At 42.7% G+C, this 72,089-nt stretch overlaps 2 protein-coding genes across 6 annotated transcripts in view; both read left to right on the top strand.

Moving 5' to 3' along the window:
- Window positions 1-3,624, top strand: part of LOC138746911 (ras-related protein Rab-5B) — a 16,134-nt gene extending 12,510 nt beyond the window's left edge. For all 4 annotated transcript variants that reach the window (XM_069905566.1, XM_069905567.1, XM_069905568.1 and 1 more), the window contains exon 6: window positions 234-3,624. In XM_069905566.1, coding sequence (XP_069761667.1) covers window positions 234-349 — 116 coding nt within the window. In that variant the 3' untranslated portion in view covers window positions 350-3,624. The remainder of the gene's footprint in view (window positions 1-233) is intronic.
- Window positions 3,625-13,009: 9,385 nt separating this feature from the next.
- Window positions 13,010-65,230, top strand: LOC138746906 (sodium/potassium/calcium exchanger 1-like). Of its 2 annotated transcripts, XM_069905540.1 has the most exons (5): window positions 13,013-13,386; window positions 41,094-41,180; window positions 56,518-56,679; window positions 58,245-58,334; window positions 62,750-65,229. In XM_069905540.1, exons 1-5 carry the CDS (start codon window positions 13,303-13,305, stop codon window positions 64,010-64,012), a joined length of 1,686 nt encoding a protein of 561 aa, XP_069761641.1. In that variant the 5' UTR covers window positions 13,013-13,302; the 3' UTR covers window positions 64,013-65,229. The 2 variants fall into 2 exon arrangements, with proteins under 2 accessions (XP_069761642.1, XP_069761641.1); XM_069905541.1 differs by lacking the exon at window positions 41,094-41,180 and having other exon boundaries at window positions 13,010-13,386; window positions 62,750-65,230.
- Window positions 65,231-72,089: the final 6,859 nt, after the last annotated feature.

Genomic DNA, 72,089 nt, shown 5'->3' with positions numbered 1-72,089 from the left:
CTTAGGTTAGTTCAGCCCCAGAACAATGTAAGTGATAACTCAGTGGGCAGAGATTTGAGTTAAACTGACCAAAGCTTAGTTATATTTACAGCCTGAATAGGGGTGTTCTACAAAAGTCTCCTCATCTGGCTTGCTCCTGTGTAGAGGAGATGACAAATGCTAATACTTTTGAAATCCTGATTAAACCACCTGTTTCATTTGGGAGCACCATTACTCGTGTCTTTATCTTCCAGCCACGAAGTTGCCAAAGAGTGAACTTCAGAATGCCAGTGGAGCAGCAGGGCGCAACAGAGGTGTGGATCTCCATGAAACATCTCCGCAGAGTAAAAGCCACTGTTGTAGCAACTAAGAATGATGAAGGGAGCTTGCTCCAGTTGACGACTGCACATTTGAGAAGTGAAAATTCAGTCTCCATCCATGCCTTTTGCAAGGCTTCAGTCAAGAAAGTACCTGCAGAATGAATGTGGAACTTGGACAAGTCTTTGTATTATGGATGCAAGCATCAATCTTTCCCTCAGTGTTCATGTGGATGCACTTGTTTCTGAGAACCCCAATTGTCCAAAAACTAGTTTTAAACATTGTACATTTAAAAAAAGCTTAAATTCCAAGGTGTAACTTGCATTTAGCATAAAAGCTGCAGTATCCCACCCTTTACCAATTTCTGCCCTGAATTTTGAAACCAGTCATAAGATAAATCAGTATTTACATAAGCCTTGGCTGATGGGCAATCTTTGCCATTCAGCCAATTGGCCCTTTTTCTGGAGGCAGCATTAAAGGAGGTTTGGTATAGCAATTTGTTATTCTGGAGAAATCTGTTTAAATTATGGTTGCTAGTTATTGGTGCAATAAGGTGATAGTGACTGAATACTTGAGCATTGTGTATATTTCTGAATTAACAAGTTTTAACTACTGTAGATGGCACTTTGGTTTTAAATGGTTTGGGGTAAATTGGGTTCTGTGTAGTGTTTTAACGTTGCTCTCTCAGTTGTGCATGTATAGGATAAGTTGTAGAAGGCATGTCATTTAAAATCACCAGTAAAAAGTGGTGCTGGAGGAACTTGGCAGGTCTTACAGGAGGAGGTAGATCTACCACCAATGTTTTGGGCCTGAGCAAGGGCTCTGCTTGAAGAGCTCAAGCCTGAAGTGTTGGTAATATCATTACTTCCTATGGATGCTGCAAGACTTGCTGAGTTCCTCCAGCATCTGTTTCACTGTCCTACAATCACAGCATCTGTAGACTTTTGTGTTTCACCACATTTTAAAATGACTAAACCATTTGAGGACAATATTCCACTGATGCATGGGTCAGAAACCAGTGGATACAGGTTCAAATGGAGCTGCAGTTTTGCTTTTTGCTCTTGATGACCTGTACCATCAATTGGCAAGCTACTACCCCTTCCCTGAGGAGTTGGTGGGCAGGAGGATAGGGGAAAGAACTCATCAACAAGCTCTTTTCCTGACTGAAGTGACACCTACACAGCACTTTGGTTCTCCGGTTGACACTTTTGAATGTAGCCAGGTTTAGTATTGCAGTGTCTGAAAAGATTAACTGATCCTTCTGGATGCATCAGAAGGTGGGAGATTTGACTTTTTTAAATTGTGAATTTCAGAAATTTGATTACATGTTTTAACTGTAGCAGTGATCCTGTAAAATTAAATTTCATTGCTTTGTTAGTTCATCTTGGATTTTGTTTCCTCTATAGACACTAGATTTGAACTGCTAATTCTGCCTATTCAGGAGGATACTGCAGCTTTAACTTGTGTAGAATCCCTTAATTTTGCCCTGTTGCTACAATTGACTCAAATATTTGACTTCAAAAGAACAGTCAAATTTGAACCTCTAACCATTTCTTTTCCTTACATCACATACACACCTACTGCAAACATTTGAATTCATAAAGCCTGGAATGTTTGACATGGGAGTACAGTAGTTTCTTCACTTTTTAGTTAAGAACATCATTCACTTTATGAAATCAGGTGGTAGATGTGCAATAGTTGAATAGTCTCTGAATCTGGATCTTATCACAAATTGCTAACTGGTACTTTTTTTTGCTGCAATTCATTGTTTTTCTTTCTGATTGAGCATCTACAGGATAAAAACCTGTGTCTGGTTCAATCCACTAATCTTAACACTTGAGCCAAATATTTGTTCTTGTCTGCAAATTTTGAAATTCCTTAGCACAAGGATTATCTGTGGACAAGATGTTGAGCCACAACTGTTGTTGAGCCACAACTGTCCAAAGGTAGAAATTGGCTAATGGCCAAGCACTTTGCTATTGGAATATTTGGATTTGGCTTGAACATCTGAAAAATCTGGTAGTGCAGACATTGAGACAATTTTCAATTGGATAAATGTTTAATTTGAGCCTTTCGGTTAGTGTTTTGGGGCATTTAATGATTTGGCCTTGCTTGGGAATTTAATCTTTTTCTGATGCACTTTATTAGTGGTTCTTTCCTCTATGCTTTCATCTAATCTGGTGCCTAGTTGCCCATCTCTGCACGTGCAAATTCAGGCATTGAGAATAGTCCAAAATTTCACACCCCAAGTTAATACTGAAGGAGAGGGAAAAATGGGGGACATGTCTGGTTGTCACTTTGGCCATATGACCAAGTGTGTGATTTTATTTTTAATCCACTTTTGAATGTGTAGTTGTAATGCTTATTTGGATAGGTCAGTTCTTGCAAGCTACATAGTGCACTTGTCAAATGTCTTCTTGTGATTAGGTATGGTTCCTTCATGGGAAGTACATTTTGTGCTGGATAAGTCATTTGGTGTACAAGAATGGCAATCTTCCTTTCTACTGGGCAGCAGCATCCCACTCATCCCTAATTTTATTCAAATTGAAGGGAACAATGTAATTGCAGGCACTTGTTTTTTATATAAAAAAAATAAATGACCACCATGTATATATTTAAAAAAGAAAGTTGGATTTCATGGCAAACTTTTCAAGTAACTAAGGAAAAGGTGCCACAATTATTTTTTGTAATTAACTCAGCTTTAAACTTGCAATTAAATCATGGTCATTCCAATTAACAGGTGAAACCATACACTACAAATGGCCTTGTTTTTTGGATTTAATTACTACAGACAATCTTGGTACATCCTAAGGAGTGTGCTCAAATGTTCTGAGTACATTGAGGGTTTCATGTGTACATGATGGATTACAAGTTAACGCCATGAAATTGCAATAGTTGGAAGTGTTATCGCATCATGATAATAATTTGTGGAACCAAAAATGTCTTCAGCAATTGTCCTGTTGCTTCGAGCAAAAACAATAGTGACTGCATTTTGTACTTCTCATTTAACTTGCACAATCGTAAACTCTGTGGATAATTGCCATTATTAGTCAGTGCAAGTGACCAAGGAAGAATGAGATTTTTTTTCCCCCTCCATGGCCTCCCCATGTATCAGATGAACTGCCAATAAGTTGAACATTGTACTCTGGTTCCTAAGCAACTTGACTGATACTATAGGTGATCAATGTTTGTCTCTTATTTTGCGAATGGATCCAGAATTATTTTGTGCCTTTTGAATGCAGCTAGTCCAGAAGGCAACATCTTGTTCAGTGTGCGTATTAACATTTTCAAAGTGGATTCTTTTCTATAATAAATTTGACAGTGCTACTTGGTGGTTTTGTTCATCATGAGCCTTCCATTTATTCCATAGTTGGTATTTAAGCTGTTAATTTGCACAATCCATTTCCCAGGGGTTCCACTTTCTTTGATCATGCTTGACACATACACTTGAGGTAATTTGGTTGGCTGAAGCAGGCAGGTGTAGCAGCTAAATGACACACAGCAAATGAGATGACTTAACAAGTGAGGAATGTTACCTGGACTTGGGAGGTGCAAGATTTATGTAATGCCACACATGCAATTGTACAAATTTTTAAGTTTTTATCTTTGCCTACCTTGTAGATTTGCTTCAGCTACCTTCTCCCTTTCCTCAGAATATGCATGGGTGTAATTCTACTTGCCTCTATTGCTATTTTGTCCAAACCTGTTGGTTTTGCACTCGATACAAGTTTTTTTGCCTTTGTACTCCCTTTGGCATTGAGGGTTGTTTCTGCTCTGGTTTGGACTCTCTCACAGCTGGAGCAGGATCAGGTAGGTGAGCTGATGTGCTCCCTTGCTGCTTGGAACATCCATGTGGTGATGAAGCACTGCTATTCTCAATGTCATCAATGTTCCTCCACTTTGTCATGAGGTAGATATTCCTGAGTGGGATGGGATGCATTTCACGGACCTTGGCTCCAACTGTGATAGAGCTGTTTGCTTTGGTCAAGCTCCATATCAATTAATTTGGTGCAGTTTGAGGATGGGCCTTGCCCTGCACTTGACCTCCAAAGAAGTTGTCCTTTGTCATCTCCCAGCAAGACTTAAAGTAGATTCTCATAGCTGCAAGTATTCCTGTTTTATCTGATACTTTTCACTCTTCAATGGAAAAGTTGACATTATTTGCAACTGCCGATCTCAAATTGGACTTTAGTTTCAGTCAAGCATGCTTGGTAAAATAGTGGCTTGGGCAGGAGTGCAATCCAGAGCTTTAGTATTAAGTGCAAAATTGAGCTGGGCATTGTCATTAATGGTTTGACTATTTGGTCCCTGTTCTTGGGAGTAAAGCTTTCCTATGAGCCTTGAAGTTGGGAACTTGCCAAGTGGAGAAAAAAGTGGGTAAAGAACATTTACCCTGCCCTTAAAAATTTACCTGAATTGTTTTTGCCATCTCTCTCCCCTTCCTTGACCTCTGTCTACATCTCAGAACAAACTGATCATCACAAAAGAACTATTTGCATTATTGCAAGTTGCTTTTTTGCACTGGGATTAATGTGAATATTTGTATCTTGTGTATTTATTGTATTACAATTTAATCAATTAGTTTATATTATCTATTGGGCTGCATAAAGTAAGAATGTTAGCACATTGGACAATACGTATGACAAGCTACCTGGATTGTGCCTCTTCTCATCCTGTCCCTTGTAAGGAACCATCCTGTCCTCTATTTCTGTTCCCAAGATGCTGCCTTCCACAGCAGGATGTCCAAAGTGACTAATAAATGTAGATTTCCCTCCTACTGTCTGAAGAAGGCTATGCTTGTATATCTGTTGTACTTCTGCCCCTACCCTGGCAGAAAAAGTCTCCCTGGTCTTCATTTTCCATCCCACCAGCCTCCACATCTGACATATTCTATAGCTTCTGAGAGATTCTCACCACCACCCACATCTTCCCCTATCCACCTTTCACAAGCCTCTCTTAGACCTGCTGGTCTTCTGCAGAACCAAAGTGCGAAATTTGTCTCTTCATCTCTCTCCATCCAGGGCCACAAACAGACCTTCCAGAGGAGAAAGAACCTTGCGTGTACATTGTCCAACCTAATCTGCATTCAATCTGGCATCGTCATTGGTGAGACGAAATGCAGATTTGGATGACAACCTTTTTCCAAACACCTCTGCTGGGTGTTGTAAAATTTGAACTTTCTGCAATCAACCATTCCTGCAATGACATGTCTATCCTTGGAACATAAAACAATACAGGCCCTTCAGCCCTCAGTGTTGTGCTGACTCATATATTCCTTACCCTAAAGAACTGTACTAAACCCTCCCTGTCCCATAACCTTTTTCTTTCATCCTTGTGTCTTAGTCTCTTAAATGCCTCCCAATGTTCCAGCTTCCACCACCACCCCAGCAAGGCATTCCAGCACTGTGTATATATTTTTTTAAAGTATCCCTGATGCCTCCCCTAAACTTTCCTCCCTTCACGTTGTACAGATGTCCCTTGGTGTTTGCTGATCCTGCCCTGGGAAACGGCTTTCAATTTTGTAGACCTCTATCAAGTCTCCTCTCATCCTTCTATGCTCCAAAGAGAAAAGTCCCAGCTCTACTAACCTTGCTTTATAAGACATGTTTTCCAATACAGGCAACATCCTGGTAAATCTCTGCACCCTCTCCATAGCGTCCACATCCTTCCTATAATGAGACCAGAACTGAATTCAATTCCCCCCCCCCCCCCATTAATGAATCCCAGCATCCCATAGGCCTTAACTATCAACCTGTGCAGTGACCTTGAGGGATGTATGGATTTGGACCCAAAGGCCCTCTGTTCATCCACACTCTTAAGTAACCGACCATTAACCCTATACTCAGCCTTCTGCTTAGTCCTTTCAAAATGCATCAGCTCACACATACCTGGATTGAAATCCATCTGCCACTTTTCTGTCCAACTCTGCATTCTGTCTATATCCTCTTGTAACCTTCTGCAACCTTCAGCTCCATCCACAACTCCTCCAACCCTCGTATCATCTGCAAACCTACTGACCCATCCTTCCACCTCTTCATCCAGGTCATTTATAAAAATCAAAGAGCAGGGGTTCCAGAACAGATCCCTACAGCACTCCACTAGTCACCGACCTCCAGGCAGAATACTTTCCGTCCACTTCTCTCTGCTTTCTTCCAACAAGCCAATTTTTTTATCCATACAGCCAAGGTTCCACTGATCCCATACCTCATGACTTTCTGAATGAGTATCTCATGGGGGAACTTTGCCAAATGCCCTTACTAAAATCCATGTCGACCACATCTACTGCCCTACCCTCATCAATTTTTTGTTACCACCTCAAAAATCTCAATTAGACTTGAGGCATGACCTTCCCTTCACAAAGCCATGACTATCTCCAAATGCTGATAAACCTCTCCAATAGTTTGTGCACCACTGACGTAAGACTCACTGGTCTATAATTCCCAAGATTCTCCTTTTTAAACAAGGGGACTACATTTGCTGTTCTCCAATCCTCTGGCACCTCCCCTGCAGCCAAAGAGGATTCAAAGATCATAGTTACTGCCCCAGCTATCTCACTTCCCACAGCAGCCTGGGGTATATCACGTTTGGCCACAGGGACATCAATCTTGTCCATTGTCAGGCTGTGACCAAATGTAAACTTGAGGAACAAGGTGTATTCCTCGTGAACAGCTTTAAATGAAGATCTTTCTTGCTTTCTCTCACCTCCACCTGATTCCATGGTTCTCTTTTCTCGACACCTGTTTTTTTTTAAACTTTGTCTCCCCCCCCCCCCCACCAACAACCCTTCTTCCTGTCTCTATCTCACACTTCCTGTTCTATACACTATTACCTCTGGAGCCCCTTCATCAGCTTCAGCTAAAACAATGTGATATTACACAATTTCCTTTTCTGTAAGGCAGACAAAGAGTTGCAATCTGCAAAAATTGCCCAGCACCCCTTACAGTCAGAAAGGGAAGCATGAGTTTCTCTCCACACTCCCCCCCCACCACCAAGTGTTAGTGACCACGGATTTGCCTCAGGCACTCCTGCAGCCGCACAGCCTTGAGTCCAAACCGTCAGCACCCTCTTGCAGCTCTGTTCCTATACCTGGTACCCCTTCAGCTAGTCTCCAGCAGTCCGTAGCCTGGTGCAAGTCCCTTGACTGCAGTAGCCTGCATGGTTCCTCGCCTTGAGTTACCAAGACTGCCTGTGTGTTCTTCAGCCTCTGAGCCCCTCACTGGTCTGCTGGCATGGTCACTGTCCTGTGGGTCATCTCTGCTTAACGGGGGTGGTCTACCTGTTTTCTGGTGTCCTGTGCCAGTTCTCTGCTTCCCTGGTATTTGCAACCCCTTGTAGCCGCTACTGAGCATAGGCGCTGTCATCTTTGGCCAAGACCCCTGTGGTTGTAGGATTCTAAATTAAACAACCTTCAATGGGTTGTTTAAAGCCTGTGCGAAGCCAACTGCAGCCTGACTGGGTGGTTGGACCTTGTTGGGGAGTGCTATGTCATCGATGTGGGTCTGCAGCAGTGCTGTCATTATCTTTAAATATGTGATTTCATCAGTTCTTCATAAATCTGATAAAGGGTTCACACCTGAAACATTGATCAGTTCTAACCATGTGGTCTGACCCATCGAGTTCCTTTAGCAATTCAACACATAAAATGCTGGAGGACTTGGCAATTTAGGCAACATCCATGAAAGGCCACAGGTGGTCAATGTTTCTGGCTGACCCTTCCAGCCCAAAACATTAACCAACTCTCTGTCCTTTCATGGACATTGCATCTAATTTTCTTTTTCTGCTGATAAATTCTGTCAGAATTTGTTCAATTGTTGCTTAAAGGTTATTGTGTGGGAAAAAAAATATACACACACACACACACATATAAGGGTATATATAAAATTCTACATTTCAAACTCAGAATGTTGAATATTGTCTCTCTGCAAAGTCAATGTCCATTCTGTTTGCTGGCTACATTAAAGGATGACTCTCCCCGCAACTCTTCGTTTTGCTGCTTGAAGTAAGAAAGAGCCAGGCACGTGACCTCCAGTGGAGTTATTGTGTAATTACAGAAGTGGAACAGAAGAGTCAGTGTAAAATTACCTGACTACTACATTTGGAAATATAAAATTCCATAACATTGTGTGGTCCTGGATTTCAATGAAATCGAACTCAATAAGAAACTCCTTTCTTATTACAAAATACCACCTCCAAAGCATTTCAAAGTGTCCACAAATTTGCCAATGACACAGTGGTTGACAGTAGCATCAGACAGCAATGCGGAAGTGTACAAGAGTGAAGATGGATCAGCTTGTTGAGTGGTGTCACAACGACAACCAATGTTAGCAAAACTAAGGAACTGATTGTGGACTGCAGGAGAACACAAACCAGTCCTCATCAATGAAGCTCTTGACCCTCTCCACTCAAGTTCCTGGGTGTCAACATCTCTGAGGATCTGTCCTGGGGCCTCCATGTCGATGCAATCATGAAGACAGCTCGCCAGCAGCTATACTTTGTGAAGAGTTTGAGGAAATTTGGTACGACACTTTCAAATTTCTATGGGTGTACAGTAGAAAGCATTCTGGCTGGTTGCATCACTGGTACAGAGGTGCCAATGCACAGGACAGAAGTCATCCAGTGCCATCGTGGGAATCAGCCTTCACTCCATTAAGGACATCTAAGAGGTGCTGTCTGAAGAAAGCAGCCTCTATTATCAAGAACCCTCACCTCCCAGGCCATGCTCTCTATATGCTGCGATATTCAGGAAGGAGGTATAGGAGCCAGAAAATGAACATCCATGTTACAAAAACAGCTTCTTTCCCTTTGCCATCAGATTCCTGAATGGACAATGAGCCACAGACACTGCCTTACTTTGTCTTAATTTATTTACATGTAAATAGTGTATTAACAGAAATTAATTTATTAGCATCCTTGCACCTGTAATGCATAATACTGCTGCTGCAAAACAACAAATTTTGTGACATGTTCATGACAATAAACTGGATTCTGATTTTTAAAAAATTCTTTGTTCTCAATTCTCCCATTTCCTACAATTTCTGCAGTTAAGTGTCTACCACATGTAAAGTGCTTTGGGAGTTACAGAAGTTGCATAAATGCAAGATTTTTTTTTCCTTTCACTGTGTACCTAGACAATATTAACAAACTGTCACTCAAAGATAAATCCTCCAGTTATTACTGGGAGTTGATAAATGGGTCCCATCCTTGGATACAGGTAGTGGTGCTCTCAGAGTGCAGTAGCCATGAGAAAATTAAAGTTGATATATTATACATATGAATCATGGGAAGTGGAAGGATGATTCATCAGAATCTATGAAATGGCTAACAATTTGAATTAGGGACCAGTTCAGACTTCCCACTAGCAAAATGTACCTTAGGAAAAAATTGGGAGACATTTTGAAATGGAGTGCCTCAGAAATATTGCTACACTTTCTGTAACACTTTATAAAAAAAAAAAAATGTTTTTAAACTTCAACATACAGCATGGTAACAGGCCATTTCGGCCCACAAGTCTGTGCTGCCAAATTACACCCCCAATATGTTTTGAATGAGGGAGGAAACCAGAGCCCCCGGGGAAAACCCATGCAGACACAGGGAGAACGTACAAACTTCTTACAAATAGTGTGGGATTCGAATCCCAATTGCTGACGCTTTAATGACATGCCCAACCGTGCAGCCCAAGAGATTGCAGGTTCTCCACTTTGCATGTTCCCAACTCACCTGGTAGAGAGGTGCTGTTATACTTGTTATCTCAGCCACATCTGATCCAGACACTATGCAGATTGATGCATCTGGATTCACAGAGGGAGTGGACATTCCCTTTGAATGATTCCAAGAAAATAAAAGGGAATTTTGCTGAGAGTCTGGAAAATCATAACGTCACTGTTATTGAACTAAGGGTGGGAGTGAGCTGCTACAGACTTATTTTTGGGAGGCAGCTATAATCTTAACTGTGGTTGAACACTTGAATACAGCATGAGCTAGCTTGACTTTAATGGTGAATTGCCTGTAATGGATAACAACATATGGGCCTTCAGAAAACATTTACAATTCTGCATAAGATATTGATTAAAGTTAAGATAGCCCTAGCCGTAGCAAAAAAATGTATTATGTCAGCTGGAAATTGGAAGATAATTTGAAAATACAACAATGGTATATAGAAATGAATAAATGTATTCCATTAGAAAAAATAACATGTAGTTTAAGAAATAATATTGAAATATTCGAACAAGTATGGGAGCCTTACATTAAATACAATAGCGAAAACCTACCGGGGACAAACATTACCTAAGTTGATGGAAGGAGAAGGAAAGAAAAGAATGGACTCTGTAGAATTTCTGGTGTATTTTTGTTGAATGACAACATTGTCTGACTGAATTAATGCAACCTAGATTGTATACCTAAAATGGATGAGAGGGGGGGGTGGGGGGGTGGCTTGGGAGGAGGGGGGGGGGGGAGAGAAAAAGTCACTGTAAATGTGTGAAAAAGAAAAAGTGTATATCATGGCTAATGTGATTTATGGTGTGAAAAATAAAAAATTAAAAAAATTTAAAAAAGATATTGATTAAAGTTAAGAATAGAAAGCAACCTATTGACTTAGATTGGAAGTTTGTGAGACTGGGGTATAAACTGGGAATATTCCAATTGGCAAGAGGAGAAGAGTGGCATTCCCTTCAGGTATCAATATTTCACCGTTTGCTTGGTAAATTTGAGTTTGCAGGTGACATTGATTTGGAGGTATACATCCCTTCTACAAAGTTGTTGACCTGTCGATTGTGTGGGGAAAATCTTTAGCAACAATGACATGAAGGTTGGAGGTGCTGTGGATAGTGTAGAAGGTTACAAGAGGATATCAACAGGATGCAGAGTTGGGTAGAAAAGTGGCAGATGGAGTTCAATCCAGATAAGTGTGAAGTGCTGCATTTTGGAAGGACAAACCAGAAAGCTGAGTACAGGAATAATGGCAGGATTTTTAACAGTGGGGAAGAACAGTGGGACCTTGGGGTTCAAATCCACAGATTTCTCAAGGTTGCTGCGCAGGTTGATAGTGAAGGCCTGTGGGATGCTGGGCTTCATTGCTCAAGGGATTGAGTTCAAGAGTCAAGAGGTAATGTTGCAGGTCTATAAAACTCTGGTTTGACCAAATGTTGAATATTGTGTTCAGTTCTGGCTGTCTCTTTACAGGAAGGATGTGGAAGCTGAGGAGAGGGTGCAAAGGAGATTTACCAGGATGTTGCCTGGATTGTCTTATGAGGCAAGGTTAGCAGAGTGAAGGCTTTTCTCTTTGGAGCAAAGAAGGATGAGAGGAGACTTGGCAGTCTACAAGGTTATGAGAGATGAGGTGGACAGCCAGTGCCCTTTTCCCAAGATGAAAGTAGCAAACACCAAAGGATGTCTGTACAAGGTGAGGGGAGGAAAGTTTAGGGGAGATGTCAGGGGTAAGTTTTCTTTTAAAACACAGTGATGGGTGTCTGGAATGTGTTGCCAGGGGTGGTGGTAGAGAGTGGTACATAGGAAAATTTAGAAGACTCAGGCACATGGATGCAAGAAAAATAGCTGAGAGTTGGGGAAGGTTTAGTTTATTTTTAGTAGGTTTAAATAGGTTGGTACAACATCATGGGCTGAAGGGCCTGGACTGTGCTGTCGTGTTCCAAAGTGGACAAGAATGAATGAATCATCAACTCTGAGTAAATTTGCAAAACATTGAGGTACTTGGAACTATAAATGGCAAAAAGATTTGTGAACATGTACAGAAGGGCTGTACAGAAGGGTTGCATTAATTAAGACAGCTGAGAAAGAGATGGAAGTTCTGCTTTAGTTTAAGCTCAGGATTGAGCCTGTAACAAATTTGTTTCAGATTTGGAACACTGATATCAGGAAAGTTGTACAAAATAAACTCTTTCTAATCGTTTGAGTGCCCTAAACATCCTGTCAGAAGTTGACTTAGGGCATAGATATTCTTGTCACTGGCAACAGTGAAGTTGAAAAGTTGGGAAAACAAAATCTGATTTCAGCCACCCCATTCTGGGGTGAAGGGTGGTTAGAAAACTGGAGATTGCTCCCTGTTCTTTCCCAGGAAGTGCTGAGGCTGGGTTATTGAGGACCACTTCTATTGATATTACTATGGTGGGTGGGGGGGTGGGGGGGGAAGAGAACTCAACTGGACAGATGCATTTGCGCTGTTGGATCATTATGTAACTAAGGCCCAGGTTGAGGGGCTATGTGGCCTTCTGGTTCTGTACTCACTACACTTTGTTTTTGACCAGGCATTTCCTCATGCAATACAAATGTTGTTTAAAGAGACAATTTAATCTGTTTTAAAAAAATTTTTTACCCTTTTTAATTATAATTATTTCTCAATTATTAGAACCACAATGATTAGTATTTTTTCAGGACTCCAATTTGTGACAAGATTTTCCATTGGAAACACTGACCATTTTTCTCTCTGCACAGCTGCTGTCCGACCTGCTGAGTGTTTTTCTCGCCACCTTACTTTAATGTGATCAGTGGTGGTTGACCTGTGCCAAGACTGGTCAAGACTCCTGTGATTTGGGAAAAGGAACCTGTTCTGCTTTGGTGGAGGGAGAGGAAAGCTGCAACCCCTCCCATTTCCCATCTATTTAAAATGTTGAGACATCCCGTAGACGGATCTGGATACAATTTCGTGGAAATTTTTTTAACCTAAAAAAAACTTGGCTATTTGGCACCTTGCCATCCCCTGTGCATGACTGGGCCGGCGCTAGGACCCAACGTTGCAGCGGCACTGGCTGAAAATGCCTTGAATCGCTGTGCGGAGGAGCCCTTTAAAGTCCATTCTTTTCGTTGACCAAGCGGGAGAATGTGGCTCCTGGCGAAGAAGAATGAACCTCTTCGCTGAACAGCACTTGTTGACTTGTTTTCGCCGGCTTGCTGAACGTCTTGCTCGCAAATCAAACTCCCGGCGACCAGAGGAACTTCAGTCACGTTTATTTCTGCAGGGAGCCCAGCCGGCCAGAGAGAGAGAGAGAGATGGGCACCTCGGCCAATCCTCGGAAAAGGATCCTGTCCAGGGAGATGTCCGAGGATGAAAACATGATGATAATGATTAAGGAGGTGGGAGTCGCCGGTTTCTTTTCCTTAATTATTCTGGGCTTTTTAAAATGTTGCCGTTTGGGATACTTTAAGGGTTTTTAATATAAAGTTTAAACTTGTTTTTTTTTAAATCAAATCGACTGTCGGTTCGACTTTAATATAAATTCTCCCGAGGGCAGCCGCACAGCAGGAACTGTTCCATATCGCACACGTCACTGTAAATCAGGCCCTGGAAATGGTTACTGTAGGTATGAAGCAACATATGAGACTTTGACATGTTTACAAGTCCTTTCATCTCTGGCACACCCAACAATCTATTCCTCAAATCCAGGTCCAACTCCAGGTCATGCCCGAACTTCCCAGTACAGACATTCCACTCCATTTATCGAGTTTTCTCAAAGGAAAATACATTTAGAATCCCGTACATTTAACACAGCAAGATGTTTCTTGTCTCAACAGCAACCAGTTCAGAAGGCAAATGATACTTTGGCCTTCATTTGAAGGGGTTTTGAGTGCAGAAACTATACAGGAGCTTAGTGAGATCACACCTGAAATGTGGTCTCTTTACCCAAGAAAAGATGTACTTGTGGCAAAGGTTCTCCATACCAATTTTTCAGGCAATAGGACTTCCACATGACAAAAGATTGGGATGACTAGGTTTTTTTTGTCATCATAATTTAGAAGAACAAGAGGGGATTCAATTGAAATCTACATAGACTGAAGGAAGGGAGGACGTTTCCACTGGAGTGTCTCGAACAAAAGGGCTACAATCTTGGAAAACAGGGCAAGAGGTTTAGGTCTGAGGTGAGGGGGTCAATGCAGAAGGCTGTAGAGGACAAATCATGGAATGTCTTTAAAAAGTGGATACATTTCCAGGTGGAAAAAGCATCAAGGGGTATGAGGAAAATGTGATATGAGATAGAGGATTAACCATGATCGTGGGAGAGTCTAGGACCAGAGGGCGCAGCCTCAGAATGAAAGGACATCCTTTTAGAACAGAGTTGAGAAATTTCTTCAGCCAGAGGGTGGTAAATCTGTGGAATTTATTGCCACAGATGGCTGTTGAGGCCTAGTCAATGAGTATATTTAAAGTAGAGGTGACTCAGTTCTTGATAATAAGGGTGACAAGGATTTACGGGGAGAAGGCAGGATAATAGGGTTGAGAGGATAAATGCCATGATTCAAATTCAGTGGGTCGAATGGCCTAATTCTGTTCCTATGTCTTGTGTTCTTATTGGTCAGAACGACATCATGGGTTTAGAGGGCTGAATGGCCAATTCTAGCTATTTTGTGTTTAAGGATGATTGAATGGAATTATGTGCAAGTTCGGCCACAGGCTTGATGTCGGGAAATGGATGAATGAAAGATTCAATGGTAGAGTTGCTGAGAGAAGAATAGAGATGAGTGACAAGGAATCGGGGTGGGGGTGGGGTGGGGGGAAGATATCTGAAACTTAACTCACTGCTTGGAAGCCAAGAGATCAGTTGTTACATTGGTGCCATGGTTCTTCAATGTAAATGAACAGCAGAAAACCGTTTGACTTATTACGTTTGTCCAATCTTTCTCGAGCAATCTTAAATTAATCTCGTTTCTCTCCATTGTCCTGTGTTTGCAATATGGATACTTTTTTCAGTATTACTGTGGTTAATTGTTGAGTGTTGAGATTTTTTCAGCTCTCTGCTCCCCAAGTTCAGTGGCAAACTTTCATTGGTGATCCATGCTGTTGAGTCTGCAACTAACAGAAGTAGACTTTCCTGGCTTAATCTATCAAATTTGGTCATAATTTTAAAACATTGCAATTTTCTTGGCTATTCTCTCCACTGAATTAAAATATTGTAAGATAGCCAAAATAGCCGACAAATCAGGTGAAATTGTATAAAGTTCTGGTCAGACTCTACTGTATTATGTTCATTCTGGAGACCAAAAACATAGGGGAAGCAATCCAACTTTTTTTTAATAGTCAATGGGGTGAAACACGAAAGTCTGCAAATGCTGTGATTGTAGAATAAACATGGAAATGTTGGAGGAACTTGGCCAGTGTCGCAGTGTCCATAGGGAGGTAAAAATATATTACTGATTAAAGATGCATGTGTTCATGTATTGAAGAAGGTCAGGCCCAAAATGTTGGTAACATTTGCCTCCTCTGGACACTGCAAGACTGGCTGAGTTCCTCCAGGATTTATTTTACTTTTATGGTCAAGACTCTGCATTATGAGAAAAGCCGAACAGATTTGGGTTTCAGTCTTGAAAGCTGCTTTTATATTTGGACTAGGAGGCGTCTTTTCAGTATTGTATTGGTAATTTGGGACAAATGTTTTGAAGATAACTTTTATATAACTGGTGTCATGAATTTGTGGATTCCATTGCTTGAATTTCTTGTGTTCAAGTGTGATTACCCTAGAATCAATAGAAGCAAAATCTTAGAATAATTATCTTTAAATTAGCTGTTTCTGTAAAGGTCATCTGGACACATGAACTGCTGTGGTGTGAATTACTGAATTCCCTGCATTTTACTGTTGTTTAAGTGCCCCATGGAATGAAAGACTGTTAATCTTTAAGCCAATGACCCAGTAGCCACCATTTGCTGAAATCAGTTAATCTGTAATCAAAACCACTCATCACAAGGCCATTTCAGATAGCCCAAAAGTCAGGATGTAAGGGCGGAGAAACTCCACCAAAACGCATAATCACCTACCTCTCTGAATGTATGGAGGTGGTCTCCAAGCCACATAATCCAACCCCTTTCCGAGAGGGATAATCTCCGATCAATCTGAATGTACATGATGCCCTCAGCTCACGACCCATCTCCCTACTCATCCCTCTCCCTCCAAGTCAGGGGCAGCGGGAGCTGTCAGTGGGGCTATCAGAGGGCAGCTGGTGTGGGCTGTCACAGCTGCATCGGTCTACTTCGACCTTTGGGGCCGCTCTGTGTCTCAAAACTCGGCAGAGCAATGGCCATCTTCCCTACCCATAATCCCCCAGTCAGCTGGAACTTTTCTGGGAAAGTTTCAGCTATGTGGGGGATTATGGGTTGGGAAGACGGCCATTGCTCTACTGCATATTTATGACAGGTGGCACCAAAGTGGCCCCACCTCCGTTCGATCCGGAGGGCGCTTCGAGGCATCCAATGGGATACTTTGAGGGCTGCTGTCTGAAAGGTTAAGTTCCCATTTTTCTGTCCGCTCCATAGCTGGTCTCAAGGCGGAGGCCCAACATGAAATGGCCCACTGTGGGATGTGCACAAAGGGGATAGGTAGCAGACACTGTCTCACCCTGAATAATCATTAAGAGTATGTGCATATAAGTATGCAGTTTCTACTTAAAGTCCCTGTTCAAATCTGGTCAAATTTCAACCCAATGAACATTGAAATTTGGGAATGTATTTCCATGTACTGTGCAAACATAAACATTGTAAAGAGGCAGGAGGTTAAATTTAGAATTTTAAAAAAACACTGACCCAATGAGAGGTATGGAGGCCCAGATGTGACTGGAAAAATAACAAAATAAACCACGCTTACTGGCAGCGATGTAAACACAGATGTAGCCTTGATTTCCTCCACACCTAGTATGGCAATGCTTCTTCATTGGCAAAATTCAATGCCGGAACTCTGAGTTTCATTCATGGGTCGCTCGACATTTACTTGCCCTCCCCCTCCCTAAACCTCCAAGAACTTCACACCATGAAACATGAAGAGGGGTGAAGTAAATGATCAAAAGCTGTTCCAAGGCACCATGGAATAAACTTTAGAGCTTGCTTTACAGGACTTCACTGGAATGTTAAAATCATTTTGTGTCTTGCTTCATTTATGAGTGGGCCATGTGATTTCCAAAGTTCTTTGAGAGCATATTGTTACCTTTAGAGCCCACCTTTCTCCTGTGTGACCCACCCTACCTTTTCCAACGTGCCAGAGCACTGGCACCATTCAAATATTTCATTGGTTTTTTTATATATAATACAGGAAGCAGTGAATGGTATGTCCTGTAAGTGAAAGGCTCCTTTCAAAGTGGGTAAGAAATCCTTGATGTGGGTTTTTTTTCCCCCACTTTGAATCGAGAGCATGCTTATATCGGGGCCAGAAGTTAGCTTGGAACAATCACTTTGGTTAAATTATCTGCAGTATCAAGGAGTCGCCCACCTTCATACTGCAGTGCTAAAGTAACTAAATAAATAATGATCTAAAGCAAAGGAGTTTGTGAATGATTTTCAGTCTACTGGAGAATTTGAACGCAATTAGATTAGCGATCGCAAGGATGGAGGGCATACAGTGTGAAACCCTATTGGGTCTCTTGCTCCTGATGATGACTGCAACAATTCCTTGGTTCACTGCAGACTGTATTTGCAACACACAGATGAGCATTTTTTTGGCAGTGGTGATTTTCTGTACCTTTTGAGTGTTTCTTCTGGCTCTTGATTTTATCCTAATGTAGGTTTTTCAAAAAAAGGTGTATACTATTTAAAATATGAATTATGGATATGATTTACACTTTGTGTATGTTAGTGATATACGGAATGTCTTTTGTAACTGTCCATGCCATATTGAATTGTTCCTTTTTTGTTTGCATAAGTTCTTTATTAAAATCAATAAAATATTTAAAAAAGGAGAGGGGAGCGAAGTTCAGGGGAGACATCGGGGTAAGTTGTGGGTGCCTGGGATGCCTTGCCAGGGGTGGTGGTGAAGGCCGAAAAGGGACCATTTAAGAGATTCTTAGACAGGCACATGGATGGAAGAAATATTAAAGGTAACAAGTGTAACCAAATTTCATGACTTATTCATGACAATAAATTCTGATTCTGTAAGGCAGGGAATGTCAGATTGTTGGGAAGGTTAAGAAAGATCGCCACAACATCGATGGCTGAAGGGTCTGTACTGTGTTGGAATAGGAATATAGAACATTACAGAAAACAGGCCATTCAACCCTTCTTGTCTGTGCCAACCAATAAAACTAGCTAGTCCCACTGACCTGTTCTCATTCCATAACCCTCCAGACCACTCCTACCCATGTATTTATCCAATTTATTTTTAAAACTCAATCTGCATTCACTAAAATCAGATGGCAGCTCATTCCACACTCCTACCGCTCTGATTGAAAAACTTTCCCCTAATATTTCCCTTATACATCTCCCCTTTCAGCCTAAAGCTGTAACCTCTTGTATTGATCTCTCCCAATCTAAGTGGAAACATTCTACTCTCATCTACTCTGTCTATACCCCTCATAATCTTGTAAACCTCCATCAAGTCTCCCCTCATTCTTCTTTGTTCAAAGGAATAAAGTTCTAACCTGTTTAATCCTTCCCGGTTGGTAACTCAACTCCTGAAGACCTGGCAACATCTTAGTAAATCTTCTCTGCACTGTTCTATGTTCTGTCAACACTCCCCACTTACCCTGCCAGGACCTCTGAGAAACACACGTCCAGTCTGTTAGGGGTGAAAAGAGTTTATGCAATTATGTGATGTGTAGATAAGGTAGACTGCCAGCAACTTTTGCCCCAGGATCAGAGTAGCAAACACAAGAGGACATCTGTACAAAATAAAGGGAGGGAAGTTTAGGGGAGACATCAGGGGTGGATTTTTTTTCCACAGAGTTGTGGGGGCCTGGAATGCCTTGCCAGGGATAATGATGGAGGTGTTTAAGAGACTCTTAGGATGAAAGGATGTTACCCTTGAAGGAAGGAAGAGTTTTTTTGGGCAGGAATATATGGGTCGGCACAATATCGAGGGCTGAAGGGCCTGTACTGTAGTGTTCTATGCCTTCTCCAGTACCAGGGTCAGATGGTGCAAGTGTGCTGTTGGGAATTGCATGTATAAATCCACACCCAACCCTTCTTCTGCATAAACAACCAGAAAAGCTTGGTAGGTCTGGAAAAGAAATGGACAGGTGATAGAACTGAAAATTCTACAAGAATCAGTGTACTGATGAATTGGAGTGGGGAGAAGGGACACCTCCCACCCCAGTTTCACACTCTTCTCCCTCCTCTCTTTGGGAAGAGGATTCATGAGAATGAGATCATGCATCAGCAGGTTTGAGGGCAGTTTATTTCCTGCCATAATCAGACTCCTGAACAAACCTCGAATTCAGCTAGCCACTCTCAACCTTTTATTTTGGCTGTGGCCGCCTTGGGACTCTGCTCAAAGTTTATGGGTCCCCTCGTCTCTGTGATGCAATTAAATTTAGTTGGTTTCTTCTGAACTTCTCTTCCACCGACTACTAAAAAATCATGTTAAAAAAGTGTGATGATTACAGTCCGTGGGCCCCCCCAAATATGCTTTTGAGAATGGCTACATTAAATAATGTTCCCCTTGCCCTGCACAATTCGTCTACCACTGTAATTCTGCTCTGTTTTATTTGTCATTACTATGTATGGATTGGCTTGCTGGGTTGGATGCAAGGTTTGCTGCACCTTGGAACCTATTGCCATTGAACTTGAACTTGGAACTTGAAATGTTGAGGATGTATATTGATGAAAGGGTTGCTGAATTTTGCAACAAATTATTGCCAAAGTCTTAGTGAGCAGCATTCCAAAGCCATGACAATGCCCCATGGCACATGGAGTATAAAAATTGAACTGCATCTTTGCTGGTGGAGTCGTTGAATGATAATGAGTTTCTTGTCAAATGTAGATAGGAACTGAAATTCTTGCTTGCTGTAACAAGACATGTACTTTGTTTAAAATAAACAACTACAGTAGTGTACATCATTAAATTACAAAGTGTCAATAAATACAAAATGTTGTTCAGCAGCACAATTCCAAAATGTATTCGGTGTGTCAGGACCAGTAAGCCAGCAAGCTGCAACTTGTAAGGTTTGCATGACTTTGTTCTCTAAGATTTTGGATGAACCTGTAAGAAAGTGTGCAACTTTTTCCACACAGAAGGCGGGGGTGTGTCCAGTTTAGCAGGGATATGCCATTGGAATTCAGTTTGTAACTGTTTTTCAAGTCGAAACCTTGATTGGTCAGTGTAACTAGAGGGTATGTAGTTTTGTGAGGGTGAGTGAAACACGAGGTTTACTTGTATAGAAAAAGCCAAAAATTCGCAGACGTCATGATTTCCATTTAGGGGCATCAAAGCATCTATTGAATGGGACAGTGGGTAAATGCATCAGCTGTTGTGAGTGAAATCATCAAGAATTCTAAGGCTTGTTTTGTGCTGTTAGGTGGGTAACAGCCCATAACCCTCAGTTTTTCTTCCATTCATGTGCCTATCTAGGTCTTTTAAATATCCCCATTGTACCAGCCTCCTCCACTCCAGACACACCCAGTACTGTATGTGTGTGTATGTATATATATATATATTTATATATATATAGTTGGACATGTAGTACGGTAACAGGCAATTTGGTCTGTGCCACCCAATTTACATCCCATTACCTTACAACCCCTCCCCCCCCACAAAACGTTTTGAAAATTGGGAGGAAACCAGAGCCGACGGAGGGCGCAAATCCATGCAAACACAGAGAATGTACAAACTCCTTACAGACAGCATGGGATTCAAACCCCATTCCCATTTGCTGGGTGTATAAAGGCATTGCGCTAACTGCTGTGCCAACTGTACCGCCCCTTCCATTATTCCTGTTCTACCCATCCCTTCCCTACCTGCACACTACCACTGAAAATTAACTTGCATTTTTCCCTTTCCCACTTTTGATGAAGGGTTGTGGACTTGATTTTTCCCCCCAGAATATATTAATTGAGCATAAAAAACAATTTCATTCACATTATATGGAAGTATGTTCAGCCCCTTTTAACAGAAAAAACCAACATGCATGTATATAAATGTTCATATTAACCCTCAGATGCACACTCAGAACCCCCACCCCATGACCACCCTGGCACCTTTGCTGACGGTATCATTGTAGACAGTATCAAATATCAGAGCCGTTGTAAAGGCAGTGCTGGTGGGGACCTGCGGAGAGTTGAGATGCAGCATTTCTCCCCACAACCCCCGCAGGGTCCAAGTGCCTAGTCTGGCTGTCAGCAGCTCCCTACAGGCTTGAATGGCCTGTTAAAGGAGTCAACAGTGGTTTTATTTAAAATTCTGTGACTGCGGGGTATGGGCCCAAGATGGCAGCACCTGTGATTGGCAGTGGCCTCAAAGGGTTGCAGACACCGGGGAAGGAGAGGACTGGTCCAGGGTACCAGAAAATGGGGAGACCACCCCTCCCACCCCAGTCTGAGAAGGAGAAGCAGTGGAGACAACCAACAGGACAGTGACCACGGCAGCGGGCCAGTGAGGGCTGAAGGAACCACATGGGTGGTGGGCTGTTTGTGACTCGAGGCGAGGAACCTACACAGGCTGCAGGCTGCTGATGATTGCAATCAAGGGATTCACACCAGGCTATGGACTGTTGGAGACTGGCTCAAACCTGGCTGGAGGGGTACCAGGTATCTGAACTGGGATGCGAGGAGGTGCCGAGGGCACTGAAGGGTTCCTGACCGTGTCGGAGGGTCACATCTGGAGCTCAGGTTGCCAATGATTTGGACTGGACTCTGTGGCTGTGGAGGTGCTGGAGGTGAATCCACGGATACTCTGGGGGGACTCTCTTTTGCTTCTCTTTCTCTGACTGTCAGAGGCACCTGGCAATTTCTACTAATGGCAAATCTGTCTGCCTTATAGCCGGCAAAAGGCAATTTCATGTAATTTTTATTGCATGTCAATAAAGTGAATCTTAAACGTATATTACCGATTGTATAAGTACAACCATTTTACAGTTGGACATTTACTCATAATTCAGAGAAATAACACACAAAGGGTTGCCAATTATGGAAAATTTTTCCAGTGGAATCTCTTGATGCCTATTTGATTTTCTCCAGTTTAACAAAGAAACTAATGTCCTTAATTCATTGGGTAATAGAGGGACCCCTGTCAGACTTCCAGTGTAATAAGATTAGACACAAGTGGAAGTCACGTAATGGAGTAGTGACCGGTAAGAAAATACCAGCCCTCTCCAGAAAAGTAAAAAAGTAAAGAAAAAGCAAAGCCACAGACACAGAAACCATAACAAATTAAAAATAAAGGTGTGGAGAAAATGGCAGCAAAGAAAGAAAAACTAAAAACGGGAAGAAAAGAAGGAAAGACGTCGGAAGAGAAAGGTGAAGGCCTTACCTGTACAAAGAGGTCCACCGTGGAGAGAGAAGCCCGCTCCCTGAGGTCAGTGGAAACCCCGAGCGCAGGACTACAAAGATGGCTCACGGAGCCAAACAGAAGTGCGCAACCGTGCATGCACGAGGATTCGCGCATGAGCGATGCACACGACAAAAACAACACCGACAGGAGGGGGGACCAGCTGAGGAGTAGATCTCCACAGCTTGAACAGACAAGAATAACCCGACAGCAAGGCTCCCAACAGGAAAACAGAAAATAACGGGAACAAGAAGGAAGAGAGTAAAAATATGAAATCAGAGAAACAGCAGATGACCAACCCAGAGGAAGAAGACCCAATACCAAGACACTTTTAATAAAAATAATAAAAACAAAAATACCCAACAAACTAAAATAAACAACCCAACAAGAAAATCAGAAGAGACAGAGGTAAAGGACACAGGTCCTGGAGTGGACTCAGAAGAGGAGGGAGAACATCAAGCTCTGCACAGAGAAATGGAAGATGAAGGGAAGGGACAGTACATGGATAAAAAAAAAATTCAAGAATATATGGAAACATTAAAAGAATGGCTGACACAAGAATTCAGTGAAATAAAAAGAAGAATAAAAGGTACAGAAGAAAAAGTGAATAGATTAGAGATGGTCATGACAGATATAGGGAAAAGAGTAGACAAGGTGGAAGAACGAGAAACAGCCATAGAAATGGAGGTAGATGACTTAAAAAAGAAATTAGAAGAATCTGATAAAAAAGTTAAAGAAACACAGGAGCTGTTCACTGAGAAGATAGATATAATGGAAAACTATAATAGGAGGAACAATATAAAGATAGTGGGCCTTAAGGAAGATTAAGAAGGCAAAGATATGAAAAAATTTATAAAAGAATGGATCCCCAGGGTCCTAGGAGTGCCAGAATTACAGAAAGGAATGGAAATAGAAAGGGCACACAGAACATTAGTCCCTAAACCACAACCACAACAAAAACCAAGATCCATTCTAGTAAAATTCCAAAGATATATGACAAGAGAAAATATATTGGAGAAGGCAATGAAAAAAATAAGAGAAGACAAAAAAACCACTAGAATACAAAGGTCAAAAAAAATTTTCTACCCAGACATAAGTTTTGAACTCCTTAAGAAGAGTAAGGAGTTTAACGCAGCAAAATCAACCCTATGGAAAAAAGGTTATAAATTTATGTTAAAATATCCAGTGGTACTTAAAATAGTTATCCCGGGGCAGCAAAGCAAACTGTTTTCGGATCCGGGAAAAGCACGAGAATTTGTAGAACTCCTACAAAACAGACAGAGAGATGAAGAGATGTAACAAGAACAAAAATGACAACAAACTATATATAAAGAAAAAGAATAAAGTATAAGTAAGAACTAAGAAGGGAAAGAAAGGGAAGAAAGGAAGTAAGGAAGGAATTAAGAGAGTGAGCTTTGTTGTATGTGAAGATTAAAATCTTTTCTGGGGGGGGCTGGGTGGGGAAGAATAACAGTCACTGCGAAATCAGTTGATGCTTGCGAGCGGGTTCGCAATCCAAATGGAGAGGGGAGATGTGGTTGCCCGACAAGGGACAAAGGGCAACTCAGAAAGGGGAGGGACTATTGGGGTTAAAGGAATTTTAGATATGGGAATAGTGGAAATATTTTATGTTTTAGAAGTGTTGTCTTACAATGTTTTTAAAAAAAACAGAAATGGATAAGAAGGGAAGGTGGTGATGACGAAACAGAAAGGAAAGGTAAACAAAGTATGAAATGGCCATGTTGAACTATATGACTTTAAATATTAACGGAATACATAACCAAATCAAAAGGAAGAAGCCATTAAATTTACTGAAGAAAAAAAAAATGATATAGCATTCGTGCAAGAAACACGTCTAACTGAAGTGGAACACAAGAAATTAAAGAGAGATTGGATAGGGCATGTAACAGCACCATCATATAATTCAAAAGCCAGAGGAGTAGCTATATTAATCAATAAAAATGTACCAATCAAAATAGAAGAGGAAATAATAGATCCAGCAGGGAGGTATGTAATGATAAAATGTCAGATATATTCAGAATTTTGGAATTTACTCAATGTATACGCATCTAATGAAGAAGATCAAAAATTTATGCAAGATATCTTTTTGAAGATCGCAGATACGCAGGGGAATATACTATTAGGAGGGGATTTTAACCTTAATTTGGACTCAAAAGATGGATAAAACTGGAAAAAAGACTAGCAGAAAGAACAAAGTAACCAAATTTATAATTAAATCGATGCAGGAAATGCAACTCTTGGATATATGGAGGAAACAACACCCAAAGGAAAAGGAATATTCATATTATTCGGGTAGACATAAAACATACTCAAGGATAGACCTATTCCTGTTATCAGCCCACATTCAAGGAAGAGTTAGGAAAACAGAATATAAAGCTAGATTGTTATCGGATCACTCACCCCTGTTATTGGCAATAGAGCTGGAGGACATTCCACCGAGAATGTATAGATAGAGATTAAACTCCATGCTACTCAAAAGGCAGGATTTTAGAGAATTCATTGAGCGACAAATTAAAATATACTTTGAAATAAATACGGAATCAGTGAAAGATAAGTTTATACGATGGGATGCAATGAAAGCATTCATCAGAGGGCAGATAATAAGTTATGTAACTAAGATGAAGAAGGACTACAATCGGAAAATAGAACAGTTGGAAAGGGAAATAACAAATACAGAAAAAGAATTAGCAATAAAGGAAGATACAAGTAAAAGAAGAGAATTGGCAGATAAAAAAATAAAATATGAAACACTACAAACATATAAGATGGAGAAGAACATAATGCAGACAAAACAGAAGTATTATGAGCTAGGAGAAAAAAATGCACAAAATACCAGCATGGCAGCTTAAGACAGAACAAACTAAAAGAACGGTATTGGCATCAAGGAAAAAGGACAAACAAATTACATATAACCCAATGGATATCAACGAAAACTTCAGGGAATTCTATGAACAACTATATCAAACTGAAAACGAAGGGAAAAAAGACAAAATAGATGAATTTCTAACTAAAATTGAACTACCGAAATTGCAAACAGAGGAGCAAAATAAATTAATAAAACCATTTGAAATAGAAGAAATGCAGGAGATATTAAAAAAACTACCAAACAATAAAACGCCGGGAGGGGTTGGACTCCCAATAGAATTCTATAAAACATTTAAAGTCTTATTAATTCCTCCTCTCCTGGAAGTAATGAACCAGATTGAAAAAACACAAAACATGCCAGATTCATGCAAAACAGCAATAATTACAGTAATACCAAAGACGGGGAAAGATCCACTAACACCAGCATCGTATAGACCAATATCTCAACTTAACACAGATTATAAGATAATAGCTAAACTATTAGCAAACAGATTGGCCGACTGTGTACCAAAAATAGTACAACTAGATCAAACTGGATTTATTAAAAAAAGACGAACAAAGGACAATACCTGTAAGTTCATTAACTTAATCCATGCAGTACAAGGAAACAAAACTCCAACAGTGGCGGTTGCTTTAGACGCGGAGAAAGCCTTTGACAGAGTACAATGGAATTATTTATTCAAAGTACTACAAAAATTCAACCTACCAGAGAAATATATTAATTGGATTAAAACATCATATAAGGGACCATTGGCGAAAGTGACAGTAAATTGATATATATCAAACCAATTTAAATTAAGCAGATCAACAAGGCAGGGATGTCCACTATCTTTCACTGTTCGCGTTAGCTACAGAACCACTAGCAGAACTGATAAGAACAGAAAATAAAATAAGAGGGATAGAAATAAAAGAGAAGGAATATAAAATCAGCCTATTTGCAGATGACATCATAATATACTTAACAGAACCAGAAATATCAATAAAAGAATTACATAAGAAATTGAAGGAATATGGAGAAGTATCGGGGTACAAGATCAACGCAAATAAAAGTGAAGCAATGCCAATGAATAATGCAGATTTCACAAAGTTTAAGAAAGAATCACCATTTAGATGGCAAACACAAGCAATTCGATACCTAAGTATACAACTAGATAATAATCTCGGCCATCTACTAAATTATCAGCCATTAATGAAAAAATTACAAGACGACTTGGAGCACTGGAAAGACTTGCCACTAACACTGATAGGAAAGATAAACTGTATTAAAATGAACATCTTCCCAAGGATACAATACCTATTTCAATCATTACCAATTCACCTAACAGAGAAATTCTTCAAGGAGCTTAAGAAAATAATAAGGAAATTCTTATGGAAAGGGGGGAAACAGAGGATAGCACTAGATAAATTAACAGAATGGTACAAACAAGGAGGCTTACAGCTACCAAACTTTAAGAATTATTATAGAGCAGCACAATTAGATACCTATCAGATTTTTATCAAACAAGGGAAAAACCAGATTAGAGCTAGATAAAATAGGGGAGAAGATACCTGAACATATACTATATAAGTGGGATGAAAAGTTGGTGCAACATAGGAATTCACCAGTATTGCACCATCTGCTCAACATTTGGAAGAAAATTCACGTAGAAAGGAATAAAATAAATGATCAACTACCAAAATTAATATTGACACAAAATCAACTAATCCCTTTCACAATAGATAACCTTTCCTTTAGAGAATGGGAGAGAAAAGGGATCAAAAAATAGAAAATTGTTTTTTGGGAAATAAATTATTATCTTTTGAACAAATGAAGGACAAATATGGTATAACTCCCGATACAATGTTTGCATACCACCATCTGAAAACCTACTTGAAGGACAAATTGGGAACCAGGCTGAGGTTACCAGAAGGAAGCAATTTTGAATATGTGATTACAGACACAATGATAATTTAAAAATTTATAACAAACATGTACATCAAACTGAAAGAAAAAGAGAACGAGGAAACAAGCTGTAAACCTAAACAAAAATGGGAAGAAGATCTAAACAAAGATAAAGAATGAAACATGGGAAAAGCTATGCTCCGGAACTATGAAAAATATAATAAACACGAGGTTACGCATGATACAATATAATTGGTTACACAGGCTATGCAACACACCCCAAAAGTTAAATAGATGGGACCCAACAGTATCAGACAGATGTTTTCGCTGTAAGAAGGAAACGGGAACAACAGTACAGGCAATTTGGACATGCGAGAAAGTGAAAAAATTTTGGGAAGATCTAAACCAGGTATTCAATAAAATCACAAAAAGCAACATACCAAAAAACCTAGAGATCTTCCTTCTAAGTAATATAAGAAATAAAGGACTCGATTTGAATGGAGCACAAAAAAAGATTTATTATGATAGCCCTAGCTGTAGCAAAAAAATATATTATGTCAACCTGGAAATTAGAAGACAACCTGAGAATACATAGAAATAAATAAATGTATTCCATTGGAAAAAATAACCTATAATTTAAGAAATAACATCACAATATTCAAACAAATATAGGAACCCTACATGAAACACAATAGAGAAATCCTACCATGGACCTCCACCCCCTAAAATGACAGAAGGAGAAGACAACGAAATGAACTGACCCAGTATGTAAAAGTAGAAGACACAAATTTCTTGTTTATTTTTATTAAGTGATGACATTGTTTAACAGGTTTAATGTATCATATAGATTGAACTTTGAATAAATGGGGAGGGGGGGTGAGGGAGGGAGGGAAGGGAGGGGGAAAAGGGGAGAAAATGACACTGTATAATGTTGTCAATAGAGAAAAGGGAGACCCCAGTGATCTTCTTGGCTGTTTTTATTATCTTCTGCATCAACTGCTTTGCAGTTACCATACCACACAATGATGCAACCAAACAGTTGTTTTCCTGTAAAAATGTTGTCAAGTGGTGGGCATTAGCCTTGCCCTCCTCGACCTCCTTAGGAAATGTAGGCACTGCTGCACCTTTCTATCTATTGAGGTGTTATGGGTCCAGGATAAGTCATCCTTTACACCATAGGGCCACCAAGGAAATATGTGCTCTCCACTCTCTGTGTGGCAAAACCACATTCTGTAATGGAGAATGCTTAGCATTTGGAACTTCAGCAGGACAAGCGTCTCCTTTGTCGTTTTCCATGTTGAGACTCGGATTATTGTTCTTGCACCATTTTACAAACCTCGCAACCTCCTCTCTAAGTTGACTCATCATTATCACCGGTGATACCAATTACTTTGTATCATCTGCAAACTTGATTTTGTTGAAACTGAATCTGGCAGCGTATAAGCAAGTCAGCAGCATGAACGGTAGGAGGCTGAGCACAGCCCTGAGGTGCACCAGCATCATGGGACTTGAGACTTTGCTACCAACCCAGATTCGCTCTGGTCTTTCGGTCAAGAAGTCCAGAATCCAGTTGCAGAGAGATGATCAAGAGGCAAAAGGAAGCGCGCACAAACTTTAGAAAGCAAATATCAGGAAGGAATCATGAGAATGTTATTGTAGCTAAGAAGGAATTTAAGAAAGGACTTAAGGAGAGCAGAGGTCATAAGTTGAGGGTTGGGGGAAAAACTTTAGGAGTAATAAGTAATAGTAAGAAGGATGCTTCTTCACTCAGAGAGTGGCTGAGGGGAATGATCTACCAGAAGAGGTGGTTGCGGCAGGGTCAATTCTGTCATTTAAGAGGAGGCATGCACCAAGACATTTCTTTAGACAGTCCTTGTACCTTTTCTTTGGTGCACCTCTGTCACGGTGGCCAGTGGAGAGCTCGCCATATAACACGATCTTGGGAAGGCGATGGTCCTCCATTCTGGAGACGTGACCCATCCAGCGCAGCTGGATCTTCAGCAGCGTGGACTCGATGCTGTCGACCTCTGCCATCTCGAGTACTTCGACGCTTGGGGTGTAAGCGCTCCAATGGATGTTGAGGATGGAGCGGAGACAACGCTGGTGGAAGCGTTCTAGGAGCCGTAGGTGGTGCCGGTAGAGGACCCATGATTCGGAGCCGAATTGGTGCCTGCCACATTGACCACCGCCAGTGGGCTGATAACGCCTCAAACCGTGCATCTTGGCGCCTCACAGTTTGGCGGGCAGCAACCTCCTTTGAAGAAGACCGCAGAGCCCACCTCACTGACAAAAGGCAAAGGAGGAAAAACCCAACACCCAACCCCAACCAACCAATTTTCCCTTGCAACCGCTGCAATCGTGTCTGCCTGTCCCGCATCGGACTTGTCAGCCACAAACGAGCCTGCAGCTGACGTGGACTTTTTACCCCCTCCATAAATCTTCGTCCGCGAAGCCAAGCCAAAGAGATGAGTACATGGATGTGAGGGGGTTGGAGGGTTACGGGCATGGGAGTGGGGAGGTGAAACTAGTGGTTTCATGTAAATCAGTGCCGATATTGGCCGATTATGGCCTGTTTCCGTACTGCAAATTGTTATATGTTATATATTCAAGAGAAAAATGTCTGTATGTATTTTGGTCAGTATGGTTCATAGTGTGAAAAATTTAAAAAAAAAGATTAGACACTTGGCTCATTGGGATATAAGTGCCATTATGTCTTTATGCAGGGAATTTAGGGAATTGTCAGAGATTCCAAATATTGTAGTCAATGGACAGGGTTGCAAATTAACTTTAATTTTTTAAAATTTGTTTAAACAAGATTATGCATTTCAAACTATTCCCTTATTTCTTCCAAAATACTTTTTCACCTCTCTGGATAAAATGATTTCCTCCTTCATTTGGAGTGGGAAATCTCCAAGCACTATTGCAAACTGTAAGATTGGTGGAGGACTCACTCTTCCCAATTGCCAATTTTATTACTGGGCAGCACACATACATAAACTATGTTACTGGGTTTACTCCCCTGAGTTCTCCTGGTGTAAACTGGAGGAGCAGTTTTGCAAATCATCTTTTTTAGCCATCATGGTATATTCTTCATTGCCCATAAGACCTTCTAACCACACTGACAACCCAATGGTGCTCAATACATTTAAAAACTTTGGTACCAGATGAGATGACATTTTAAGTGGGTATTGGTATCATAGAAACATAGAAGATAGGAGCAGGTGTAGGTCATTCGGCCCTTCGAGCCTGCTCCGCCATTCATTGAGATCATGACTGATCTTAAAGTTCAGTACCCTGTCCCCGCCTTCTCTCCAAAACCCCCATTTCCCTTATACTGAAGAAATATATCTAATTCCCTCTTAAATATATTCAATGAACCTGCCTTTACTGCCCTCTGTGGCAATGAATTCCAGATTCACCACCCTCTGGGTAAAGAAATTCCTCCTCATCTCGGTCCTAAATGGTTTGCCTATTATCCTCGAACCATGGCCCCGGATTCTGGACTCCCCCACCATTGGAAACATCCCTTCCGCATCCATTCTGTCCAGTTCTGCCAGAATTTTATAGGTCTCTATGAGATCCCCTCGCAATCTTCTAAACTCCAGCGAGTACAATCCCAATTTGCGCAATCTTTCCTCACAAGTTATTCCTGCCATTCCAGGTATCAGCCTGGTGAATCGCCTTTGCACTCCCTCCATTGCAAGAACATCCTTCCTTAGATAAGGTGACCAAAACTGCACACTCCAGGTGTGGTCTCACCAAGGCTCTGTACAGCTGCAGTAAGGTATCTTTATTCCTATACTCAAACCCTCTTGATATGAAGGCCAACATACCATTTGCCTTTTTAACCGCCTGCTGTACCTGCATGCTCGCTTTCAGTGACTGGTACACAAGAACCCCTAGGTCTCTCTGCACTTCCCCATCTCCCAATCTATTACCATTCAAATAGTAATCTGCCCTCCGGTTTGTATTACCAAAGTGGATAACCTCACATTTATCCACATTGTAGTGCATTTGCCATGTATCTGCCCAGTCCCACAATTTATCCAAATCACACTAGAGGTCCTGACCCCCTCTTCAGTGCACACAACCCCTCCTAGTTTAGTGTCATCTGCAAATTTGGAGATATTATATCCAATCCCCTCATCAAGATCATTAATGTAAATTATGAACAGCTGGGGTCCCAGTTCAGATCCCTGTGGCACCCCACTGGTCACCGCCTGCCACTCAGAAAACGAGCCGTTTATCCCAACTCTCTGTCTTCTATCTGCCAGCCAGTTCAGGGTCCCTTGTATAACAATCACTTATTCTCACCATTAGTCACTGATCCCTTTTTTAATATATGGCAAACTGAAGGTTATCAAATGTCTTCAAGACCTTTATGCAGACGGAGTGTTTAGGAGCTTCACCACACATACACATGGCTCACCATTAACACACTTATTTTGTTACTTTCAGACTTGACATTTTATTTCAAAGACTTTCTCAAACTTCCCTCAGTTACCTGCCAAACAACCCTGGGAAGAGCAAGTAGTCGTTAACTTGGGAGCGAGAGGGACAATTTTAAAAATTTGTAGCTCTATTCTATCAATCAAAAGTCCGAATGGGAGCAAGAACTGGAAATAGGAACTGAGGAGTCCGAATGGGAGCAAGAGCTGGAAATAGGAGCTGAGAAGTATATAGAGGTGTTTGGGAGATAAATTGGGAAGTTTGTTAGAGCAGGTCACACACAAACACTAGGCTTCTTCAGGTGCATTCTCCACCAAGAATGCAGATTCAGACCTGTGGAATGGTCGTTCAGGTGGCAGCGCTGAAAGGGACAGATGCACGGGAGGCACCTCAGAGTGCACTCCGGCTCCTGTCCCTTCGGGCTGTCAGGGTTGCGATGGCTGACTGTCAGAGCTGGGACAGCTGGGGCTGACTGTCAGAGCTGGGACAGCTGGTGCGGGCTGTCAGCACGGGGACGTCCCGTCTCCACATTGATCCCGCTGCCCCGCGCTCTCCCCACAGCTCTATATCAGTCCCCACCAACAATGCTGACAGCCCGTGCCGGCCGCCCCACAGTAGGGCTGTGGGGAAAGAGCAGGGCAGCGGGATCAGTGTGGGGACATCCTGCGCTGACAGCCCGTGCCGACTGCCCCTTACATACTGCAGGGGCAGCTAGCTGGGAGGGGAGCAGTCAGGCACTCACCAGCTGATTGTCATTCCCTTAGCAGCCACTTTCAGGCAGCTGCATTCAGGTGTGGGGTTGGGGGAACCTCAGTGCTCTGGCGATTATCCCTCCCGGAGGAGAGTTACAAAGTTTGCCTCACATGCACCTCCTGAGTTTTCAAGTGGCCTCCTGACAGCCACATATAGGCATAATATGCGACTTTACATCAGAGTTTTTTGGCCACTTGAAAGTGCCTACTTTAAAACAGAATTTTTGCAGGAGTTTTGCAGAGTGCTCACAGACTCATGATGGACTGCTATTTGCAAAAGGCAACAGTGTAGCAAAATACAGTGCAGTTTTGTCTGGAAAACAGTTTGCTGTCTGGAAGAGCATGTGATCCTTGCAGGCAGAGGCAGAACAGCTGTGCTCTCAGAGTGGCAGGGAGTGAGAGAGGAGAGACCAGCTGCTTTCAGGTGCTCGGACATAGTTAATGCGCTGGCAGACGTGGCTGGGGGAGTGCAGCTGGGATGTTCAGGTGGCCGCGGAGAAGATGCCTTGATGTCACCTGAACGTGCTGGCTGAAAGATAGCCACGTCCGAGCAAACCCGGTTCCTGTGGACTGTGGCCATTGTCACTGCTGCATTCCCTTCCCCTCTCCAAGCCCTGTAACTCTTGAGATATCTTCAGACCTTTAATTTTGACCTCTTATTTATGTCAGCATTTAATTGTGCCAACTTTGGCAGCCCTGCCTTCAGCTGTCAAGATTCTGAGTTTTGGAAGCAATGTACTATTTTTTATCGAGTTTTTGTTTATGTAATCTAATGCCTCAAAGTAGTTTTTTTTAAAAAACTGAATAAACGCTTTGCGACGTTAAAGTCACTAACTAAACGTAAGGTGCTGTTGTTAAATTGTTACCTACCTGATGGTGAGAGAAACAATATTTAATAGGATATTAAATATCTTAGAAGGATAGTGTCTTGGGATGCATTCACGATGCTGCGTTCAGGTGCAACAAGGGATGCTCCGAGCCGGAGAATATACCTACCCGAGGAGGGTTAGGTAAGTGCTCCTCCTGGCCAGGTTCTCCACTTTCAGGTGGCCACCCGACAGCCTCATTGGGGTAGAATAGGCGGCTTTACAGTCGGGTATACTGGCTACCTGAAAGTGGGTACAGAGACTTTGGTTCCAAATGGACAAGCTGGCAAGCTTTGGAAGACAGCCTGGTCAAAGGAGAGGATTGGCTGTCCGGTGTTTCCCTTGGAATAGGAGAAACAGAAAGGAACTGTGTGGTGACCTGAAAGAAAGAGGTTATCATCTGGAGAACCCTGAAGGGGGAAAGTTTCGTCAGCAAGACATTGAAGTGGCTGTCCTGGAACGAGGAAACTCTCTCTGAAAACCAACAAGAACCCTCCTGAGTGGTAACCATTTACCTGTTAAGCACAAAAGCCTGGTGAACTTTATTAATGTTAACTTCTGTGCACAGTACAAGAATTGCCTGCAACCAGTGAGATTGGACTGTGAGCCAAAGAACTTTTCTACACATTACACACACGTGCACTTAGAATTAGAAGGGGGTTAAATAAATCAATAGAGATAAGTTAAAGTTTTGAGTTTATTTTCATCTGATTGTACAAGTACAGCCCGACAAAACAATGTTCTCTAGTCCTCTCTGCAAAACAGGCAGACACACAACACACAGACAAGCAATACATACGCAGGACTTGTACTTAATCTAAAATAAATATTGTTTTGTACAGATGGGAGTCTCAAATGGTCCGTGTGAACAGTTCCTTTGGTCATTCAGCATTCTCACTGCCTGTGGGAAGAAGCTGTTCCTCAGCCTGGTGGTGCTGGCTCTGATCCTCCTGTATCTCTTCCCTGACAGGAGCAGCTGAAAGATGCTGTGTGCAGGGTGGAAAGGGTCCTCAATGATTTTACGTGCCCTCTTTAGACAATGATCCTGGTAGATCACGTCGATGGAGGGGGGTGGGGTAGATTCCAGTGGTCCTGTGGATTGACCTCCGATCCATTTCTCTGCGGCAACTATACCCCACTATGATGCAGCTGGCCAGGACGCTCTTGGCAGAGCTCCTGCAGAAGGTTAACATAATGGTGGCTGGTAGCCTTGCCCTCTCCAGTCTTCTCAGGAAATGCAGTCACTGTTACACCTTCCTGACCAGTGAGGAGATGTGTCCACGATAAGTCACTAGTCAGGTGGACTTTACACTAATTTCATTTCTTTCTCCCCAAATTCTGTGAGTTCCCAGTCTCCTCAATCTCTCTTTGTAAAATAAACCCCTCATTTCTGGCATCATGGTGATTAATGGATTATTTAAAGTTTATTTTGAAAGTCTAACCTGAGAACCGGGAGTGTCCATACACCAAGTTGGCATGGGATCAGTGAACCTTGGCCGTGTGGATTCAGAATTGGTTTGCCTGTAGAAAGCAGAGAGTAGTAGTGGAAGTATTCTGCCTGGAGGTTGGTGACTAGTGGAGTTCCACAGGGATCTGTTCTGGGACCCGTGCTCTCTGTGATGTTTATAAATGACCTGGATGAAGAGGTGGAAGGATGGGTCAGTAAGTTTGCAGATGATATCAAGGTTGGAGGAGCTGTGGGTGGAGCTGCAGGTTGTCAAAGGTTAAAAAAGATACAGACAGGATGGAGAGTTGGGCAGAAAATTGGCAGATGGATTTAAATCTGGATAAGTGTGAGGCGATGCATTTTGGAAGGACAAACCAGAAAGCTGAGTCCAGGGTTAATGGTTCCTTAAGAGTGTGGATGAAAAGAGGGACCTTGGGGGTTCAAATCCATACATCCCTCAAGGTCGCTGCACAGGTTGATAGGATAGTTAAGAAGGCCTATGGGATGTTGGGATTCATTAATTGGGGGATTGAGTTCAGGTGTAGAGAGGTCATGTTGCAACTCTTCAAATCTGGTGAGACCACACGTTATATTGTGTTCAGTTCTGGTCATCTCATTATAGGAAGGATGTAGAAGCTATGGAGAGGGTGCAGAGGAGACTTACCAGGATGTTGCCTGGATTGGGAAACGAGTCTTATGAGGCAAGGTTAGCAAAGCTGGGACTTTTCCCTTTGGAGCGTAGGAGGATGAGAGGAGACTTGATAGAGGTCTACAAGATTATGAGAGGCATGGATAGGGTGGACAGCCGGCATGTGTTTCCCAAGGCAGGAAAACCAGAGGACATGTACAAAGTGAAGGGAGGGAGGTTTAAGGGAGACGTTGGAGGTAAGTTTTTTTTACACAGAGTTGTGGGTGCCTGAAATGCATTGCCAGGGATGGTGATGGAGGTTAGAACATTGGGGCATTTAAGAGACTCTTAAGACACATGGATGGAAGGAAAGTCGAGGGTTACGTGGTAAGGTGGGTTTAGTACTTTTTTTTAAGGAATATAAGTGAGGGTAGAAATAGGAGGATGTGGAAGATGAATGCGTGGCTAAAGAGATGGTGCAGGGGGCAAGGGATAAGATTTCTGGATCATTGGGATCTCTTCTGAGGAAGGTCGGACCTGTACAAAAGGGACGGACTCCACTTGAACTGGAGGGGGACCAATGTGCTGGCAAGCAGATTTGCTAGAGCTGTGGGGGAAGGTTTAAACTAGTTTGGCAGGGGGGTGGGGAACAGAGTGTGAGAGCAGTGTCAAGGGAGCATGGCCACCTAGATAGGAATAATAATGATAACAAAAGTAGGATGGAGATTAGGGTAAAAGGTAGAAAAGAGAATATATGTGAGGGTTATTCTCTGAAATGCATATATTTTAATGCAAGAAGCATAGTGAACAAGGTAGATGAGCTTAGAGCATGGACAGATACTTGGGGTCATGATATTGTGGCAATTAGTGAGACCAGACTACAGGAGGGGCAGGACTGGCAACTTAATATTCCAGGATACATTTGTTTTAGATGTGATAGATCAGAGGGTAAAAAAGGGGAAGGAGTTATCATAAGGTAGTGATCATGGGAGATTTTAACTTCCCTCACATTGATTGGGATACCCATACAGTTAGAGGGCTGGATGGGCTAGAGTTCGTTAAATGTGTTCAAGATTGTTTTCTAAATCAATTAGTAGAAGAACCGACTCAGGACAGTGTAATACTGGATCTCCTGTTAGGGAACGAGCTAGGTCAAGTATCAGACATTAATGTTGGAGAACAAATTGGGTCAAGAGCAAGGAGGGGCCTAAAGTTGAGGTTCTGGATTGGAGAAGAGCAAATTTCGAAGTAATAAGAAGGGATTTGGGGAGTATTGAGTGGGACAGGACATTTTCAGGTAAGGATGTAAATGAAAAATGGAGGATATTCAAAAAAGAAATTTTGAGGGTACAGAGTAGATATGTCCCAGTGAGGATCAAAGGAAAGGCTGGAAGTCATAGGGAGGCTTGGTTTTCGAGGAATATTGGAAATTTGGTTAGGAGAAAAATGGAGGTGTACAAGAGGTATAAAGAGCAGGGAGCTGAGAATTTGAAGGAGGACTACAAGGAGTGTAGAAGGAATCTTAAGAAAGAAATTAAAGGCCAAAAAAAGGCACGAAGAGGCTTTGGCAGACAGAGTAAAAATAAATCCAAAGGGTTTCTATAGGTACATTAAAAGTAAAAGATTAGCGAGGGATAAAATTGGACTCCTTGTAGATAGCGAGGGTAGGCTGAGTGAGAAGGAAATGGGGGAAATTTTGAATGATTTCTTTGCCTCGGTATTCACTAGGGAAAAAAAAATATTGAACCAGTTGAAGTAAAGAAAAATAGTTGGGAGATAACGAAGCATATAAGGATAACCGAGGAGGTAATGATGGCTGTGTTGAAAAAGATAAAGGTGGATAAATCTCCAGGACCGGACAAAATATTCCCAAGGACACTCAGGGAGGCTTGTGGACAGATAGTGGGGCCATTAACAGAGATATTTAGGATGTCATTGGCCACGGGGTAGTGCCAAAGGATTGGAGGGTGGCCCATGTGGTTCTGCTGTTTAAGAAAGGGTCCAAATGTAAACCTGGGAATTATAGGCCCGTGAGTCTGACGTCTGTGGTGGGTAAGTTGATGGAAAGTGTTCTGAGGGATGGTATTTACAAATATTTGGAGGTACAGGGATTGATAAGGAGTAATCAGCATGGTTTTGTCAGGGGTAGATCATGCTTGACAAACCTGATTGAATTTTTCGAGGGGGGTTACAAAAAAGGTTGATGAAGGGAAAGCTGTGGATGTTGTGTATTTAGACTTCAGTAAAGCTTTTGACAAAGTTCCCCACAGGATGTTAGGAAAAAAGGTGGAGGCATTAGGTATAAATGAGGAGGTAGTGAAATGGATTCAGCAATGGTTGGATGGGAGGTGTGAGAAAATTGTTTGTCCAATTGGAGTCTGGTGACTAGTGGAGTTCCTCAGCAATCGGTCCTGGGTCTACTATTGTTTGTTATATATATTAACGATCTGGAAGTAGGGGTGGAGAATTGGATAAGCAAGTTTGCGGATGATACAAAGATTGGTGGTGTTGTGGACAGTGAGGAAGATTACCGTAGATTAAAAGGTGATTTAGGAAGGGTGGAGGTGTGGGCTGAGAAATGGCTGATGGAATTTAATACAGATAAGTGTGAGGTGTTACATTTTGGAAAAGCAAATCCAAATAGGTCATATGCATTAAATGGTAGGCTATTGAGATGTGCAGAGCAACAAAGGGATTTAGGAGTGATGGTAAATAGTACCCTCAAGGCTGATACTCAGGTAGATGGTGTGGTGAAGAAGGCATTTGGAATGTTGGCCTTCATAAATCGGAGTATTGAATTCAAGAGTAGGGAGGTTATGATGAAATTGTACAAGGCATTGGTGAGGCCAAATTTGGAGTACTGTGTACAGTTTTGGTCACCAAATTATAGGAAAGATATAAACAAAATAGAGCGAGTGCAGAAAAGGTTCACGAGAATATTGACAGGATTTCAAGGTTTGAGTTACAGGGAAAGGTTATGCAGACTAGGGGTTTTTTCTCCGGAACGTAGAAGATTGAGGGGGGACTTGATAGAGGTGTTTAAGATTTTAAAAGGGACAGACAGAGTAAATGTGGATAGGCTTTTTCAATTAAGAGTGGGGGAGATTCAAACTAGAGGGCATGGTTTAGGATTGAAGGGGGAAAATTATAAGGGGAACATGAGGGGAAATTTCTTTACGCAAAAGGTGGTAGGGATGTGGAATGAGCTTCCGGCAGACGTGGTTGAGGCGGGATCATTGGTTACATTTAAGGAAAGACTGGATAGTTACATGGAGAGGAGAGGACTGGAGGGGTATGGACCGGGTGCTGGTGGGGATTTGTTACGGCATGGACTAGTAGGGCCGAACGGGCCTGTTCTGTGCTGTAAGTGGTTATATGGTTATATGAGTAAGCACAACATCTGGGCTGAAGGGCCTGGACTGTGCTGTATTGTTCTATGAATATGAGATGCATCTTGCACTGATCTCTGGTTTTATTTATAGGCAATGATTACAAAAACAAGGAAGTTTTGCTTGATTTTTTAAAAAATAAATCATTGAAAAAAATGTCAGCTGGAGCATGGTGTCCATTTCTGGGTATTGTGCTTCAGGAAAGATGTCACGGCCTTGGAGAGGATGCAGAGGAGATTATCAGACTGATACCACAGCCGTAGAGCTTGAGAGGCTGGGGTTACTGTTTCAAGAACAGTAAAGATTATGGGGGATTTTAGTAGCTTTTAGTAGAGGGGTTCAAATCATGGACGAATAAAGAGGAACAGTTCCAGTTGCTGGTTTGATGGTATATGGAGGATGTGAATTTAAGGAAAATGGAAAAGCAATAAAATTAAGTTTGGTTTTAAGATCAGCAAATTGTTTTGATCTGAAATGCACTTCTGTAGAGGAAGCAGATTCTGGAGCAACTTTCCAAAAAGCTCCCACTTTTTACCCTCCATGGTCAACAAAAAACTCTGCTGTCCGTGTCGTAACTTGCATCCAGTCCCTCTGTGTCACCTTGATTTTTCCCATCTCGTCTTTCCCCAGCTCTGTAACCATCTCCCATTTCCCTGAGATCTTGATCGCCCTTAAATGTAATATTCTGCCTTGCCAGCCAATAGTCAAGGCCTGAAGCCAACACCGCCACTCCCCCAAACCTCTCTACCCTCCCTTAATATGCTGGATTATCTATAGTTGTGCCTTGAATGGTTTGGTGTCAGAATGTGTTATGTTCTGAATGCCTTGGGACAAATTCACATTTTTAGAAGTGCTATATTAATACTATTAGAGATCGAAGGGGCAACATTGATAAGTCATTTACAAGGGGAAAAAAAACAGAAGGTTGGTACTAATCGCAAGGAGTCTGATCCTGCATCTGCTGATCTTTGTCTTCTGCCCCTGCCCACAAACGTGATTTTTCCAGGGGGAGAATCACAAGAAAGCTTTTTTCTTTCCCCCGCCCCCCCCCCCCCATCTTGAAAATTCATTAATGGACCCCGTGGCTGTTTGCAGTGCTGATCATTATGTTTTGATTGATCTGGAAACAACTCCTTTAAAATACAATTGATGCCAAAATCTGACAGTTACTCTTATCTGGTTCCATCTGACTGGTAAATAAAACTTAACCAAGTGTTTCCATATGGTTCCAGGATTCGTTAGATGCTGCACAAGCTCTTTAGATTTCTCCTGTTTATAGGGCTTACTTTTTCTTTATTCTGGATGACAAAAAAGTGGGTGAAGATTAAACTACTCCAATGTGCACTGAGAAAGTTTGTTTTTTTGGTCTAGATAGATATCCCATACACAGTATAGCAAGTAAAAAAGACATGGTACAAAAATGCAGTCACAGAGAGATCACTTAGTACAGAGCAACAGGAACCTAATTTGCATAGCGTGAGACCAACTTAAATTACCCCAGGCAGCACAGTTAGTGTACCGATTAGCACAACGCTGTTACAGCGCCAACAATAGGGACCAGGGATCAAATCCTGTGCTTTCTCTAAGGAGTTTGTACATTCTTCCCTGTGTCTGCTTGGATTTTCACGGGGGCTCTGGTTTCCTCCCACCGTTCAAAATGTACTGGGAGTTGTAGGTCAATTGGGTGCAAGTTGGGCGGCATGGGCTTGTGGGCCGAAAGGGCCCGTTACTGTGCTGTGTGTCTGAATTTTTTTAAAAATTTAAAGAAGTTGCGCACAATATCAATCATGGTGTCTGCAGACTTTCGTGCTTCACTCATCTCTTTTTACACACAAAATAATGTTGCTTTTGGAGAGTTCCTTTTGAGAAGCTGGAAGTAGTGTTGACTAACGTCTTCACTTCTGTATATTTTTTTTAAATCTGGGCAGTGCAGTGGTGCCACATGTAGTGCCTCTCCAGTTCTGTCTTGTGGAGTTTGCACATTCTCCCTGCAAGCCATTGGGTTTCCTCTGGGTACTCTCTGCTCTTTCCTACATCACAAAGCCCGCAGCGTCACAAGTCGATAGCAATCTCTAATGTTGGTGAGCAATAAGTGAATCAGGATGGAGTTGATAGGCATGTGAAGGAGGATTGATTATGGAGACATGAGCACAAAAGTGGGATTGCTGAGAGCCAGTGTAGACTTGATGAGCTGAATGACTGCTTTCTGTGTTGAGAAGTAATGTGAAATTGTGAGTGATGTTTCTCTTCCTGGCTTTGTTGGCTGATGGCCATGGCCTCAATCCCCTTCTGTTGTTTCTCTTGTAGGCAGATGCAAAGTTCAATGCCAGGAAAGCTTCGTTGGCTGAGGCCAAAGATGTTTGTGTGAAGAAACTGGTAGAACAACAGCAAGAGGTAAAGCACACACCTAACCACTGTCTTCACCAGCACCGTGTTTCTCTACAAATGAATGGTAGTAATCCCTATTGAGAACAACAACACGCATGTGATAATACACAACTACCTTCCTGGAGCCCCTTGCTGGACCTCCCTTTCTCCATCAAAAGAGACAAACTATCCACGGACCCCACTGATTCTCACAGCTACCTGGATTACATCTCTTTCCACCCTGCCTTTTGTAAAGGGCGGCATGATTAGTGTAGTGGTTCGCACCAATCTGTTATAGCGCCAGTGATCGGGTCCAGACTGGGGTTCAAATCCCGCACTGTCTGTAAGGAGTTTGTACAATCTCTCTGTGTCATTGTGGGTTTTATCCGGGGGCTCTGGTTTCCTCCCACTGTTCAAAATGTACCAGGTGTAATTAGGCAGCATGGGCTTGTGGACCAGAAAGGCCTGTTACTGTGCTATATCTATGTAAAGACACCATCACTTTCTTCCAATTCCTCTGCCTCCACAGCATCTGTTCCCAGGGTGCATCACTGCCACTTCTCTCGCTTCTGCCCCCACCCACCTCACAGACAGAATAAAGAGAAGATCCCCTTATTTCTCTAACAGTTTTCACCCCTCCAGCATCTTCTTCCAACACTTTGCCCTCCGACACTTCGCCAACTTCAGTGTTATCCCACCATCAGCCATATCTTCTTCTTTCCCACCCCCCCCACCCCCACCCTTCCACTTCTCTCAGCGATCAGTCTTTCCGGGACTTCCTGCTGTCACTGCAGTAACAAACTCCTTCCCCATCTCCCCTCCATCCAGGGCCACAAACAGACCTTCCAGCTGAGTCAGAGTTGAACATGCACGTTGTCTAACCGACTCGATCAAAACAGATTAGGTGACCGCTTCACAGAGCAGCAGTACTCTGCCCAAGTGGAACTCCCTGGAGCCAGCTATTTTAATTCCCCTCCCCCCCGCCCCCCCCCCCAATCCCACGCAGACACATTTGTTCCTGACCTCCTCCATTATCAGGGTAAACTTGAGGAACAACACATGTTCCCCCTAGACAGCCTCAAATCCAGCAGCATGAAAGTTGATTTTTTTTTTGAACCAATTTCAGATAACGATCATCTCTTTCTGGTTACAATCTCATAGAAACATAGAAAATAGGTGTAGGAGTAGGCCATTTGGCCCTTCAAGCCTACACCACCATTCATTTTGATCATGGCTGATCATCCACTCAGTACCCTGTTCCAGCTCTCTCCATACCCCCTAATCCCCCTAGTCACAAGTACTAAATCTAACTCTCTTAAATATAGCTATGGAACTGGCCTCAATCACTTCGTGTGGCAGAGAATTCCATAAATTCACCACCCTCTGAGTGAAAAAATTCTTCCTCATCTCAGTCCTAAAGGACTTCCCTTTTATCCTTAAACTATGACCCCTGGTTCTAGACTTGCTCAACATTGGGAACAATCTTCCTGCATCTAGCCTGTCAAATCCCTTAAGAATTTTGAACTTTTCTATTAAATCTCCTCTTAATCGTCTAAACTCCAGCGAATACAAGCCCAGTCGTTCTAGCCTTTCTTCATATGCAAGTCCCGCCATCCCTGGTATCAATCTGGTAAACCTTTTCTGCCCTCTCTCCGTGGCAATGATGTCCTTCCTCAGATAGGGAGACCAAAACTGAACACAATACTCCAGGTGAGGTCTCACCAAGGCCCAATACAACTGCATCAATACCTCTCTACTCCTGAACTCGAATCCTCTTGATATGAACACCAACATACCATTCGCCTTTTTTACTGCTTGCTGCACCTGCCTGCCCACTTTTAATGTCTGATGCACAGCGACACCCAGATCTCTTTGCATCTCCCCTTTTCCTAATTGGATACCATTAAGATAGTACTCAGCCCTCCCATTCTTTCCTCCAAAGTGGATAACCACACACTTATCCACATTATATTGCACCTGCCATGCATTTGCCCACTCACCCAACCTGTCCAAGTCACCCTGCACACTCTTAACAGCCTCTACACAGCTTACAATCCCACCCAGCTTCGTGTCGTCTGCAAACTTGGAAGTGCTGTTTTCTATTTCCTCATCTAAATCATTAATATCTTTGGCTTGGCTTCGCGGACGAAGATTTATGGAGGGGGTAAAAAGTCCACGTCAGCTGCAGGCTCGTTTGTGGCTGACAAGTCCGATGCGAGACAGGCAGACACGGTTGCAGCGGCTGCAGGGGAAAATTGGTTGGTTGGGGTTGGGTGTTGGGTTTTTCCTCCTTTGCCTTTTGTCAGTGAGGTGGGCTCTGCGGTCTTCTTCAAAGGAGGTTGCTGCCCGCCAAACTGTGAGGCGCCAAGATGCACGGTTTGAGGCGATATCAGCCCACTGGCGGTGGTCAATGTGGCAGGCACCAAGAGATTTCTTTAGGCAGTCCTTGTACCTTTTCTTTGGTGCACCTCTGTCACGGTGGCCAGTGGAGAGCTCGCCATATAACACGATCTTGGGAAGGCGATGGTCCTCCATTCTGGAGACGTGACCCATCCAGCGCAGCTGGATCTTCAGCAGCGTGGACTCGATGCTGTCGACCTCTGCCATCTCGAGTACTTCGACGTTAGGGATGAAAGTGCTCCAATGGATGTTGAGGATGGAGCGGAGACAACGCTGGTGGAAGCGTTCTAGGAGCCGTAGGTGATGCCGGTAGAGGACCCATGATTCGGAGCCGAACAGGAGTGTGGGTATGACAATGGCTCTGTATACGCTTATCTTTGTGAGGTTTTTCAGTTGGATGTTTTTCCAGACTCTTTTGTGTAGTCTTCCAAAGGCGCTATTTGCCTTGGCGAGTCTGTTGTCTATCTCATTGTCGATCCTTGCATCTGATGAATATATATCGTAAATAACTGGGGTCTCAGCACTGAGCCTTGTGGTACCCCACTAATAACTGACTGCCATTCCGAAAAGTACCCGTTTATTCCTTCTCTTTGCTTCCTATCTGTCAACCAATTCTCTATCCACCTCAATATCATATCCCCTATACCGTGTGCCTTAAGTTTGTATAGTAATCTCCTGTGTGGGACCTTATCAAAAGCCTTCTGAAAATCCAGGTAAACCACATCTACTGGTTCTCCCCTATCCACTCTACTAGTTACATCCTCAAAAAATTCAATAAGATTAGTCAAACACGATTTTCCCTTCATAAAACCAATTTGACCAATGAATTCACCTCTTTCCAGATGTGCTGCAATCACATCTTGAGTAACTGACTCTAACATTTTCCCCACTACCGATGTCAAGCTAACCAGTCTATAATTCCCTGATTTTTCTTTCCCTCCCTTTTTAAAAAGTGGAGTTACATTAGCCACCCTCCAGTCCTCAGGAACTACTCCAGAATCTAAAGAGTTTTGAAAAATTATCAACAATGCATTAAAGGTACTTCCTTTAGCACTCTGGAATGCAGACCATCTGGCCCTGGCAACTTGTCTGCCTTTAATCCCTTCAATTTATCCAACACAACCTCATAACTTACACTTATTTTCCCCAGTCCTTCCATCACATTAGCCCCATGGTCCCTTATTATTTCCTGAAGATTTTGGGAAGGCGATGGTCCTCCATTCTGGAGACGTGACCTACTCCTTGCATTAAGGCACAAGACCTTCAAGCTTGTTTTTACCAGAGCCTTAACCCTATCACCATTATGCTGTAAAGTGGCCCTTTTACATTTTTGCCCTGAGGTTACCTGCCTGCCTCTTTTGCTTTTCACCCTCCTATCTCCGACTTCTTACCTCATGCTAAACCCCTCCGTCTCTCTACTCCTGATCCCATCCCCCTGCCACATTAGTTTAAACCTTCCTCAACAGCACTACCAAACATTCTCCCGAGGGCATTGATCCCGGCCCTGCCCAAATGGAGACCGTCCTGTTTGAACTGATCCCATCTGCCCCAGAACCGATTCCAATGCCCCAAGAATCTGAACCCTTCCCTCCTACACCACTGTTCAAGCCACATATTCATTCTATCTATCCTGCAATTCCTACTCCTTAACTTCCTTCCAAGCTCCCTGAATTCTGCTTGTAGGACCTCATCCCGCTTTTTTCCTATGTCGTTGGTACCAACATGGACCACGACAGTTGACTGTTCACCCTCCCCATCCAGAATGCCCTGCAGCTGCTCCGTGATATCCTTGACCCTTGCACCTACCTGGGAGGCAACACATCAACCGGGAGTCCCGTTTACGGCCACAGAAGCTCCTGTCTATTCCCCTTACAATTGAATCCCCTACAACTATTGTCCTACCACTCTTTTTCCATCCCTCTTGCACAGCAGAGCCATTCACAGTGCCCTGACCCTGGCTACTGCTGCCTTCTCCTGATGGGCCATCTCCCCCAACAACATCCAAAGAGGAATATCCGTTTTTCATGGAAATGACCATAGGAGACTCCTGCACTACCTTCCTGTTCTTACTTTTACCCTTGGTCACCCAGTCCATATCTCCCTCAACTCTATGAAGCTATGGTGTGACCAACTCGCTAAAGGTGCTATCCACCAAATCTTCAGCATCCCGGATGCTCCAGAGCGAGTCCATGCGCAGCTCCAGTGCCGTCATGCGGTCAATCAGGAGCTGCAGTTGAACACACCTCCTGCACACGTAGTTCGCAGGGACACTATCAGTCACCCTGAGTTCCCACATTGCACAAGAGGAGCATGGCACAGGACTGAGCTCACCTGCCATGTCTAAAAGGACCGCCTACGATTGAGTTAAATGAAAAAAGAAAAAAAAAGAGACTCACCCCTTTACCTGTGCCTCAGCCTCTCTGCGCCTAAGTCTCTCGAGCCAAAGTCTCAAGTCTCCACTCCTTCACTGCCCCACTCAAGTCAAAGTCTCAAATCTCCACTCCTTCACTGCCCCACTCACTCACTGAGCCGCTCCCTCACCTTTCACTCCTTTTATTTTATTGCCCGTCAGGCAATTTACTTACTGCTCTAGCTGTCTCTCCTCTCACCTCCTCCAACGGTTGCCATGGGAAACATGGACTCTGTTGCCCTCCGAGCAGCAGCAGCCCAATCCAACTAGGCCCGCAAAGCTAAATCAAGAGTTTAAATACTTACTGCTCTAGCAGTCTCTCCTCGCCCCTCCTCCAACGGTCGCCTTGGGAAACACTGACTTTGTTGCCCTCCGAGCAGCAGTAGCCCGATCCAACTAGGCCCGCGAAGCTAAATCAAGAGTTTAAATCTCTTCTTTATCCACTCTGGTTCTCACTTTTTTTTTCTCTTACCTGTCTCCTTCCATGATCTCTCTCTCTCTCTCTCTCTCTCTCTCTCTCTCGCTCTGTGGCCCCTCACCCCGCCCCCCCCTTCTCTGTCTGCTCCCTCTCTGCCTGTGGCTTCCTGTCCAATACCTTATCACCTTAATACATGCTATCTCTCTTCCCTTTTTTGCCTCAAAAGATCCTGTCATGAAACATTGGTGTTTACTTGTTTGTACCCAGAGACGCGTTGTAACCCACTGAATCCCTCCAGCTTCTCTTTTTTTTCACTCAAGATGACAGGAGTTTTTGTGTTTCTCTTAATTGCTCTAAAGAAATCTTTCAATTGAAGCAAGTTGTATCGAAACTGTTCCTTGCGATGGTATGTTAAATGAAGCACTCTGTTAAAAGTCTGAAAGTATTTAAGTATTCTTCCTCTGAATAAATTGGCGCAAAAGCAACTGCTGGAGCTAACAGTAATTTGCATCTTTTATAGAAAGACAAAAAGGTGTTTCTTTAAAAATAACTGAAATTTGAATAAATAAATTGGAGTTTGAAAACCAAAATTGAGTGCATTAAAAGATAATAACTTACCTTGGTAATGCACATTCACAATTTGGCCTTAACAGGAAGCGAATACATGCCTCCCTGTTCCTCCTCCAAGAGTGTCAGACAAATAAAAATAATGCTGGAAGCACTCAGCAGGTCAGCAGCAGGTGTGTCTTGGGTAAACTTATACCTCTCATTTTGTTCGTTTTAGATTGGTCACAGTGTTCGAGCTACCGAAAGAAAATAGATACACACCAAGAACAGTTCAGTTTATACAAGTCTTTATTACAAAATCTAAAGCTGAATTCGCACTACAACATGCAAGCTCTTCCCAATTATACTTATCAATGCCTGGACTGGTCCCAACTGCCAAAGCAAGGTGATGACTGCACACTTGTAGTAGGTTGTCTGGGCCCGGTAGCAACTTCTCCACCTCCCCGGACTGGGACGTTGGTTTGGAATCTTGAAGTTCTTCTTCTTACTGAGAGACGTTGCCACCTCTTGGAGAGTCTCAAATTTCAGCAGTGGGACCATGGCTTATATTACCAAAAGGTTGTTTACTTCAGATCTTATCTCTGAACAAATGATTTAATTATCTTCAAGAGCTCCTGACAGTCTGCGACCAACAAAAGACAACTGTATCTCTTGGCCTCATGGTGTAATTTGGATTATGTCTTCTGATGCAACTGCATCCCTTCTTGCATCAGCTGGTCTAAATCCTCCATTACAAGGTGTGGAGCAAGTAGTAGCAGAGTTTGGTTGGTCTGAGAACCTTAATTGAAACTGCGAGATGGAGAAATTAGTTGAGATAGCAGATACTGGAGGGGGATGGACAAAAGAGTACACTTTAGCCAGATAAGCAAAATAATAGAACATCAAAAGAAAATATTTGGTGTGCCTGGACTGCATCTTGTTCAGAGCTGTCCAATGGATCTTGCACCCCTACTCGTTCCCTGTAACCCTGTAGTGTGGAACGATTAGCGCAATACTGTTACAGCTTCAAATCCCGCACTATTTATAAGGAATTTGTTTGTTCTCCCTGTGTCTGCGTGGGTTTCCTTCAGGGGCTCCGGTTTCCTCCTACCCTTCAAAATATACAGAGGTTGAAGGTCAATTGGATGTAATTGGGCGACACAGGCTCATGGGCTGAAAGGGCCTGTTACCGTGCTGTATGTTTAAGTTTAAATTTAAAAATTAAAAATGTAAATGTTCAATATAAATTTAGACATACAACAAACAAATAAAATTTTAAATAAACTTGACTTGAAATTTATTAAATTTGTCATCTGATTGTACCAGTACAAACTGATGAAACAGCGTTCTCCGATCCATGAAGCAGAACAGTGCAAAATACATGTACAGACATAACAAACAAACAATACATATGCACACTACTTATGTACACGTACAGGTACACAATCCTTTATCCGGAACCCTTGAGGGACAATGTGTTCCGAATTTCAGATTTTTCCGGATTTTGCAAAGGCCACCCGAATTGTGCTGCCGTATCCACCCCCACCCCTTTCCAATCGCCCGGGCATCTCCCTGACCGCCGACCCCTTGCCACCCGGACGTCTCCCCCAACCGCAGTCCCTCAGCCGCCTCCACTGACCACCGGTCCCTCAGCCGCGTGGCAGTCTCCCCCAACCCCGGTCCTCGGCCGCCCAGCAGTCTCCCCCGACCGCGGACCTTGGCCGCCCGCCCGGATTTTGGAGCTTTCCAGATTTTAGATGTCCGGATAAAGGATCATGTACCTGCATTAAAATAAATATTCTTAATTTATAGTAAAATCATGGAGAGTTGATTTAGCAGTTGCACTGCCCATGGGAAGAAGTTCTTCCTCGGCCTGGTGGTGCTGGTTCTGAAAGATGCCGTGTGTGGGGTGTTTAAAAATTTAAAAATATAAATTTCCCTTATCTATTCAACCCGTGTTTGAATCATAATGAAGTAAGTGTTATTTGGGCTAACTGCTTGAATGAAGTACATTTAAATTTAAAGTTTAAATATAGATATACAACACAGTAACAGGCCCTTTCGCCTCACGACTCTGTGCAACCCAATTCACCGACAACCCCCGGCATGTTTTTAAGGGTAGGAGGAAACTGGAGCCCCCGGGGAAAACTAACACTGACACAGGGATAACGTACTAACTCCTTACAGACAGTGCAGGATTCAAACCCGGGTCGCTGGCGCTGAAACAGCATTGTGCTAACCGTGCCACCCTGTATATCTCAAGTACAGAACACTCCGATTATCTGAAATGGTCAGGACTGGGCCTATTTCGGATAAATGATATTTTTGGATAACTGGTCGTTTTTTTAAAAACAGCCCAGTAGCAACAGGAAATCACTTGTAACAATGTTTAAACAACAACAAACAATGAGAGAAGGCTTTTTAAGCATTAAAATAATGTTTAATTCTCACCAAAAAAAAACAATCTGAACAATATAATTTTTTTTCTTTCTTTTTAAAATATTTTTATTGAGTTTAACATAATAATCCATAAGCAAGTTATTAATATAGCAAAGCAATATTTAAAGTTTGTTTAATTTACATTTTTTCAACCTGTAATGTTAGTTTGGCGCCAAAATATGTTGGTTAACTGAGGGTTTCCAGGGGGGAAAAAAAATTCAGAGCCAAACTGACATCACTTCCGGGTCCAAAATTTTCGGATAACTGAGGATTTCGGATAATCAGATTTCAGATAATCAGAGTTGTACTGGATAAAGTTTGAGGATACAAAATTGTTGGTGTTAAAATAGATTTCTATCCTTGTGCACATCTTTGTCCAAAGCCTTTCCAGGAACTGCTGCCATTGATGGCCCTACTCCAGCAGAGATACCTCTCTGTTCCATTTAGTCATGGAGTTGTACGACCAGGAAACAGGCCTTTCGCACCAAGTTGTCTTTGCCAATGTATCTTTATGGTCCCACATTGGCTGTAAGCATGCTGTCTCGAATTGCAAGATGATCTTTTAAGATGCAGCCAGGCTATTGGGGGTAACGATGTTCTTGTTTGTTCTTCTGCCGTAACTTGGGTTACGGAAGCAGAAGTTTTTTTTTATTTTCACTTTTCTGCCTCTTCACCACCTCCATCCCCTTTTTTTCCATTACTGTTCTTTTAAGTTTTCCTTTTTAATCTCAATATATATACAGAACACTTAAGACATGAAATACCCCAACAATCCCCACAAGCAATAACCCTTTAACCCTTGTCCCTTGACGGCAACCACAACTCCCCTTTCCATTCGTTTTGCGATCATACTGATCAACTGATTTTGCAGTGACTGTTATCCTCCAACCCCCAGCCCCCCCCCCCAGAGAACACTATTTTCCTATACATATAACAAAGCTCTCTCTTTTTTTTTACCCCTTCTTCCCCTTCTCTTATCCATCTTTAAATTTTTATATATACATTATCTTTATATTATTACATATTTTTGTATATTTTCTTGCCGGTCTTCCTTCTTGCCACTCCTTCTCCTCTCTTCTCCTGTCCTGCAAATGTTCAGCAAGTTCTTGGGCTTTCTTTGGGTCCGAGAACAGTCTATTCCGTTCCCCAGGAATAAATACTTTGAGTACTGCTGGATGTCTTAATATAAAGTTATAACCTTTCTTCCATAAGATTTTTTTCGCCATGTTGAATTCCTTCCTCTTCTTTAAAAGTTCGAAGCTTATGTCCAGGTAAAAAAATATTTTTTGTCCCTTGTATTCCAACAGCTTATTGTCTTCTCTAACCTTTCTTGCTTGCTCCAGTATGTTCTCTTTTGTTGTGCAGCTTAGAAGTTTTACCAATATGGATCTCAGTTTTCGATGTGGTGGCAGTTTCGGTACTAGCGCTGTATGCGCCCTTTCGATTTCTATTTCTTCATGTGAATCTGTCATTCCCAGCACTTTCGGGATCCATCCTTTATTAAATTCCTTCATATCTGACCCTTCGCCTTCTTTCAGGTCCACTTTTTTTATGTTGTTTCTGCTACTGTTGTTTTCCAGTACATCAATTTTTTGTGACAATAAACCTTGTCTCTTTAATTTTTTTTCGCTCTCTTCCAACTTTCCTCTTAAATCATTTATCTCCATTTCTACAGCAGCTTCTCGATCCTCCACATTTTCTACTCTTTTCCCTATTTCAGTCATGACCAACTCTAAGCTTTGCATTCTGTCTTCAGCTCTTTTCAATTTTCTTTTGATTGAACTAAATTCTAATGATAGCCATTCTTTTAATTACCTCATTTGTTCTTCAAAAAAGGCTTTATCTAAATTTTGTCCTTCTATTTTACCTTCTTCTTTCCTTTGAAGTTCTTGGTCTTTTTCCTCCTCTTCTTCTGTGTCTTTGTCGTCTTCTTCTCTTCTCTGTATCTGTGTATCTTCATTCTTCTCCGATGAGCTGCTTTTGTATCCTTGCTGGGCCTCCAGCTGCTGTGTCTCCTGCTGTTGGACCCCCACTGCAGGCCGACCCGCTGCTGGGCCCCCCGCTGCAGGCTGACCCACTGGGCCCCCCCGCTGCTGGTCGACCGCTGCTGGCTGACCCGCTGCTGGGCTCAACCTGCTGCTGGGCCCCCCCCATGCTGCTGGGCCCCCCCCCCCTTGCTGCTGGGCCCCCCCCACTGCTGGGCCGACCCGCTGCTGGGCCCCTCCCCCACTGCTGAGGCGACCCGCTGCTGGGCCCCCCGCTGCAGTTCATCCCTTTGCCGCTCGTTCTCTTCTAGCCCTTCATTCTCTTTCTCACCACTCTTCTGCTTTCTTGCTTGCTTCTCCCAGCTGATGCTGATGCTGGGCGTCTCTCAGCAGCTGGCTGCTCCTCAGCTGAGTCCCCCTCCCGCCGGCATTAACCTTTTCTTTTACTCGCGCACTACGCACCTTTTCTTGGCTCTGAGAGCCATTTTTGAAGTTTGCCGGTTGGAAGGACACCGCTCCTCCGGGGACTCACCAATGTTGGAGATCGGCTTCTCCTCTCCATGGTGGCTCCCTGCTCCGACGTACAGTAAAGCCGCCTTCTTTCTTCTCCAGTGATTTTCCTTCTTCCCTTTTCTTAGTTTCTCTCTTTTGGGTGCCATCTTCTGTCTCTTCTGTAACCTTATCTTTCTCTTCATGTATTTTATGTTTATTGAGCTCTGTCTTTTCCAAACTTTTTTTTCTTTTCTCTGGAGAGGGCTGGTTCTATTCGACCAGCCACTACTCCATCAAGGCTTGTGTCTCTGCATCGTTCCTCTGTGCCTGAGCCAGTTGCTCATAATCCAGGCCGGGCGTGAGAGTGTTGATGGCTGGACAGGAGAACGCATCCACCACTACATTGTCGGATGTCAGTCGTGAACTCAGATACGTATGTGAAGTGGCGCTGCTGTCTGGCGGATCATGGATCCTTGGCCATTGCCAGTGCTTGAGTGAGGGGTTTGTGATCCGTGAAGGCTGTGAATGTCCTGCCCTCGAGGAAGTAGCGGAAATGGCGGATGGCCAAATACAGCGCCAGGAGCTCCCGGTTGAAGGCACTGTATTTGAGTTCCGGCGGGTGCAGCTGCTTGCTGAAAAAGGCCAGCGAGTGCCATTGTCCATTGAACCACTGTTCCAGAACCCCCCCACTGCAGTAGCAGAGACGTTCACGGAGAGCGCCGTGTGCACCTCCAGCCACGGGTGTACCAGCAGCGTGGCGCTGGCTAGAGCCTCCTTTGTCGTGATGAAAGCCCTGACCGCCTCCTCTGACCACAATAAAGTCTTTTCTTGGTGGCCATGAGCACGAACAATGGGCGCATGGTGCTCACGGCTCCGGGGATGAAACAATGGTAGAAGTTCACCAACCCCGCGAACCCTTGGTGGCCTTTCAGGATGGAGGGTTTGGGGAATCGTTGAACAGCCGCTACCTTCATCTGTGAGGAGCAGCTGGATGTCCTCCGGCATCTGTTCCAGGAATATCTGGCGGAAGAGAAAACAAGGCTTGTGGTCTTCCGCCAGGGCCAGCATTTCATTCATCAGTGCCGACCGACTACGGTCCCCATGCCCATCTAGGTGAAGGAGCCTGGAAGCTCGTTGCTGGGGAGTTAGCCTGAAAGTTCCAAGCAGCAGGTCTTTGAGCGTGGTGTACTTACCCGTAGCCGAGGGGTGGTGGATGATGTCGTCCACCCTCGCTGCCGTATCTTGGTCCAGAGCGCTCATAACATGATAAAACATCGTGGCGTCTGAGGAGATGTTGTGGAGTTTTAAATTGTGCTTGCGCCTGCCCGAACCACGTTCTCGGTCAGTGGGTCCAAAAGGGGGGAAGCTTAACGGAGACAGCGTTAACCTCTGCTGAATCCATGGTGTTTTCTGAGTCCAGAAAAACGTCTGGGCTTGTCGGGGTCACCACTGTGGCGATGTGAGCAGTGGAAGAAACACAGCCACCACGTTGAGGGTCGTTAACAACTGTTTTTATTCACATTCAGCGCGCCCCTATGAGGGCAGCATGAGCTCAGTCACCTGGTGCAATGTGACATCATACACACTGCCCAGGGTGCACGCTGGAAGGGATGCTGGAGTCAGAGAGAAACCTCTGACGACGCCATTTCCCCATGTCTGCCACGTCACGTGGCGATACAAGTGGGGCCGGTTCGCCATGAGGATGTGCGCCACCACACACTCATGGTTAAATGGCAGGGCAGACTTGATGGGCTGAATAGCCTGTTTCTGCTCCTATGTGTTATGCTGTTATAGTCTAAAATTCATGGGGGATGTAGAGTTGGTGTTTTCCCCTGCTGTAGTGTCCAGAATGACCTCAAAGAAAGGGGCTGTCCATTTACTGCGACAAGGACAGTAAATCTTTGCAATTCTCTACCGAGAGGTTTGAGGAGACTTGGGGTATATTCAAGACAGAGATCAATGGGTTTTTAATTATTAAGAGAAACAAGAGATGCACGATTTTAATGCAACATTAAAAAATGGACCATGATTTTCTTGACTGGTGGAAAGGCATGAGGGGCCAAATGGCTTCCTGCATCTACTTAATGTAACTCACCAGAGTTCTGAAGACGTAGGGTAAAACCAATATGAGATTTTTATTAACTGTGAATTATCTTTCACATGCTTACTTATTAAAAATAATTTTTATTATCTCCAAGTCAGGTTTATAAGAAAAGCAAGCATTGTTATTTCTTTGTATAACTCTAATCCACAGTTTAACTGATAAAATGTCAAGAACAAAATAATTTTAAAAGTTTCTAACTTCAAGCTCATTTCTCCCCCAAGGACATTTACAGCAATTTTATATTGTGATCCTGCCCAGTTTATTAGAATGATGGAGTTCCACAGCACAGAAACAGGCTCCATTCGCCTGTCTTCAGTCCGTATCTCTCCAAATGTTTCCTATCCACGCACCTCTCCAAACATCTTTTGGACTAAAAGAACAAACGGCGCTGCTGTAATTGCAGACCCAAGGAGAGCAGGAAGCGAAGTCTCAGCATTCCCTACAGGATCCAACCACCCAGTCCGACTGCCATGGGCTTTGTATAGGTTGTCAACTGCCTGTTAAAGGAGCTGGCGGTGGTTGACTTTAAAATCCCATGACCATGGGGTCTGCCCAGGATGTGGCAGCAGCTGCGAGGGATTGCAGACTCCGGGGAAGCATAGGATTGGCGCAAGGCACCAGAAAACGGGGAAAGCTGCACCCGCATACCCACACACCCACACACGCACCCACACACCCGCCCCCAGTCTGAGGAGGTAACCTTGGGAACGGACTAGTGAGGGGCTCTGCGGCTGATGAACACACAGGTGGCGGGCTTTGGCGACTGTGGGAGACACTGCGGTCAAGGGACCTGCACCAGGCTGTGAACTGCTGGAGACTGGCTGAAGTGATACCATGTATCTGACCCAAAATGTATGAGGGTGGTGGAGGCTTCCTGATTGTGTCAGAGGTGTACATTCAGACTTCATGTTGCTGATGGTTTGGACTGGAGTCTGTGTGGATGGGGAAACACGGGAGGTGAATCCATGGACACTCAGTGACTTTGTGGGTGGGGATCTCTCTTTTGCTTCTCTTTCTCTGACTATAAGGAGCACCTGGGCAATTTCTGCTGATGGTAAATCTTTTGGGTGTTTTGATGCTGGGTCTCCACCTCGAGTCCGGCTCCATCCATGGAGAAAAGTTTGAACTTGCCTTTTTATGAAGCAGCCCTAATAGGCTGCTCTTGCACCATTTTTATAAAGAGCGGCGCCTCGTAGCGTCCTTCAGAGTCGAAGGAGGTGTGGTGAGTGGTGCAGTAGCATCGCCCGTGGCCATGAGGTCTAACATATGCGCCAAGCAATGATCATCTTCATTACCCACAATACCCCACACTGCTGAAACAGCTCTGGGAAACGCAGAGCGGTTCCAGTTGTGTGGGGGATTATGACAGTCAGCACATTAAGACAGCCATTGATCATTCTTCCAACTCTGCTGCCCGGCGCTACTCCTCCAGCTCTTCGCTCCCCTCTTGCATCCATCGGACTACCCGACTCTGCTTCTCCATCTCCAATCCTCAGCATCTGTTCTCCTCCCTCCCGGGAGCTCTGGCCCTGGCGGCTCAGTGGGCTCCAACTCTCCTTGCCCCCGCTGGGCCTGCTGCTCCTCGCTGCCCTCCTGCTCCTTGGTCTTGGCATCCTCGCTGAAGGAATGAGGGGAGGAGAGGGAACGGGAAGAGGACATTTCTGGGTGGCAGGAGGGACCCCTAACTCTAATCACTGTGGGAGCCCTGGTGGTTGCTCCTGGGTCGTGGACTGATGATGTCATCATAACATCATCAGCGTGCCCCTAGCCAGCCCCTTGCAGCGGCGGGACATTTGTAATGTGTGGCGGAACGCTCCGCTCCACCATTAACACTAGGTTGAAAAAAGCACCTTGGAGCTACTCATGGAGCATTTATGATGGTAAGTTCTGTGACATAAGGGTGGAGAATCTCCGCCTTTACAGTCATATTTTTTCACTCTATTAAAGAGCCTTTTGTCTGCCTCATTCCACGCACCCACCACCCTCTGTGTGAAGAAGGTGCCCCTCAGGTCCCCTTTAAATCTCTTCCCTTGCATCTTAATTTACTGAGCGATGACTAGCCATGGATAATTTTCTTGATGATTAGACTTTATAAATTTCTCCTTGGGCATTGAAGATACTTCTATGAATATTCCAGGCTGTAATTTGTAATATTAATTTTTCCACCCTGCTACATTGAATGCCACATGCGATATTTCTTGACAGCATCTCAAACTGCAACAATGTCAGGCAGGACTGTATTTGATCACTCGTGCTCGCTTTCAGTTTTGTTATCCCACTACTTTCTTTAAGGAGCCGACTGACGACATCTTGTGCACAATTATTGCAAATATCTATTACTTTAGAAGAAAACAAGAATTGGGGCCCATCAGAGTTTTAACTCTGTTTAAGTGGTGTTTATGATTTGAATATTCTTATGTGCATGTACCTGTAGTTTGTCATGAAATGACTATTGAAATAATGTCCCTAAGCCAAGGGAATAATACCGTCCCTAAGCCGCAGGGATAGTACCGTCCCTAAAGGCGCAGGAACACCATTGTGTTCATATTAACCTTGTTTTGAACACTCAGGAAGATTTTAAAGAGAAGTACATGGATGCAGTTGAATCGATTGGTCATTTGGAAACTGAGAAGGTTTTACTCATGTACGAGGTGGAGCAGTTAAGGGATGTTCTGGAAGGCACCGAGGAGGAACTGGCAGAGCTTCACTGGAGACATGCGCAAGTGGCCAAGGTATGATGTCCTTGCTTTCACGTTGACTTCTCATTTGAAGTAACTATATGTTTAAATTTGTCTAAAAGATGTAACCATCACTCAAAGTTACCAGAGCCTGAAATTGCCCCTCTACCCTCAAGTACCCTCTTGTCAATGCAACTCCATCAATAATGTCCTTGTATTCCTTTTCCTTCCTCCAAACTGAACCTCGATCCCTAATTTTAACCGCTCTTTCTAGTACTATTACTTTTCCAGCATGTTCATTTTCTTCATTGATCCTGAAGGCTGAACTTTTTAAGCGAACGAATTAACCTGATTCTACTAATTATTGTATTAATTGCAGTGAAATTCCAAGGTCACATTATTTACCAGTCTCAACTCGGTGCTTTGTGCCATTATATCATAAAACCATAGCATAGAAATCGACCCTTCAGCACATCTAGTCCGTGCCAAATTATTTTTGTGCCAAGTCTCATCGACCTGCACCTGGACCGTAGCCCTTCATACCCTTCCCATCCATGTACCTATCCAAATTTCTCTTAAATGTTGAATCGAACCGCATTAACCACCTGCACTGGCAGCTTGTTCCCCATTCTCACCACCCACTGAGTGAAAACCAGAGGTATACCATCCAGTGATCATTGGGGGATCAGAAGTGGAGAGGGTGAGCAAATTTAATTTCTTGGGAGTCATTATCTCGGAGGATCTTTCCTGGACCCAACACCCTAATGGCATCGTAAAGAAAGCACGTCAGAACCTCTACTTCCTCAGGGGTTTGCGGATGTTTGCTACGACACCAGAAACCCTGGCAAATTTCTACAGAGGTGTGGTGGAAAGTGTGCTGACCAGCTGCATCATGGTCTGGCATGGGGGACACCAATACCCCTGAGCATAAAGTCCTGAAAAAGGTAGTGGACACAGCCCAGGACATAACAGGCAAAACTCTTCCCACCATTGAGAACATCTACAGGGAACGCTGCCGTCAGAGAGCAGCAGCGATCATCAAGTGTCCACACCACCCAGCACACATTCTGTTCTCACTGCTCCCATCAGGAAAGTGGTGTAGGTGCCACAAGACTCGCACCACCAGGTTCAGGAACAGCTGCTGCCCCTCCACCATTAGACTCCAACAACAAACTCAATCAGGGATTCTTATGCGCTTTATTAATTTTTTTCCTGTCATTTTGTTTACATTTCCTTATTTGTTTAGTTGTTTACTTATCTTCTTGAGTACAGTTTTTTTTGTATTACCAATAAGTGGTAATTCTGCCTCACCCACAGGATAAAACTCTCATGGTTGTGTGTGATGTCATGTATGTACTCTGGCAATAAATCTAAACTTTGTATAAGTTAAGTTCAAAGTTTCAAAGGCCTTGGAGAAGGAAGGATGTTCTGCTGATGTTGGGGTACATTATAGCACAAAACTGCATCAAAACCAAGAGCAAGGTGTACTCTAATGACCAGAAAGTGTTGAATACAATAGTCATTATCAAGTCATATCCTTAAACTTTAGAAAAGAGCAGCAAATGTAAATGTGTACAAAAGCTTGTTGAGTGATCACTCTTCTCTCATTCCATTCATAGGAACTGGAATCAGAGAAAGTTGCCAAATATTTATTATTGCAAAAAGTTAATTACATGAAAGAGCAACTTGAAGAGAGAAAGATGAGTGAGGTAAGAATTATTAAGGTAAAGCCTTGATTACATTATGTCATGGATGGGATCACAGGTAAATTAAATCCAATCAATGGAAAACTTGCTTGGAAATTTTGGCTGCTCTATGTGATCTGCTGAGTCCTTTTCTCTGCCAGCCTCCCTGCTACTCAGGTCTGCGCAGGTTTTTTAAAATTTCCTTCTCGTTTTCTGTGATCTGCCAGCATTTATTGCCGACCACGAATTGCCGTGGGAAGGTGGTGGTGAACTGCTGCAGTTCTGGGGAAGGCGATTCCACAGTGCTGTCAGGTCAGTAGTTCCAGCGTTTAGATGATCATCCTGAGTCCTCTGAAAGACTATCATCTAAAGCCCAGTCCTTCTAGCCCTCTGGATCTGAAGAGGTGATGGACTCTTCTATTTTGAAATATGCAAAGCTGACCTTCAGTGCGCTGTTGTACATCCCTAGAATATACAGGTCTATATCAACATGAGACGCGATATAAATGTTGTACTTTTTTATAAAAGATTTTCTTTCCTGATGATGAATAAATAAGTTTATTATTATTTATATAAATGTTCTTAATTTCCCTTATTATTATTGCAGTGCCAAAAGTAAAACATTAAAGTCTGCAGACAACCGTGGTTGAAGTGAAAACACTGTCTGTGCCAGTTCCTTGATAGAACTTTTCAATTAGATTTTTTTTCTCCCAGCCGTGTAAATTTTTCGGTTCCCTTTGAAACCTACTGTTGCACCTGCTTCCTCTGCCTTTTTAGGCTGGGCATTTCAGATCATAACCCATTGTTTATTTTTCAAAAAGGGAAGGTCTCCTCCACCCAGATTCAGATTCATCCACCAGCCTTTGATCTGCCCTCTGGTCCTTCCTATTGTGATCTGTATCAAAACTTTCACCATTTTGAGCACATTTGTTCATTCTCCCCTGGACCTCTCTCCTCTGATGATAACGACATCAGCTTCTCTGCCTTTCTCATCCTTGGTATCCTGTGTCCTCGCTTGGGATTTTTCCTGTTGTGTGGTGTCAAGATTGGATACCCTACTCCAACAAAGACCCAGTTAGTGATTTGTACAAGGTTTTGCCAGAAAGTGCTCCAAGTGTCTTTTTAATTTTGTAATTCAGAGGGCAGTTCAGAGCCAACCAGTGACTGAGTGTCTGGGGTCATGTGTGTCAGACAGAGTAAAAGTGGCAGCTTATCTCCCCCGAAGGAACCACACAGATTCTATGTAACTTCCACCTTTTTTTTAATGAAACCAGTTGAGCAATAGGTTTTCAACCTTTTTGAAAAATGAGCTTTTTCAGCTTTGAAATGCTTTTTGATCATCTGAGACATTCACAACATTCAAAGTTTTTGGTAAGTTTCACAACCAGCAGAACAAACTGGTGGTAAATTCTTTCTTGGATGTTTGTGGTGCGTTGTCGGTCAGAAGCAAACTCACAAAACCAAAAGACTGTACAATAGGCTTTATTCGACATAAACTTCAACAGAGCCAGCTGCAAGGAGAGCTCAACTTCGAAGGGCCGGCTCAGGGTTATATCCTGGAGGGTGATTGACACCCGACCAGGTGGGGCTTGGTCTATTCAGGTCGGCTGATTGACAGCCGGCCAGGTGTTGTCTTGTCCCCGTGCTCTTCTGCAGGTACAGAGGTTGCTCCCTGTAGTACACCAGTGGTGTACCACCACATTCACCCACTTCTTTAAAATTGTCCTGGGGGGGTTGGGGGAGGGAGGTTGCAGTAAAGAGCCCCAAAACATAAATACATAGTATTTACAGATTGAGACGGTCCAGCGGCCGTCGGAGTCTCTGCGACCATTGCAGGACTGGCTCCTGGTCGCCGAGGGTGTGCGGGGGCTTGGGGTGGGAGCCGGAGTGGGAGAGACGTTCCCGTCGCCCATCTCCAGGGGAACGAAAACAGGCGTTCCTGAGGGGTCTCGTTGGTAGCCGTACACAGGAGTGACCGAATGACGTGGAGCGCCTCGGGAAGAGCATCCTGATCTTGCCCCTGTGGGTGATGTTGAACTTGAACTCCTCTGCCCTATGGTCGGTGAGGAGGGTGAACCTCCTGCCTGTCAGGTAGTTGCCAGTGGCGGACCACTTCCACAATCGCCTGGGCCTCCTTTTCAGTGGCGGAGTACCCTAGCTCGGAGCTGTGGAGGGTCCTGGAGAAGAAGGTGACCGGGCGCCCCCCAACCTTGGTTGAGGGTAGCAGCGAGGTATTGCACTCCATCTGGAATGGGGAGTCCTCATCCACGGCATGCATCGTGGCGTCTGTGATGTCCTGCCTGATGTACATGAAGGCTGCCTGCACCTCGGGTGGGAGCGGAAAAGTTGAGGCCTGGGCCAGTGGGTGGACCTTGTCTGAGAAGTGGGGAACCCACTGTGAGTAGTAAGAGAATAAGCCAAGGCACCTGTGGAGGGCTTTGAGCATTGGCGGGGTGGGGGGGGGGGGTTGGAATGGGCAGCTCCATTAATGGGCACATCCATTCTGGATATGGGCCTTTAACACCATGTGCCATGATGTACACCAGGATGGTGAGGCGGGTGGTGCTGAACACGCACTTCTCTTTGTAGTAAGTGAGGTTCAGCTCCTCGGCCGTCTGGAGAAATTTCTCCAGGTTGGCATCATGGTCCTGCTGGTCATGGCTGCAGATGGTGACATTATCCAGGTACAGAAAAGTTGCCTTTAGTTTGTACTGGTCTACCATACGATCCGTCTCCCGCTGGAAGACGGAGACCCCATTCGTGACCCCAAACGGAACTCGGTGGAACTGGTACAGATGCCTGTCATCTTCAAAGGCTGTGTAAGGCTTGTCCCAAGGGTGGATGGGGAGTTGGTGATAGGCCGACTTCAGTTCAATTGTGGAGAAGACCTGGCAGTGGGCTATCTCGTTAACCATGTTGGCTATCCTTGGTAAGGGGTAGGGGTCCAGCTGGTTGAGAACTCACCCCATGTACAAACAAGAGGGGATTCACATTTTGTAAAATATCTCTATCTTGCACTATTTTTGGCTTTTTGGGAAGAATCAAATCATAAATAGAAGGTGAATTCTAATAATGGGGAGGAATAAAAGAACTGTTGCAGGTAAACAAGAAGTCTGCAGATGTGGGGTCTAGTTCAGTACACAGTAAGGTTACTTAAAAAAAATTACTTATAATTATCTTTAAACATGAAAACAGAATCACACTTTATCTTATCACTATTGACATAACTTACCTAACTTAACCACCTTCTAATTCTAAGTGGACGTGTATGTAATGTGTGTGTAAGTTCAGAAAAGTTCTTTGATTCACAGTCCAATCCCACTTCTCATTCCTCCAAGTTCACCGGTATCAAGAATTCTTATACTCTGCACAGAATTTAACATTTATAAAGTTCACCAGGCTTTGGTGCTTGAAAGGTAAATGGTTACCACTCGGGAAGGTTCTTGTTCGCTGGACACCCACAACTGATTCCTTTGTAATCAGTCACTTCAGTGTCTTGCTGATGAAACTTGCCCCATTAGGGTTTTCCAGATCATAACCTCTTTCTTTCAGGTCACCACAGAGTTCCTTTTTTTTTTCTCTTATTTTAAGTGAAACATTAGGCAGCCAGTCCTCTCCTCTTGTATGACTACAAGGGCTTTGACCAGGCTGAAAAAAGCACTCACAACCCGTCTTCTCAATGGGGTTTTCCACAAGCTTGCCAACTTGTCCTGTTCCAGTCCCAGCTGCTGCTGCTGACTGTCAAACTGCAGAACTGAACTCTCTCTCTTCCCCCCCCCACCCCCCACCCCTCTCTCTCTCTCTCTCTCTCTCTCTCTCTCTCTCTCTCAGAAGGTCTCTTTTACTCTCTCTGCTTGCAAAACCACCTGACCCTCCTAGAACAGCACATTCCCCTCCAGACAGCCTGTGGCTCCCACAAGCTCTTTCATCTGTTGCCTTAGTGAAGTCTCTTGGACACTCCAAAACTTTTTCAAAGGCTCTTGGATCCAGCCTGTGTAGCATGAGCAGAGCTCCAGTATTTTAAATAAGATCTGTTTTAAAGTGTTTATATGTGACCTACACTAACAAACCTGCCCCAATTTATTTCCCAAAAACATATCTATATACAAAACAAACAACATAATCTGTCACAAGGTCATGCAGCATCCATGGAAAGCGGAAGGTCACACCTGATGAAGGGCTCAGGCCCGAAGCATCAACTGCCATGGATGCTGTGTGACCTACTTAGATTCTCCAGCACTTATTGTATACTGAGCAGAAAGTTCCATTCAATTTGAATTGATTTCAAGAAAAGTAAATTTTTGTGAGACCTGTTTGTGGTGCGACTAAACTTTCCCTGTGAAGTACATTTTAGAAATAATTGCCAAACATATAAAATTGTTCACTCTCATTACATCCATTATTGCCATTACACATTAACTAATTGTGTATTTCCACAGGTTATTGAAATAGCTGCTGCAGAGGACACGGATCGAGATATTCAGAGCCATCTTGAAGATGAGGAATATTCAGGTGCAAAGAGAATGGAGTTGAAATCAGATGATTGTGGGAAATGCAGTGTGCAGACACTTCTGAGCACGGCAGCTGACCTTGCAGAGATGGAGCAGAAACAGTCGATGGATAGCAGCTATGAGACTAAACATATCATGCAACATGAAACAAATGTCCCTGAAGAGATCACAAATAGAAAAAGCATAGAGAGAAGTGTGAGCACATTCACACAAGGTGCAGATGCCATTCACAGGGAAGAATCTACTCGTCTGATCGAGGCTGGTGAGAATGCATCAGCTCCAGAAAACGTGACCCACGTTCCCCAATGCGAGACAGAAATGTCCAAATCAGATCGGGTCATTGAAGGTAGAGGAAGTCAAACCTTCGAACCTGTGAAGCTGGTTAGTGAGGAAAGGGAGTCAGAATATAAGGGACGAGAAGCGGAAGAGGCAAGTCAAGTTGCTTTTGTGGAGAATTCACACAATGAAAGGCAAAATGAAGATGAGATTGGAGCAAGAGAGCAAGGAGCCTGTGGCGATTTAGACGCACAAGGGCACAAAATTGTAATGGGTGGATCAGTTCAGGCGGAAGGGAACCAATCACACACTGATAGCAGCACTAAGGCAAACAATGGTGGGAAGGAGAAAGGTCCATTTGACGTGTTTGTACAAATGTTGACAACAGTAATAGCACAACAGAAGAACCTTACAAGAAGTGAGGGTAGAAGGAGCAGGAAAAGCGATGCTGATAGTGTCAGGAGTGAAATGCATGGGGAAAGAGAGGGCAAAGTAAAAGAGCAGAATGAAGAGCATTCAAGGGCAAATGCAAACCATGAACAGTGTGGGGGGAAAGAGCAGAGAAAGTTAGAATCATTCGGTGATGGGTATGAGGAGAAGGATTTCACTGAGAAGGAGCTGTTCCAAAGAATACATGAGCCAACACAACCAGAAGGAGATAAGGCTCCGAGGGAATTCCCTGAAGAAGCAGAGGGAAGCGTGGATGATCCATCTGATGAGGAAATGCATGATGCAGCAGAAAATATGGTGCCTGAATTAAACACCACCATGTGCACTGAAGAAAGGCAACCAGACACCAAAGATGATCCTGAAAGCACCCCAAATAATCTTGATATGGGGCTTGGGAAAAGTTTGAATGTAAGTGAGAGTACCAGGGAACACCTTAAAAACAAAGATGCGTGTCACATTTCCTAGGAAGTGTTTCAACTGCAAAATATTAACGCTAAGAAGAGAGTTTTCAAAGGTGCACAAGTTTGAATGGGATCCTTCAAATAATTTTGCCATTGATTCTTTTCAAATGATTTTTTACCTTTTTAACTGAAAAGTAAATTATACTTAAACTGTAACCAAGATCAACTTGAAGAAATAGTGTAATCACTTTTCTCAATACATTGTGTCTCAGGCTTTTGGGATTGAATTGACAAAATGAGCCATCTCACTATGTCTTTGTTAGCCTTTTGTATATTATAAGGCTACATTTGCCTTTGTTATGGGCTATTAAATCACACTATAACTGCACCAGCAACCCAGGTTCAAATTCCGCGCTGTCTGTAAGGAGTTGGTATGTTCTCCCTATGACCTATGTGGGTTTTCCATAGGGGCTCTGGTTTCCTCCCACCAAAATGTATGGGGTTGGTAGGTTAATTGAGTGAAATTGGGCATTTAGAATCTCGTGGGCTGGAAGGACCATCCATCGTGCCGTATCCTTAAAACTAAACCCCAATCTACAGGCCTGGGCAAACCTTTGAAGAGTCTGCAGAAGTTGGCAGTGAATTTCTTTCAATGCCAAGGCAGCTATTGCATGTTTCAAGCAGCTTTTAGCAAAAGAAAATGACCATTTTGGGTTGTGTTGGAATTACAGAAAGCTCCAGATCTGCATTGAAGCTTCAAGTAGTATTTCCAAAGCGTATGAAGCTCGCGTGTCATGACTGTCACCTTTTTCTTATTTTGCAAGGAAGTTTGGGGTGAGATTTTTGACTTCATTCCAAAACTGGCATGAAATCACTGGAACTTTTTTCCATTTGTCCAACTGGGAGGTAGGATGTGAGTGCAGGGAATTAGTGAGGTGAACAAATTCCTGAATCATCTTGTTGCCTCCACAACAATCACTTAAACAAAGAAACTTCTTTCCTAATTCAAACTGGTTAGTCCATTTCAACACCGAGTAAAACTAGGATGAAGTAAATCATTAGAAGCTGCAGACACCGTGATTGAAGTAAAACACGACGCTGGGGAAACTCAGCAGGTCAAACCGTGTTGTCCTTTATGTAGCAAAGATAAAGATACAGAACCCACATTTCAGCTTGAGCCCTTCATCAAGGTATGGACAAAATGTCGGCAGGCTTCTGAACAAAAAGGCAAGAGGTGATGGGTGAAGAAAGTGGAGAGGGGGGTGGCTGGGTGGGTAAGGGGAAAGGGAGGGGAGAACTGGAAAGACAGGAAAGGGGGAGGGGAAAGAAAATGTGAGCAGAGAAGTCGATGTCAATGCCATGTAGCTGGAGAGTGCCCAGACACAAAATTGGGTTGTGTTCCTCTGATCTACAGGTGGTCAGGGTGGGACAGTACACAAGGCCATGGACAGACATGTGAGCGTGGGATGAATATGGATAAGTGGATGGCGAAGCAGGAGCTATTACTGGTTATGCGGGAAAGAATAGGTTGCAGGTTAGAGAATTGGGGTTGAAGCAAGAATTAGAGACTCAATGGGCCAAATAACCACCTGTACCTAAGAATCATAGTTGTTAGTGTGACTTGCATTTGGTTACAATAACTAATTCCACATTCAGGACTTTTTAACATAGCAATGCCCTCTTGTGCGTCACTGCACGGGCATGAACCAAAAATTGACAATGAACCAAGCAGGTATTAAATGAACAAAAGTTTTCCAAGAAATGTTTCAAAGGAAGAAAGGGTTCAGGGAGAGAATGCAAGAGCCTGTGCCCAGGAGACTAAAGGCTCAGCTGTCAATAACTGATTCAGGAAAGAGCCGAAAGTTCCAATTTATTGTCAGAGTACAAACATGACATCACATACAACCCTGAAATCGTTTTCCTACAGGCCGTAGTTACTCAAAAAAAAAGTGTATATGCGGGCTCATTTTTAATATTGAAGGAAGATTTGGACAGGTACACAGATGGAAGGGGTATGGAGGGCTGTGGGCTGGGTGTAGGTCAGTGGGACTAGGCAAAATAATGGTTTGGCACAGACAAGAAGGGCTAAAGGGCCTGTTTTCTGGGTCTGGTTTTGTACAAAAATATACAAACTGTGCAATACAGAAAAAATAAATGCCCCTGAAATGGGAATGCAAAAACCTTGGAGGGTTACAAGGGTGGGAAGACATTGCGGAGAGGTGAGATCTGGAGGTGAGAGGAATGTGAAATAACTGGTGATAACTTGAAAATCCAGCCATTGCTTAATCAGTGTTCGAGAAAGATCAGTGAGCACAGGTTGTGCATGTTAAGATCCAGGTGTTAGATGACACACTGATTTGTAAATGCAGGAAATATTTTAGTCCTTTGTAGTAACTCCTGATTCACTTACTTTCCACTCGATGTCATGCTGAGCCTTAAAAGTTCAAAAGCTTAGAAAGTTATTTTGTCATGGATACTTTTGTGATACTGCTTTGCTGTGGTAGCCTATGAGGGCCCTGATATTTTATCATTGACATGTATGCTGTAGCCTTAAGGTCATGCATGTGGCAATCGACTGTAATACAGCTTTCTTCCACTGGCAGGTGTGATCAACCAACTGGGTGTGTGGTTCAGATGGTAAACATTCATTCATATTCTTGTAATTCTGAATTGGGATAATAAAATTGAAATAAATTATGTATTGTTTTAATGGTGGGTCATGTTGTTTCAAGGATATGCATCTGTACAAAATTCATAATTCAAAGTCATTCTCAAAGCATGCAAATATTTTGAATAGACTGCTGTTTTGAATCCTACTGGCTGGAGTTTTTGTGGACATTTTCAACCTCTCACAACAACAGTCAGAGGTCCCCACCTACTTCAAAAGTGCATCCATCATTCCAGTTCCCAAGGAGAGTATCTACTGTGATGAGGTTGGCTATGGAGCAAATCAACTCCGATCTTAGGAAGGTCCTGGATCCTCTTTAACTTGCCCATTGTCATAACAGGTGACAATAGCAGATGCCAGGTCGCTGGCCTTCCACTCTGCATTAGCTCACCTGGAACAGAAGAACACCCACGTCAGGCTGTCCTTTATTGACTACAATTCTACATTCAACACAGTCATACTCCTTGACTTCATCAACAGATCCCAATCAATGTGGATCGGTAACATCACCTCCCCCTCACTGACCATCAACATGGGCACCACAAAGCTGTGTGGTTAGTTCCTATTCCCTGTCTATCTATGACTGTGCATCCAAGTTCCGTTCCAATTTGATCACAAGTTAATAGAAAGGGCACACAGAACATTAGCCCCAAAACCACAGTCACAACAAAAACCAAGATCCAATTTAGTAAATTTCCTGAGATATGACAAGAGAAAATATATTGGAGAAGGCAATGAAAAAAATGAGAGAAGACAAAAAAAACCACTGGAATACAAAGGTCAAAAAAATTATTTCTACCCAGACACAAGTTTTGAGCTCCTGAAGAAGAGTAAGGAGTTTAACGCAGCAAAATCGATCCTATGGAAGAAAGGCTATAAATTTATGTTAAGAAGGAAGCTTATGTTAAGCGGTGCTTAAAATAGTTATCCCGGGGCAGCAAAACAGATTGTTCTCGGATCCGGAGAAAGCACGAGAATTTGCAGAACACCTGCAAGACAGAAAGAGAGATGAAGAGATGTAACAAGAACAAAGAATGATGACAAACTTCATATAAAGAAGAAAAATTATGTATAAGTAAGAAGTAAGTGGGGAATAAAGAGGGTGAGCTTTGTTATATGTGAAGATAAAAGTCTTCTGGAGGGGGTTGGGTTGGAGAGAATAACAGTCACTGTGAAATCAGTTGATGCTTGCGAGCGGGTTCACAACCCAAATGGAGAGGGGAGTTGTGGTTGCCTGGCAAGGGACAAGGGGAAACTCGGGGGGAGGGGGGGACATTTGGGGTTGAGGGAATTTTAGACATGGGAATATTGGAAATATTTTATGTTTTAGAAGTGTTGTCTTACAGTGCATTCAAAAAAAAATGGATATGGGGGAAAGGTGGTGATGAGGAAGCAGAAATGAGAGGTAAACAACGTATGAAATGGCCATGTTGAACTATATGACTATAAATATTAACGGAATACATAACCAAATCAAAAGGAAGAGGCTGTTAAATTTACTGAAGAAAGAAAAAATTGATATAGCATTCGTGCAAGAAATACATCTAACTGAAGTGGAACACAAGAAATTAAGGAGAGACTGGGTAGGGCACGTAATGGCAGCATCATATAATTCAAAAGCCAGAGGAGTAGCTATATTAATCAATAAAAATGTACCAATCAAAGTAGAGGAGGAAATAATAGATCCAGCAGGGAGGTATGTAATGATAGTGTCATATATATTCAGAATTTTGGAATTTGCTCAATGTATATGCACCTAATGAAGAGGATCAAAAATTTATACAAGATATATTTTTGAAGATTGTAGATACGCAGGGGAATATACTGATAGGAGGGAACTTTAACCATAATTTGGACTCAAAGATAGATAAAACTGGAAAAAAGACGAGCAGAAAGAACAAAGTAACCAAATTTATGGTTAAATCGATGCAGGAAATGCAACTTTTGGATATATGGAGGAGACAACACCCAAAGGAGAAGGAATACTCATTTTATTCGAGAAGACATAAAACATACTCAAGGGTTGACCTGTTCCTGTTGTCAGTCCACATCCAAGGGAAAGTTAGAAAAACGGAACGAGATTGTTATCAGATCACTCACCCCTGTTATTAGCAATAGAGCTGGAGGACATCCCACCGAGAACGTATAGATGGAGATTAAACTCCATGCTACTTAAAAGACGGGATTTTGGAGAATTCATTGAGGGCCAAATTAAAATGTAGTTTGAAATAAATATGGAATCAGTGAAAGATAAATTTATACTATGAGATGCAATTAAATCTTTCATCAGAGGGCAGATAATATGTAACTAAGATGAAGAAGGACTACAATCGGAAATAGAATAGCTGGAAAGGGAAATAGCAAGTACAGAAAAAGAATTACCAACAAGGGAAGATACAACAAAAAGAAGAGAATTGGTGGACAAAAAAAATATGAAACACTACAAACGTACAAGGTGGAGAAGAACATAATGAAGACAAAGCAGAAGTATTATGAGCTAGGAGAAAAAATGCACAAAATACTGGCTTGGAAGCTTAAAACAGAACAAACTAAAAGAACAGTATTGGCATCAAGGAAAAAGGACAAACAAATTACAAATAACCCAACGGCAATCAATGAAAACTTCAAGGAATTCAATGAGCAATTATATCGAACTGAGAACAAAGGGAAAGAAGACAAAATAGATGAGTTTCTAGCTAAAACTGAACTACCGAAATTGCAAGAAGAGGAGCAAAACAAATTAATAAAATCATTTGAAATAGAGGAAATACAGGATATATTAAAAAAAACCTACCGAACAATAAAATGCTGTGAGAGGACAGACTCCCAATAGAATTCTATAAAACATTTAAAGACTTATTAATTCCTCCTCTCCTGGAAGTAATGAACCAGATTGAAGAAACACAAAACATGCCAGATTCATGCAAAACAGCAATAATTACAGTAAAACCAAAGACGGGGAAAGATCTACTAACACCAGCATCATATAGACCAATATCTCTACTCAACTCAGATTATAAGGTAATAGCTAAACTATTAGCAAACAGATTGGCCGACCGTGTACCAAAAATAGTAAAACTAGATTAAACTGGATTTATTAAGAAAAGGCGAACAACGGACAATATCTGTAAGTTCATTAACTTAATCCATGTAGTACAAGGAAACAAGACGCCAATAGTGGCAGTTGCCTTAGATGCAGAGAAAGCCTTTGACAGAGTAGAATGGAATTATTTATTCAAAGTACAACAGAGATTCAACCTACCAGAGAAATATATTAATTGGATTAAAGCATTATATAAGGGACCATTGGCGAAGGTGACAGTAAATGGATATATATCAAACCAATTTAAATTAAGCAGGTCAACTAGGCAGGGATGTCCACCATCTCCCTCACTGTTCACGTTACCTATAGAACTCTTGGCAGAACTGATAAGAACAGAAAATAAAATGAGAGGGATAAAAATAAAAGAAGGAATATAAAATCAGTCTATTTGCAGATTATGACATAGTATACTTAACAGAACCAGAATTATCAATAAAAGAATTACATAAGAAATTGAAGGAATATGGAGAAGTATCGGGGTACAAGATCAACGCAAATAAAAGTGAAGCGATGCCAATGAATAATGCGGATCTCACAACGTTTAAGAAAGAATCATCATTTAAATGGCAAACACAAGCAATCCGATACCTAGGTATTCAACTAGATAATAATCTAGGCCATCTATACAAATTAAATTATCACCCATTAATGAAGAAATTACAAGATGACTTAGAACATTGGAAAGATTTACCACTAACACTGATAGGAAGGGTAAATTCTATTAAAATGCATATCTTCCCAAGGATACAATACCTATTCCAATCATTACCAATTCACCTAACAGAGAAATTCTTCAAGGAACTAAAGAAAATAATAATGAAATTCTTATGGATAGGGGGGGAAACCGAGGATAGCGCTAGATAAATTAACAGAATGGGACAAACAAGGGGGCTTACAGCTACCAAACTTTAAGAATTATTATAGAGCACCACAATTAAGATACCTATCAGTTTTTTTATCAAACAAGGGACCAGATTAGAGCTAGATAAAATAGGGGAGAAGGTACCTGAACATATACTATATAAGTGTGATGAAAAGCTGGTGCAACATGGGAATTCACCAGTACTGCACCATCTGCTCAACATTTGGAAGAAGATTCACGTAGAAAGGAAAAAAACAAATTACCAACTAACAAAATTAATATTGATCAAAATCAACTAATCCCTTTCACAATAGGTAACCTTTCCTTTGGGAGAGAAAAGGGATCAAAAGAATAGAAAATTGTGTTTTGGGAAATAAATTATTATCTTTTGAACAAATGAAGTACAAATATGGTATAACTCACGGTACAATGTTTGCATACCACCAACTGAAAACCTACTTGAATAACAAATTGGGAAGCAGGCTGAGGTTACCAGAAGGAAGCAGTTTTGAATATGTGATTACAGACACAATGATAATTAAAAGATTTATAACAAACATGTACATCAATCTGCAAGAGAAAGAGAACAATGAAATAAGCTGTAAACCCAAACAAAAGTGGGAACAAGATCTAAACATAAAGATAAAAAATGAAATATGGGAAAAGCTATGCTCCGGAACTATGAGAAATACAATAAACACGAGGTTATGCATGATACAATATAATTGGTTACACAGGCAATACACCATGCCCCAAAAGTTAAATAAATGGGACCCAACAGTATCAGATAGATGTTTTTGTTGTAAGAAGGAAACGGTACATGCAATCTGGGCATGTGAGAAAGTGGAAAAGTTTTGGGAAGATCTAAATCAGGTATTAAATAAAATCACGGAGAGTCTCCAGGTGGCGCTCATGGAGTAAACACGTTTTGGTTTTTGCTCCATAAAATATACTATTTTTAACCTGTATCCACCTTTGAACTAACTTCACAGAAGTCAGAAAGATCTTTATTATTTCTCTAATTATACTTGAGTCTGAAAATTTTGAAGAAATGACTGAAGGAAAAGCTACACGAGCTAAAACCCGGGGAGAAGAAGGTAACGGCCGAGAGAAGAAACAACCAGACATTAAACTAAGTGAGATGACCTTCACTGACTTTTTAAAATTCTTTCGTGATGAATTCAAAGATGTTTGTCGCAAAAAAGACCTAGCTGAACTTCGTACAGCTTTAATTGCCTCAGAAGCTAAATAAAATCACAAAAAATAACATACCAAAAAATTCCAGAGATCTTTCTTCTAAGTAATATAAGAAGTAAAGAATTAGGCCTCAAATTGGATGAAGCACAAAAAAGATTTATTATGATAGCCTTAGCTGTCACAAAAAAATGTATAATGTCAACCTGGAAATCAGAAGATCGACTGAGAATACAGCAATGTTACATAGAAATGAATAAATGTATTCCATTGTAAAAAAATAACATATAATTTAAGAAATCACAGTATTTGAA

This window comes from Narcine bancroftii, chromosome 12 (genome assembly GCF_036971445.1).
Source record: "Narcine bancroftii isolate sNarBan1 chromosome 12, sNarBan1.hap1, whole genome shotgun sequence".
Taxonomy (NCBI): Eukaryota; Metazoa; Chordata; class Chondrichthyes; order Torpediniformes; family Narcinidae; genus Narcine; species Narcine bancroftii.
Note: the sequence above shows the minus strand (reverse complement) of the source record. Positions and strands in the feature narration are given on the sequence as shown.

What these genes read in the sequence shown, in the direction of transcription:
- LOC138746906 (XM_069905540.1), top strand. Translation starts at nt 13,303, where the DNA reads ATGGGCACCTCGGCCAATCCTCGGAAAAGGATCCTGTCCAGGGAGATG. An exon ending in TGGTAGAACAACAGCAAGAG is followed by an intron (nt 41,181 to 56,517) that starts GTAAAGCACACA and finishes TTGAACACTCAG; the next exon opens with GAAGATTTTAAAGAGAAGTA. An exon ending in GACATGCGCAAGTGGCCAAG is followed by an intron (nt 56,680 to 58,244) that starts GTATGATGTCCT and finishes TTCCATTCATAG; the next exon opens with GAACTGGAATCAGAGAAAGT.